Source organism: Siphateles boraxobius, unplaced genomic scaffold (assembly GCF_051911475.1).
Source record: "Siphateles boraxobius isolate OS27281-9 unplaced genomic scaffold, OSU_SipBor_1 19, whole genome shotgun sequence".
Taxonomy (NCBI): domain Eukaryota; kingdom Metazoa; phylum Chordata; class Actinopteri; order Cypriniformes; family Leuciscidae; genus Siphateles; species Siphateles boraxobius.
The window spans coordinates 35,056,185-35,124,657 of record NW_027508799.1 but is presented as its reverse complement, the minus strand read 5'-3'; the positions used below and the strand labels follow the sequence as shown (position 1 = coordinate 35,124,657).

General features: G+C 41.5%; 8 protein-coding genes and 2 long non-coding RNA genes across 10 annotated transcripts; all 10 read right to left on the bottom strand.

Annotated features, from left to right (window-relative positions):
* Positions 1–7,698: 7,698 nt before the first annotated feature.
* LOC143741574 (uncharacterized) lies at positions 7,699–8,050 on the bottom strand. The gene is made up of 3 exons (XR_013205142.1): positions 7,992–8,050; positions 7,855–7,908; positions 7,699–7,770 (listed from the first exon to the last, which is right to left on the bottom strand). It is a non-coding gene; the product is annotated as an uncharacterized LOC143741574 (long non-coding RNA).
* A 3,077-nt stretch (positions 8,051–11,127) lies between these two features.
* On the bottom strand, positions 11,128–13,482 carry LOC143741447 (zona pellucida sperm-binding protein 3-like). The gene is made up of 8 exons (XM_077233793.1): positions 12,925–13,482; positions 12,296–12,414; positions 12,115–12,218; positions 11,859–12,036; positions 11,602–11,719; positions 11,441–11,523; positions 11,267–11,358; positions 11,128–11,198 (listed from the first exon to the last, which is right to left on the bottom strand). Exons 1-8 carry the CDS (start codon positions 13,465–13,467, stop codon positions 11,128–11,130), a joined length of 1,308 nt encoding a protein of 435 aa, XP_077089908.1. The 5' UTR covers positions 13,468–13,482.
* A 3,702-nt stretch (positions 13,483–17,184) lies between these two features.
* LOC143742349 (zona pellucida sperm-binding protein 3-like) lies at positions 17,185–19,678 on the bottom strand. Its single transcript, XM_077235201.1, has 8 exons — positions 19,013–19,678; positions 18,374–18,492; positions 18,193–18,296; positions 17,937–18,114; positions 17,680–17,797; positions 17,519–17,601; positions 17,345–17,436; positions 17,185–17,269 (listed from the first exon to the last, which is right to left on the bottom strand). The coding sequence occupies exons 1-8, from the start codon at positions 19,559–19,561 to the stop codon at positions 17,199–17,201; spliced, it is 1,314 nt and encodes a 437-aa protein (XP_077091316.1). The 5' UTR covers positions 19,562–19,678; the 3' UTR covers positions 17,185–17,198.
* A 3,598-nt stretch (positions 19,679–23,276) lies between these two features.
* LOC143742348 (zona pellucida sperm-binding protein 3-like) lies at positions 23,277–25,691 on the bottom strand. Its single transcript, XM_077235200.1, has 8 exons — positions 25,105–25,691; positions 24,466–24,584; positions 24,285–24,388; positions 24,029–24,206; positions 23,772–23,889; positions 23,611–23,693; positions 23,437–23,528; positions 23,277–23,361 (listed from the first exon to the last, which is right to left on the bottom strand). The coding sequence occupies exons 1-8, from the start codon at positions 25,651–25,653 to the stop codon at positions 23,291–23,293; spliced, it is 1,314 nt and encodes a 437-aa protein (XP_077091315.1). The 5' UTR covers positions 25,654–25,691; the 3' UTR covers positions 23,277–23,290.
* Positions 25,692–29,367: 3,676 nt separating this feature from the next.
* On the bottom strand, positions 29,368–31,782 carry LOC143742347 (zona pellucida sperm-binding protein 3-like). Its single transcript, XM_077235199.1, has 8 exons — positions 31,196–31,782; positions 30,557–30,675; positions 30,376–30,479; positions 30,120–30,297; positions 29,863–29,980; positions 29,702–29,784; positions 29,528–29,619; positions 29,368–29,452 (listed from the first exon to the last, which is right to left on the bottom strand). Exons 1-8 carry the CDS (start codon positions 31,742–31,744, stop codon positions 29,382–29,384), a joined length of 1,314 nt encoding a protein of 437 aa, XP_077091314.1. The 5' UTR covers positions 31,745–31,782; the 3' UTR covers positions 29,368–29,381.
* A 3,676-nt stretch (positions 31,783–35,458) lies between these two features.
* LOC143742346 (zona pellucida sperm-binding protein 3-like) lies at positions 35,459–37,876 on the bottom strand. The gene is made up of 8 exons (XM_077235198.1): positions 37,287–37,876; positions 36,648–36,766; positions 36,467–36,570; positions 36,211–36,388; positions 35,954–36,071; positions 35,793–35,875; positions 35,619–35,710; positions 35,459–35,543 (listed from the first exon to the last, which is right to left on the bottom strand). Exons 1-8 carry the CDS (start codon positions 37,833–37,835, stop codon positions 35,473–35,475), a joined length of 1,314 nt encoding a protein of 437 aa, XP_077091313.1. The 5' UTR covers positions 37,836–37,876; the 3' UTR covers positions 35,459–35,472.
* A 5,680-nt stretch (positions 37,877–43,556) lies between these two features.
* Positions 43,557–47,325, bottom strand: LOC143742345 (zona pellucida sperm-binding protein 3-like). Its single transcript, XM_077235197.1, has 8 exons — positions 46,777–47,325; positions 44,739–44,857; positions 44,558–44,661; positions 44,300–44,477; positions 44,043–44,160; positions 43,886–43,968; positions 43,712–43,803; positions 43,557–43,641 (listed from the first exon to the last, which is right to left on the bottom strand). Exons 1-8 carry the CDS (start codon positions 47,323–47,325, stop codon positions 43,571–43,573), a joined length of 1,314 nt encoding a protein of 437 aa, XP_077091312.1. The 3' UTR covers positions 43,557–43,570.
* A 3,778-nt stretch (positions 47,326–51,103) lies between these two features.
* LOC143742344 (zona pellucida sperm-binding protein 3-like) lies at positions 51,104–54,880 on the bottom strand. The gene is made up of 8 exons (XM_077235196.1): positions 54,332–54,880; positions 52,294–52,412; positions 52,113–52,216; positions 51,855–52,032; positions 51,598–51,715; positions 51,437–51,519; positions 51,263–51,354; positions 51,104–51,188 (listed from the first exon to the last, which is right to left on the bottom strand). The coding sequence occupies exons 1-8, from the start codon at positions 54,878–54,880 to the stop codon at positions 51,118–51,120; spliced, it is 1,314 nt and encodes a 437-aa protein (XP_077091311.1). The 3' UTR covers positions 51,104–51,117.
* Positions 54,881–58,658: 3,778 nt separating this feature from the next.
* On the bottom strand, positions 58,659–62,225 carry LOC143742343 (zona pellucida sperm-binding protein 3-like). Its single transcript, XM_077235195.1, has 8 exons — positions 61,561–62,225; positions 59,849–59,967; positions 59,668–59,771; positions 59,410–59,587; positions 59,153–59,270; positions 58,992–59,074; positions 58,818–58,909; positions 58,659–58,743 (listed from the first exon to the last, which is right to left on the bottom strand). Exons 1-8 carry the CDS (start codon positions 62,107–62,109, stop codon positions 58,673–58,675), a joined length of 1,314 nt encoding a protein of 437 aa, XP_077091310.1. The 5' UTR covers positions 62,110–62,225; the 3' UTR covers positions 58,659–58,672.
* Positions 62,226–67,199: 4,974 nt separating this feature from the next.
* LOC143742341 (uncharacterized) lies at positions 67,200–67,836 on the bottom strand. The gene is made up of 3 exons (XR_013205430.1): positions 67,699–67,836; positions 67,538–67,620; positions 67,200–67,455 (listed from the first exon to the last, which is right to left on the bottom strand). It is a non-coding gene; the product is annotated as an uncharacterized LOC143742341 (long non-coding RNA).
* Between the last annotated feature and the right edge of the window lie 637 nt (positions 67,837–68,473).

Genomic DNA, 68,473 nt, shown 5'->3' with positions numbered 1-68,473 from the left:
CGTGTGTCTCATTTTCTCTACTTAAGTTCAGTTCTGTTTGAGTTTCAATGTCGGGTCTCATCATTGTGTATTGGCTGCTTATTTGAGTTGGTATCTGCGTTGTTAAACTCCTTCTTCATTGTGTGTTTGTCTTGAACCACACAACCCGTGACACAAAGACAAAAGGAGGAGGAGGAGGAGGTCCTGGAGGAGGTCCTTTAATGAATCATTGTGAAAGTGTTACGCCTTTGGAAAAATGCTGTTATCTAACCCTGACTGGTGAGTGGCAGTCTTACACAAATGTAATTTCTTTATCTCATATCATAAAGAATTCTCTTTTTCAATGTGCTCAGAGTTAAAGTCAAGTACTGAGGAGACAGATTATGCAAAGGCTTATATGCCAGCATAAGGATTTTAAAATCACTGCGTTGCCTGACAGGGAGCCAGTGCAAAGACTCCAAGACAGGGGTAATATGATCCCTATCCCTATCCCTGACCCCAGACAATACTCTAGCAGCCGAATTTGGCAGATATTGCAGTTTGTCTATTGATGATTTAGATACCCCAGCTAGGAGACCATTACAGAAATACGTGAAAAGACAAAAGAGTTTATCAACCTCTCAACAACTGAGAAAGACAACATAGGACGTAAACGTGCTATATTTCTGAAGTGATAAAAGAATGTCTTAACCGTATTCTGCACAAAAGGCTCAAATGACAGTGAAATGACAAGATTTTTTAATTTGCTTTGAAACTCCAAGGCAACATCATCAACCCCATCATCAACCCACAGAGTGAGAGACCCAGCCTTTCGCAGTTGATGAGGAGAGCCAAGGTGCATAATTTCTGTTTTAGAGCCATTTAAAGACAGAAAATTATTAGACATCCAAATCTTGATCTCAGCAATACAGTTGGAAAGATGCACAACATCCATTTGCTGACCCGGTCTTCAATGGATATGAATCTGCGTATCATCAGCATAAAAGTGATAGTTAAGGTCAAGAGATTTTAATAGATGACCAAGTGGATAGATATACATACTAAAAAGTAAGGGACCCAATACTGACCCTTGTGGGACGCCAGTATGAACAGAACCAACTTTGGACCTATAGCCACCCATAAAAACAAATTGACTGCAGTCAGTAAAATAGGACTTGAACCAGCCAAGAACTATCTCTGACAAACCAAATACTTTTTCAAGACGATTAAGTAACAGTGCATGTTCAATAATATCAAAGGCTGAACTAAGATCCAAGAGAATGAGAAGGTACATGGAGCTGGAGTCGGAGGCTATAAGTAAGTCATTAGTGACTTTAACCAACGGAGTCTCAGTGCTGTGTAATTCCCGAAACCCAGGTTGATGAGGCTCAAATCGATTATTTTCAGTTAAGTATTTGTTTAATTGGGCCGCAACCACACCCTCCAAGATTTTAGCCAGGAATGAAAGATTAGAGATTGGACGATAATTTGAAAGAATTTTCATATCAGAATTTTGCTTTTTTTTAAAGGGAGTGACAGCAGCAGTTTTAAGTTCTGCTGGCACTGAGATGACAAAGAGTGATTGATTATAGCAAGAACTGAGGGACTTAAAGGACCAATGCAAGATTTAAACAGGCTACAAGGCATAGCATCAAGTATGCAAGTGGAAGTTTTCATACGAGAAACATGCTTGCAGAGCATCTCAGATTGTAATATAGTAAATTTGGAGAAGGGAGTGCCAGAAAAGCTGTACGATCAGCAGACCCAAAAGAAGTACAAATATTTGTGCGAACATTGTTAATTTTTTCACTGAAAGATTTGAGAAACTATTTACACAACCAATCAAATGAAGTCAAAGAACTGACACCATCTGCATTAAGTAGACTGTTAATTGTATGAAAGAGCTGTCTAGAATTGTTTTGATTATTTTCAATAATATATGAGAATAATGCAGATCTTGCAGTTTCAATAGCTGCTCTGTAGTATGTCAAGCAGTTTTTCCAGCTTGGTGAAACACATTTAAACCAGAGGAACGCCATTTAAGCTCCAATTTATGACATGCAGCCTTCTGTAAATGCAAATCATCATTATACCAGGGGGCTGACTGAACAAATGCGACGTTACGTGTTTTTAGGGTGCAAAGATGTCCAAGTTGGCTGTAAGAACATTGTTAAATACTAAAAGTTTATCCTCAAGAGGAGCAGAGGACATAACATCTAAAGAATTGACAATCGAATTTACAAAAGTAGCGTGATCAATTGATTGCCATTTTCGGAATGAAATAGTTTGTGTAGTCTCTCTACTGGAATGAAGTATCTCAATGTTAAAGAAGATAGCTAGATGGTCAGAAAGTCCAACATCCACAACAGAGAAATTAGAGAGAAAATAATAATTTGCAATAACTAAATCTGATGTATGACCTTTACAATGAGTAGGGACGTTTACAAACTGAGAAAGATTAAAACTGTCCAAGAGTGATAGGAAATCCTGGGCCATGGCACAGGCTTTCTGATCTACATGTATATCAATGTCGCCCAGAATTAAGTAATGTGGCTTTTTAAAGGGCTTGCCGTCACAGTATCACAGGGATGCCACTCAGACAGAAGAGCTGATAAGTTAGTAAAATCAACACCAGAGTAAGACAGTCTTCTAATCCTTTGACGGCAGTTCAAAACTGGGATGGTATCAGGGATAACAGCTGGCAGGAGGTGTACTGTAAGGCCATATTTATTGAAGCCTCATCAGCACCAGCTCCAGATAGGCCTATCTGTGAGTCCACAAAGTTCAAAGAAGGCCACCAGGCCAGCGCCAAGAGAAGCAAATTCCCAGCATACATAAATAAAATGCACCGCATCACAATGTCTGTTCAGAGAGCGAAGCGGCAGCCAGAACGCGCCAGCGTACCCATATCTATAGTTGAATAGTTAAATATGTGTAGTATTAGATTAAGTGTTAAAAAAAGATAAAAAAATAAAGTTTAATTTTGAAGTTACAACAAGTAAATGTCACCCATTTTTGTAGAACGGCCGATTTACAAAAAAAAAATGTTAGTAAATGGACTTAAACTTCCAAAAACCTGTAGCGTAGTGGTCCGGGTTTAAACATTCCGACATGCAAAGTGAAACATTCACGTGATTGGAAAGAAAGTGAGGCTTCGTTTTTCGTTGATCATGTGTTTCTCTGAAAACAATACGCGCTCCGGCACGGAGCTTCATGATGAATTGCGCTGCGAACTCAATACGTGCTTTGAAGCTTCAGTGTCATATGTATTATCACTACACAGTGGAGCATGGAACCATGACCAAAACTGAAACATAGAGCACAGAGAGATTATTGAAAGCTTTAATGGTTGTAACAGGGAGTTCAGAGAGTTCAACATCAGCTTCCTTGGCTGTGACAGGAAACTCAAGAGTTCATATTCGGCCTCCTTGGCCGCGACAGAGATAACAGGGAGTACAGGTGAAACAGATAGTTCACAAGCTGACGTCATCGTGTGGCAGTGTGCACGGCATTTTTTGTAACTTTCCGCGCGGCTCCGCATCCGAATATGAACGACTTCGAGCCGAATCTGGCCGAGCACGTACGTTTCACCCGTCTCACATCTATCCATTTTGTAGTCCACTTTAGACATTCTACTAACTATAGTCCTGGTGAGGCCTACTACCTGATAGCAAGCTTAAAAACTGGTTGCTAATAACCCCGACTCTGGGTGTCAGTCCCAGGGTGGCCTGCTAAGACCAGCTGCCCAGTCCTGGGGCTCAGTCTCGGAGCGGCCTGTTAAGTTGACTGCCATGGACCAAGGGGAGCAAGGGGAGTACAACATACGCCACCCTGCCTCAATGGAGGCCCCAGATTGAGGGGCCTACCATCTATACGCATGGGCGTCAGCTCATGGCAATGCTCTGGCTAACTTCAGGGGAGTAAGGGAGCGTACTTCATAACCAAAATAAAGTGAAGGTTAGAACTTTCCGCTCGGCCCAAGCCATAGTGGTATGAGGTAGAATTATACAGAGCTGAAAGTGGAGTACTCAGAACTACCCTGTATCAACAGGGGAGTACCAACCACCTGCCCCTGATAATTTAACAGGGCTTTAGAGGTGACAGAAATTTTTCTGCGCCCAGCCTAGGGGAGTGGGGCTTGCTTGCAAGCCAACCACCTTCAACCCATCGCTTGAGCAGTAGCTCAGCGAGCTGAGTGGAGCCTACTCTGGAGGCCCAAGTCCATATGCTAGCTCTGCATGGCGGGGTCGGGCAAACCAAAAACAATCTCTTCGCAGAGCGAAAGGCGGCCTAATCCTGCCCAAAAAGACCCATTGTACTGGGGAGGCCTTATTGGAGGCCTAACCCTAGGTCTTTATCAATCATGCCTCTACACCAACCTGCATTACTCTTCTCACCCCCGAATACAGAGAAGGGGACGGGCCTTGGCCGAATGATTCCCTATTAGGAGGCTGTCATCTAGGGATGCTAAACAGACTAAACTCACATAGTGAAAGGGCAGTGGCAGAAATTCTTCAGCAGAACTCCTCCTCTATCCCTAGTATAGCCTAGGCCAGCTATTGAGCCTGTATGAAAAACACAAAACAGACCTTAAGGGAGCGATGTACTCAGGAAAATTTCAGACGTAGGCCGGGCATAAGAGCTATCTGAAGCTTGAGCGTCAGGCTCTAGAAAGAAATCTATGGTAAATGGACTGCATTTATATAGCGCTTTCACAGACCCAATGGTCACCAAAGCGCTTTACACATTGCCTCACATTCACCCATTCACTCACTCATTCATAAACCGACGGCGGTGTCAGCCATGCAGGTCCCCATCCAGCTCGTCGGGAGCAGCTAGGGTTAGGTGTCTTGCTCATGGACACCTCGACACTTGGTCAGGGCGGAGACGCCGGTTCAGGAACCGACACCGGCTCAGGGACAAGCTCCGACACCAGATCAGGTACAGGAACAGCTCAGCGGTGGCCATCTTGTCTGGAGAACAGACGCCGCTGGCTCCGGCTCGGGAACCGACACCGGCTCATTGACAAGCTCCGACACCGGATCAGGTACAGGAACAGCTCAGCGGTGACCATCTTGTCTGGAGAACAGATGCCGTCTGGACGCCGCTGGCTCCGGCTCAGGGACAGACGCCGCTGGCTCCGGCTCAGGGACAGACGCCGCTGGCTCCGGCTCAGGGACAGACGCCGCTGGCTCCGGCTCAGGAACAACGGCGGGCATGACGGGTCTGAAAAGCACATCCAGGATTCTGGCCAGATGCTCGAAGTAGCCCAATAACGTTTCAGAGGCCCCGAGAATCAGTTTCAGAAACACTGGCTCTGGAACGATCTCCGGCCCGGCAGACGGGACGTGAACAGTCTCTAATTACGCCGAAGTGACATTAACTCTCTCCCTGGCCATAGCCGGGAGCTCAGACACCACAGGATACGAGATCTCAGAAACCACATGACCCGATGACCGGGCAGCTCTCTTCCTCCTCCGCCTCCGACCGCGCGGAGATACAACCGTCTCGTCTGTCACCACTGGCAACAGGCCAGAGATCGTAGACCGCTCTTTCTTGACCGGTGTTGAGTCCTCCTGGACCACTGGGCTAGGGACCACCGGGCTCAGGACCACTGGTTCTGGGATCAACCCAAGTTGAAGCGGAGAATGGCGTCGAGAGTCCTCTCGACCATCTCCTCTCCTCCGACCTCCCTGGGTTGCAGAGAATCTGGCGAGACGGGTTCCCTCAAAATTTTCTCTACCAGATGGCCTGGCCTCCCTGGTGGTGTTAGAACGGGGTTTCGGAAAACAGTACACCCGATTCCTCCAACTTGACCTCTGGCAGCCCTCCTCTCTGCAGTCTCACAAGCACCTATAGTGAAGAGCTCAAATAATGTCATAGGAGGTCCCAATCCTTCTCTCCTCTCCTCCTGGGTAGTAGGGGAAGGAATACGAATCCCCCTACTGCTGGAACCAGACATCATGGCTTCCAGTCTCTCTCTCCGCTGAGTCCTCAAATTGGCTGGTTCATTCTGTCACGGGGCGGTTGCGGAGAATAGTCTGAGGACTCAAGTGCAGAGGTGAAGAACTCAAGAACTAAATAATAAATCCAGGAATATGACATGGCAGGCACAGAACTACACACAACTCAACACCCATAGCATTAACAATGAATGAGCACAAGACAGCAAACACAGGGAGACTAAATAGGAAAGCAAACAAAGAGGGTAACGAGGGAACCTATGTGAAACCATTAATCCAATAACGAGGTAACAAGGTGGGAGGGGCTAGACAATCCACAAGAGCATATGACACACAGAGAACTCATGACAGCCATAAACTCACAGTAAACAATACCATACACAAACACAAGACCAGGGGCCTGTACCATGAAGCCGGTTTAGATGGCTAGCCAGCTATGTTTCAGCTTAGTTTCCGCCAACTCTGGGTTTTAGGTACTATGAAAGCAGCTCGGCTTTAATCGGTGTTCGTTGCCATGGTATCTTACGCTGCACGGCTAGCCTGCTCCGGGGCAGGTTAAGTTCTGGATTCGAGAGCTCAGACTGAAGTTTGACCAATCAGCTGTGAGCAAAGAAACATATAGGTGAGGTAACTGATTCCCAGCGTCTGTTCTCTGTTGCAATGGCTTCAACTTTTCTCCCAAATCCCGTGGACATCTCCGCGCAAATTGTTAGACGAGCACTTCGTAGAGAAAGAGTTTTTAGGGACAGACAAAATCCCTTTGACTTTCCTGATATTTACTTGTATGAAAGATACAGATTTTCCGCGGAAGGAATGTCTTATCTTTGCGAACTTCTTGAGCCGCACATAACAAATGTGACTCGTCGAAGCCATGCACTTACTGTACCGCAAATGGTATGTATTGCGTTGCGGTTTTTTGCAAGTGGTACATACTTGTATGCGGTCGGTGATGCAGAGAATCTAGGGAAAAACACGGTCTGTCGAACAATTCGCAAGGTGGTCCTCGCTCTGCAGGGGTACATAAATAGCTTCATTGTGTTCCCTGGACATTTATCCACCATGTCCATAAAAGAGGGCTTTTATAAAATTGCCGGTAAGATATATTGATAGGGTGACATCACATGAACAAATGTAGCCTTTCACACAAATTTTTTTTTTTTCAAAAAAAAAAAAAAATTCACACTTAGAAATCTATTATACAATAGTCTGCAGTAGCTACCTGTTAAGAAATGTTTTAAATATATATGTTTAATTCCTATGATAGGATTCCCTAGAGTCATAGGAGCAATAGACTGCACACATGTTGCAATCTCCACAGCTCTAGGAGAACATGAGGCAGATTATGTGAACAGAAAGTCCTTTGATCATGAATGCATGATCACAAGCTTGGATTCCAAATGGCCTGGCTCAGTGCATGACTCACGCATTTTCCGTGAGTCTATTTTGTGTCAGCGCTTTGAGGAAGGCAAATTAAATTTGGTACAGTACACTTTACATTTTTTATTTTAATGGCAAAACTTACACATTTTTCCCCTTTTCTGTTCTATGACAGGGCTTTTTGATGGCCTGTTGGTAGGAGATAGAGGTTATGCATGCCAGAGGTTTTTTGCTAACGCCCTATCCTGACCCCCAGACAGGGCCACAAAACCGCTTCAATGTGGCCCTCAGTAAAACCAGGGTCAAGATCGAGATGATCGAGATGATCAAATCACAAAAAGTGGCATGACTATCTACAAACATAGGACTGACTGTAATTTATGTCAAGGGTTTAAAGCATTACCTTGTTCACATTCCTTCTGTAGCCCATTGAAGTAGAGGCTTCAGTTTCTGGGGCAGGTTGTGAAAAATCCTACAATAAAAGAGATGTGTAAGGGCCAGTCACTTAATTATGACATTCAAATGTGTGCCGTAATAAAAAGCCCAGTGCATTCACCTCAGCAACTGTCTCAGAACACACAGACAGAGTGTCTTCATCATTTGGTTCACCCTAATAAATAAAAGGCAAATATAAAGCATAACTGTTATAAAGCAGGCTATGTTCATGGTGTTCTGTCTGCTGCATATACTGACCTCTGTGTGGGAGACTGTGTGCATGTGTGCTGGCTTCAACAGGGACACTGTATTTCCCCCTACTGCAGAACAGAGTCAGCCAAATTTAACCCTTTTTAAAACATTAGTAATGCATTGCACACACATACCCAGTGTCACTTGCTTCGAGGAGCCAGCACCAGGGTCAGACTGTACAGCACTTGCAATGCCATCCATAATCGGCTGTCCCTTATTATTACTCAGCGCCAACTCCTCGGCCACAGTGTAATTTTGAGGAGGTGGCCCTCCCCCAGTTTTCCTGATTTCACATTTTTTTCTGTTTGCTGCAAACAAGTTTTTATGAATAAATGTTCACAAAAATAATAAAAGGTTGTGGTAAATACTCACCACTTTGAATTATATTTTTATATTTTGTCTTGATCTGCTGCCAAGAACGTTTGGAGTTGGGGTTGCATCTAAAAATATATGAATATCAATCTTTCTTAGGAATAGCCTATACATTCACATTTTACATACATCTACACACACGATTGTACAGTATGCATGCATGCATGTATATCAACACGAATACACACATGTTTATTTTAGCATTTAATACATTTTTAATATGATTACATCATTTTACATTAATTGTTTAACTTACGCATTAACGCAATCAGCAATCTTCCTCCAAGAATCTTCTCTTGCTTTGGCAGCAGATACAGTGTTACTGCGTGCTTGAAAAACACTTTTATATTCTTCATATTTTTGAATAATTATCTCTTGCTCCTGCGCGGAAAAATATATAGCTCTCGCTCTATCCATTTTGAACGCGATTGGTTGTTCAGTGCCGACGTCACTCTTTTATGTGCACGCGCTCGTGGATTAATCATAAGTTAAGTTCAAAGCCTGAGTTGACAGAGAAAGTTGATGAGCTGCGTCATGGTACCAATAAAGCCTGATTGCATCGGTTCGGTTTTGTCAACTCAGGCCCCAGGGGCCTGTACCACGATGGTAGTTGAACAAACTCAGGGTTACAGGATTAGTTTAGAGTTGACAAAACCAAACCAATCCAACCAGGCTTTGTTGGTACCATTATGCTGATCATCAACTTTCTCTGTCAACTCAGGCTTTGATCCTGACGGCCAATCACATGTTGAGAAAGAGTGAAACAGAGATTAATTTCTCGCGAGAGAAGCACCGCAATTCACTTATTAAATAAATGTATTAAAATAGTAAGAATTTAAACAAATTTACACAGCAAGAAGAAAACGGCTGTCTATGAAAGAGGACAACTAAAAGAAAAAGTCTCGCTACTGTATATCAGTGCAAGTAAAAGCTGTGAAGTTATTTTATACAGCTGATAAAGGTATAGAGAGAATTGAACATTTAACACACATGTAGTTATTTTATAGCTTCATCTATTGATGCTAAAGTGTATTTATATTACCTTTATATATTTATTCATTTAAACTGCGTAATAATAATTGAACTAAAATTGTACATCTGTGATTGATTAAGGGTATAATAATTACATAGGCCTAAATAATATCTAAATCATACAAATTTATTATAAAAACTAGACGATTTTGTCTTTAAAAATCATTTGCTATGTAGTGACCTTTAATTTGGAGTAGAAACAGGTGGAGTGACTTTATCGCATCAGGCATGTGTCACTTTGCTCACAGCTGATTAGTCCAAGTTCAGTTTGCAACCTCTTACCTAAAACATAACCTGCCCCGGACCAGGTTAGCCGTAGAGCGTAAGTTACTATGGCGATGAACACTGCTAAAAGCCAAACCACTTTCATGGTCCCTAAAACCCAGGGTTGACGCAAACTAAACTGAAACATACCTGGCTAGCCACCTAAACCGGCTTCATGGTATAGGCCCCAGAAATGTCACGGCTTTGTCACCAAACCAAGAATAACCAGAATAGCTGTGACAGAACTTGTATTTTGATGAGTTGTAGTTTAGACCTGTTTCAGAGTGTATTTGACAATGGTTTTTCTCAAATAAAATGATAAAAATGCTCATTAGCATTTTGCTATGCTCTCTCAGAGCAGATCTGAACTGATTGGTTACATGTTAGTTTGACATGTCAGAAACACCAGCGATTTCAAATCATGTTTTTTAGACTGTATTTGGTTCACTGTAGTTAGGAGAAAATACTCATCAATGGTGTTGACTTGTGAATTGGCACATGGTTTGTCTTAAAGCACATTAAAAACTAGATTTTCACCACAAGACTACAAGTACAGAGGGAATGGTTTCTTTACAAAGGAATTCCTCTCCAAACAGCTGATTGTCATAACTGATGGAACTGATGTTTGGATGTTAAAGTGGGGGAAGAATCTTGACTGCAGGCCCTGTTCCCTGGTGGGCATTATAAGGCTCATAGACGAGTGACACAAAGAAATTGGGAGTTACTGATCATTTTAAAATCCTCATGGATAAACTTTATTTGCTCTACCACACATACAACAAAAATAAAGAGGAACTGAAAGGGTGCGTGAATCCTTAAATTTCACGTGGACACGAAGGGTGCATTTGAAGTCGTTTTTGAATAGGGGTAGCATTTGTCACAATCGGCCTTCGAATGCAGCCTTGAATTGGGACATCTTAGTCACGCCACATTGAAACAAACGGCCTCGATTTCTGCCCTCTGGAGGACGCAGCCTCCGAATGGACACACCTGCATCAGACAGTTCAAAAGGGCCCAGCATAATAAAGTTACAATGATTTCCTTATGTTTTTTTTTTTACAGTAGCACAAATGAAAGCGCTATATAAATGCCTCTGTGGTAAGGATTTTTACCAGAAAATTTTAAACAATTGGGTAACACCATTTTGATAGTCCACTTTAGACATTCTACTATAAGTAACTTTTTAACTATCGAAGTGTAACCACAAATTGCAACAAACTAATGGCTTCAAAAGCATAGCCTTGAGCTTTCATTAGCGGCATTTAAAAGGCTTATCATTTAAAACTTCAAGTCCTATATAGAATGCAACCATATTGTTCTTGAAGTAACACCTCCCTATGGATAAAGTGAAATACGGGACAACTATCAGTTTCACCACATTGGCAGAATGAGGCACTTTCAAAGTCAAAAGCAGTTGAACCAGACACACAGCAAAATGACAAGTCAGATACAACAAAGGATTGATTTGTCAGTTTTATTGAGAACCTCTCTTTTGCCCTTGAACCGTTACAGGACCAAGTGAGGCCTTGCCTTCCCACTGAATGCCTAGAGAAGAAAGCCAATTTAGAGCACTTGAATCAAAAGCAACCATAGAAAGAGCAAAAGCTACCAACCTCCATAAGGAGAAGCAGCAAATTCACTATCAGGACCACATGTTGAGTCACAGCAACCACAAACTTGGTCATTTCCATCAGCAGCAAACCACCTGCACCAAAACAAAGACATGAAACCTTCAACATGAGAAGTCAACCTAACCCCCCACTCCATCCAAATAAAGCCTCACGTACCCATTGGCAAAAGAACAGGATTTGTGCTGAGTGTCACTAGGTGCAGAAGCAATGGTTGCCTTCAGAATACATGTTATGTAGATCTGTAAAGGATGACAGACAAGTCACAAAACCAAAGCAGACAGGAGAAGTCAAGTGAACATGACATTTGTAGTACATACAGAAGGACTGTTGCCCTCCTGGAACATAAACGCCTCCAGCTGGAACTGGATCTTGTCAACCTGGGAACGAGGCATGAAGCGGGAGCTGGAAGCTGTAGTTTTGGCATCCACAAAGCACCTGACGACAAACAAAACCACAAAGAGCAACTCATGAATGTCAACTGTAGAACATCCAGGAACTAGACCTTACCGATGCCAAAGTGGTTACAAAAGGCAACTTAAAAACAGTCCTACTGCATCAAGGGCCATGACCCTACCCGTGATTCTCAATGAAGGAATATCTCGGAAGGGAGTTCACATCAGGTACTTCAGTGGCCACACAGCGGTCCACAAACACACGGAGAGGCACATGATTGTACTGCTTCACAGATGCCTCGATGTTAATAACGCCACCCAGGAAATAGGAGTATGAAGGCCTCTGATAGGTCCAATCATCTACACAAAACAAACACTTTAGGCACAGACACAATTGCAAGGGTAAAGGCTTATTTTATTGAAGAAACCTGTACCAACCCATCATGATCTTCAGGGAGAACAGCAAGACTTCTTCACCAGCCTCTGTTGAGGCATAAGGGACCCATGTTGGCCTCAAGGCATCACTGCTTACATTTTGGAGCCTGCAGTTCATGAAAGTACCCATTAAATGGTCTCCCAGTTACACGAGAAAGTGCAGAAGGTCCCAGAGATCTCCTACCTTTGATAATGACATTGAACACCAACAATTGCACCATCGGTCCGGGTAATCGGAGTACCTGCAAGCGCCTCAGGGGTGTAGGTAAGAGAGAAGGTGTAGACAAGCTCATCCTCATTCATCTGTAAAAAAAAAAAATTGTGGTTACCAAGAGGGTCATCCCAAAGACTTTACATACACCAAGACCATGCACTCATATTGCTATAAATGGAAGGTGCACAGTGCAATATGGTGGAATTCCTGAAGAGCAAGTCGACAATTAGTAAATTGCTACTAGTAATAGCTGCCCTCAGAAGCTCCGGTGTTGCCATAGATCAACATCTGAGACATGCATTAACGATTGAACATGCACATTTTGCTGTTCCAGGGTAAAACTACCTTTAACACTATTAAGGCACAAGATTTGTTGTTCTGGTTTCTTAAGCTCCTTTCATACCACTTATGGGATAGTTTACATGAGATGTTGGATGAAAGGTTATTTAAAGGCAAGGAACTTGAACACTCAGGATTTACCCATTCAAATAGATAGAACTTGGTCTTAGCTGCCCTGGCATTGTAAAACAAAGTGAACTGACTTTCCTTGAAGGTCCTCTGCCACAACAAATAACCCATTAATATGTATCTGTTCTTACCATCAGCACGCTGTTGCAGTCCTGTAATTCATACTCAAAGATGAGCACTCTTGACCCAGGATCCTGACCAACAACAGGACATCCACCTAGAGACAGACCAGTTGGCTGGATCAACTGACCATTGCTGAAAAAGTCCTGCTGGACTTCTACGAGAACCCGGTTCTCGCCACATTGAACCGCTACGCTGCTGGGAGTCACGGGTTGCCTCAACTGGAAGTCCACCGCCAACTCGCTCTGCACCTCGGGAACGATGGGATACCTCCAATCCAAAGGCTTCACTGGACCCTGCAACAGCTGCTTCTCCTGAAGGCCAAAAGGATCCTGCAAAGGGCTTTTGGAGTCAGGACCCAAAGGACTCTGAAATTGAGAAGCCACTTGCAAAGGGTTCCAGAGCCCTAGAGGAGAAAGGGCAGGACTTCTGGAAGCTGGATCTGATTTTGGCCCCATGCTTCTTGGACTATAGCTCAAACTTCCAAAGACATCAGGCAGATCAAATGCAAGAATTGCAGCAGCCAACACTAAAACAACTTTCAGAAACCCCATCCTAACAAACTTTGACACAAACACCAGTGCTTGCCTTTGCCATTTTGTACAGCTTTGAGTTAAGGTGACTCCACCCCTTTTACCTTCATTGATCATCCTTGATTCTCCTCTGGACCTGTAGAGTGTATGCATCTTGGGGACGCACCAATCTGCACATTTTTTAAGCGCCTGTCCAAATACCAGAGGTGGAAAGAGTAATAAAATATTCTACTCAAGTAAAAGTACTACTACTTTAATGAAATTTTACTTAAGTACAATTAAAATTACCGGTCTAAAAGTCTACTCAAGCAAAAGTAAAAAGTAGCTCATTTTAAAATTGACTGAGATTCAAGGTTACTGAGTTACTTTTTTTAACAGCGGGGTGGGTTGGGGGACTCTCCTGTGTAGGGCTGTAATGATATGAGATTTTAACAGTATGATAACGTTTCCGAACATATCACAGTTTACGGTATTAATCAATTATTAAATAAATAAACGGTATTATTAAATTATGGTTATTATTATTTTCATCAGTTAAAATGATAGTTAAATTAATGTTTAAAAATTAAAAGTCAAACAGTTTTTTTTGTTTTTTTAACACAACAGTAGCAGAAAAAGGATATAGAGTTTTTTTTTTCTCGCCGGATGGCCACAGGACAGCAGCGACAGAAGAGGAGCGGCTTCCGGGTAAGTCGAAGGCGCTGCCCGCTGTTTTCAAGGCTTGCTCTAGGTCAGTGTTACTCATTGCGCGGCTCGCCAAGCTTTTATTTGTGGCTCGCATGGCGGTAAATAATACTGTGATATGATCATGCAGTCACTACAGATATTTCATAAAAACATTAAAAACAAGTAGTGTTATAACATAACCCATTAAAAACTCAAAGTGTCAGCTCTATTACAAATATTTCTGATCCGATAGAAAGGGGTAGTTTATCAAGAGAACAAACACATGATCGATTGAAAACTGAAACTGAAAGGACGACGTATGACGCGCTGAACGAGCTGTTCTCCTGATGAGTAAAGTGTCATATAAATGAGTGTCCATATAATTCTCCTTTCACTCAGCATCTGTGAAGTGGAGCAGGACAACGGCTCAACAGTCCTTGTTTCAGATTCTCATCAACAGACGACTGGTTTTGGGCATTTTTACTGCGTGATAAAAAAAAGCACGTCACGAGTCACAACAGTTCATATGTTCATAGTCTCCAAATTATGACCAGAATTGGAAAAATATTAAGTTTGCTGTTTAAAAGAAATAAAGAACCAATGTAGGAGAATGGTTACTAAGCGACAATAGCGGGAAACTCTGTATATTTGTGCAGTGCGCTCATGTCAAAAAATATATTCCGATTTGAATCTTTTGACTTATAAATGCGCACATCAACCCAATCATCAAATCACGATGTTTAGCGTTCATTTAAACTACAATAGGCCTACATTCAGATTCATCAATCGGAATGAATTCAGTCCGATTGAAACAAAAGTTGTGCCTGTAAACATCCATTCTCTGTGATGGTTAGATACATGATGGGCTAATGTAGAAAAAAATTATTTAAGGTAATTCTGGCATGATTATATTCTGGAAATCCTGCTTTTTTGTCTTTAAGGGAAATCTTCTTGCCTCAGTTACAAATTTGACTGGAAAAATCATAAAAGTTTTTTTTTTCCACCCTTTTGTATTAATTGCATTGCATATTGTATGTTCAGGGGTGACAGATTGATAAGCAGACATGCTATTTATGACGGGATGTAACTTTTTATACTTTGCGGTAAAAATGGCTCTCCTACTGACTTGTCCTATCAGTGCGGCTCTCATGAAAAAAATAGTGAAGACCACTGCTCTAGCTGATCTTGGCTGGTTCGACGGCGGAAAGGTTCGGTGAGGAACCAGAGACGAGAAGTGTCGCTGAAGTTGAGCAAATCTGACATATTGGCCAAAATGACCGATCTTTATAGGCTTAGGCCACGCCCATGCAGGCACGCTCTGACGTACTCGGCGCCAAGTCAGCTGATTGGTTCGTGCGTCTGAGGCGCTCGGCCATTGGATGTGCTGTTGCTGCAGCACAGCCAATGAGTGAGCTAGACGCTCTGATGTGTTTTGCTGTACAGCTGCACTGCGTTTTGAATTATTACTTCAAATTTTGAGGAAAAGGAGTTTCCCCACTGCATATTTGCTACGCAATACGAAGTGACCGTTCTCAAAAGGGAACTTATAAATGTCTGTTCAGTAGTCCCTATGTAACAAAAGACACAATTTAAGAATTGTGATGTTTGTATTAAGCAAGAAAAGCACCTTTTTCATTTGCATGAGATTGAAGTTCCCAGACATGGACATGTCTGCTGATTTACTTGCATATCTAGTGGAACAGGATGATTTATAGTCTCCCTGTAGTCAATAATTTTATCCCTTAGAACTTATCTTTGATCACCAAAATTTCACATGTAAAAGTTTTTTTCCTTTGAAATGCCAAGGTGCCATGTCTCCATGCCTTAAAATAGCTTGAATGTAACTCGACACCCTTGCCTCATTTAGTATACATGGCTCTATGAATATGCAAATGAGACCCACCTCCAATCACTCACAGCAGCTCAGAGATCCACTCGTTTGCGATCGGTTCCCTGGTAGTTTGTGACGTCAGAAACATCAGCAATTTCAAACCAAGGTTTTTTAGACTGTCTTTGGTTCACTGCAGTTTTAAGGAGAAAATACTCAGCAATGGTGTTGACTTATGAATTTGCACATGGTTTGTCTTAAAGCATATTAAAAACAGCACAGACACATCCATTAAAAACTTGATTTTCACCAAAACGGGACTAAAAGTACAGACGGAATTGTTTTTATACGAAAGAATTTCTCTCCAAACAGCTGATAGTCATAACTGATGGAACTGATGTTTGGATGTTAAAGTGGGGGAAGTAGCTCAACTGCAGGCCCTGTTCCCTGGTGGGCATTGTACGGCTCATAGACGAGTGACACATTCAAAGAAATTGGAGTTACTGATCATTTTAAAATCCTCATGGATAAATTTCACTTGCTCTACCACACATACAACAAAAATAAAGAGGAACTGAAAGGGTGCGTGTATCCTTAAATTTCACGTGGACACGAAGGGTGCATTTGAAGTCACTTTTGAATAGGGGTAGTCTTTGTCACAATCAGCCTTCGAATGCAGCCTTGAATTGGGACATCTTAGTCACGCCACATTGACGCAACCAGCCTCGAATTCTGCCCTCCGGAAGACGCAGCTTCCGAATTTGGACATCTGCAGTCAACAGACAGTTCAAAAGGGCCCAGCATAATAAAGTTACCATGATTTCCTCATGCTTTGGTGTACAGTAGCACAAATGAAAGCACTATATATGCCTCTATGGTAAGGATTTTTACCAGAGATATTTTTTTTAAACAAATTGGGTAACACCATTTTGATAGTCCACTTTAGACATTCTACTATAAGTAACTTTTCAACTATCGAAGTGTAACCACAAGTTGCAACAAACTAATGGCTTCAAAAGCATAGCCTTGAGCTTTCACTAGCAGCATTTAAAAGGCTCATCATTTAAAACTTCAAGTCCTATATAGAATGCAACCATAGTGTTCTTGAAGTAATACCTCCCTATGGATAAAGTGAAGTACGGGCAACTATCAATTTCACCACATTGGCAGAATGAGGCACTTTCAAAGTCAAAAGCAGTTAAACCAGACACACAGCAAAAGGACAAGTCAGATACAACAAAGGATTGATTTGTCAGTTTTATTGAGAACCTCTCTTTTGCCCTTGAACCGTTACAGGACCAAGTGAGGCCTTGCCTTCCCACTGAATGCCTAGAGAGAAGAAAAAAAAGCCAAGTTAGAGCACTTGAATCAAAAGCAACCATAGAAAGAGCAAAAGCTACCAACCTCCATAGGGAGAAGCAGCAAATTCACTATCAGGACCACATGTTGAGTCACAGCAACCACAAACTTGGTCATTTCCATCAGCAGCAAACCACCTGCACCAAAACAAAGACATGAAACCTTCAACATGAGAAGTCAACCTAACCCCCCACTCCATCCAAATAAAGCCTCACGTACCCATTGGCAAAAGAACAGGATTTGCGCTGAGTGTCACTAGGTGAAGAAGCAATGGTTGCCTTCAGAATACATGTTATGTAGATCTGTAAGGGATGACAGACAAGTCAAAAAACCAAAGCAGACAGGAGAAGTCAAGTGAACATGACATTTGTAGTACATACAGAAGGACTGTTGCCCTCCTGGAACATAAACGCCTCCAGCTGGAACTGGATCTTGTCAACCTGGGAACGAGGCATGAAGCGGGAGCTGGAAGCTGTAGTTTTGGCATCCACAAAGCACCTGACGACAAACAAAACCACAAAGAGCAATGCATGAATGTCAACTGTAGAACATAAAGCAACTAGACCTTACCCATGCCAAAGGGGTTACAAAAGGAAACTTAAAAACAGTCCTACTGCATCAAGGGCCATGACCCTACCCGTGATTCTCAATGAAGGAATATCTTGGAAGGGAGTTCACATCAGGTACTTCAGTGGCCACACAGCGGTCCACAAACACACGGAGAGGCACATGATTGTACTGCTTCACAGATGCCTCGATGTTAATAACGCCACCCAGGAAATAGGAGTATGAAGGCCTCTGATAGGTCCAATCATCTACACAAAACAAACACTTTAGGCACAGCCACAATTGCAAGGGTAAAGGCTTATTTTATTAAAGAAACCTGTACCAACCCATCATGATCTTCAGGGAGAACAGCAAGACTTCTTCACCAGCCTCTGTTGAGGCATAAGGGACCCATGTTGGCCTCAAGGCATCACTGCTTACATTTTGGAGCCTGCGGTTCATGAAAGTACCCATTAAATGGTCTCCCAGTTACACGAGAAAGTGCAGAAGGTCCCAGAGATCTCCTACCTTTGATAATGACATTGAACACCAACAATTGCACCATCGGTCCGGGTAATCGGAGTACCTGCAAGCGCCTCAGGGGTGTAGGTAAGAGAGAAGGTGTAGACAAGCTCATCATCATTCATCTGTAAAAAAAATAAATAAAAAATTGTGGTTACCAAGAGGGTCATCCCAAAGACTTTACATACACCAAGACCATGCACTCATATTGCTATGAATGGAAGAAGGTGCACTGTGCAATATGGTGGAATTCCTGAAGAGCAAGTCGACAATTAGTAAATTGCTACTAGTAATAGCTGCCCTCAGAAGCTCCGATGTTGCCGGAGATCAACATCTGAGACATGCATTAACGATTGAACATGCACATTTTGCTGTTCCAGGGTAAAACTAGCTTTAACACTATTAAGGCACAAGATTTGTTGTTCTGGTTTCTTAAGCTCCTTTCATACCACTTATGGGATAGTTTACATGAGATGTTGGTTGAAAGGTTATTTAAAGGCAAGGAACTTGAACACTCAGGATTTACCCATTCAAATAGATAGAACTTGGTCTTAGCTGCCCTGGCATTGTAAAACAAAGTAAACTGACTTTCCTTGAAGGTCCTCTGCCACAACAAATAACCCATTAATATGTATCTGTTCTTACCATCAGCACGCTGTTGCAGTCCTTTAATTCATACTCAAAGATGAGCACTCTTGACCCAGGATCCTGACCAACAACAGGACATCCACCTAGAGACAGACCAGTTGGCTGGATCAACTGACCATTGCTGAAAAAGTCCTGCTGGACCTCTACGAGAACCCGGTTCTCGCCACATTGAACCGCTACGCTGCTGGGAGTCACGGGTTGCCTCAACTGGAAGTCCACCGCCAACTCGCTCTGCACCTCGGGAACGATGGGATACTTCCAATCCAAAGGCTTCACTGGACCCTGCAACAGCTGCTTCTCCTGAAGGCCAAAAGGATCCTGCAAAGGGCTTTTGGAGTCAGGACCCAAAGGACTCTGAAATTGAGAAGCCACTTGCAAAGGGTTCCAGAGCCCTAGAGGAGAAAGGGCAGGACTTCTGGAAGCTGGATCTGATTTTGGCCCCATGCTTCTTGGACTATGACTATAGCTCAAACTTCCAAAGACATCAGGCAGATCAAATGCAAGAATTGCAGCAGCCAACACTAAGACAACTTTCAGAAACCCCATCCTAACAAACTTTGACACAAACACCAGTGCTTGCCTTTGCCATTTTGTACAGCTTTGAGTTAAGGTGACTCCACCCCTTTTACCTTCATTGATTATCCTTGATTCTCCTCTGGACCTGTAGAGTGTATGCATCTTGGGGACGCACCAATCTGCACATTTTTTAAGCGCCTGTCCAAATACCAGAGGTGGAAAGAGTAATAAAATATTCTACTCAAGTAAAAGTACTACTACTTTAATGAAATTTTACTTAAGTACAATTAAAATTACCGGTCTAAAAGTCTACTCAAGCAAAAGTAAAAAGTAGCTCATTTTAAAATTGACTGAGATTCAAGGTTACTGAGTTACTTTTTTTAACAGCGGGGTGGGTTGGGGGACTCTCCTGTGTAGGGCTGTAATGATATGAGATTTTAACAGTATGATAACGTTTCCGAACATATCACAGTTTACGGTATTAATCAATTATTAAATAAATAAACGGTATTATTAAATTATGGTTATTATTATTTTCATCAGTTAAAATGATAGTTAAATTAATGTTTAAAAATTAAAAGTCAAACAGTTTTTTTTGTTTTTTTAACACAACAGTAGCAGAAAAAGGATATAGAGTTTTTTTTTTCTCGCCGGATGGCCACAGGACAGCAGCGACAGAAGAGGAGCGGCTTCCGGGTAAGTCGAAGGCGCTGCCCGCTGTTTTCAAGGCTTGCTCTAGGTCAGTGTTACTCATTGCGCGGCTCGCCAAGCTTTTATTTGTGGCTCGCATGGCGGTAAATAATACTGTGATATGATCATGCAGTCACTACAGATATTTCATAAAAACATTAAAAACAAGTAGTGTTATAACATAACCCATTAAAAACTCAAAGTGTCAGCTCTATTACAAATATTTCTGATCCGATAGAAAGGGGTAGTTTATCAAGAGAACAAACACATGATCGATTGAAAACTGAAACTGAAAGGACGACGTATGACGCGCTGAACGAGCTGTTCTCCTGATGAGTAAAGTGTCATATAAATGAGTGTCCATATAATTCTCCTTTCACTCAGCATCTGTGAAGTGGAGCAGGACAACGGCTCAACAGTCCTTGTTTCAGATTCTCATCCACAGACAACTGGTTTTGGGCATTTTTACTGCGTGATAAAAAAAAAGCACGTCACGAGTCACAACAGTTCATATGTTCATAGTCTCCAAATTATGACCAGAATTGGAAAAATATTAAGTCTGCTGTTTAAAAGAAATAAAGAACCAATGTAGGAGAATGGTTACTAAGCGACAATAGCGGGAAACTCTGTATATTTGTGCAGTGCGCTCATGTCAAAAAATATATTCCGATTTGAATCTTTTGACTTATAAATGCGCACATCAACCCAATCATCAAATCACGATGTTTAGCGTTCATTTAAACTACAATAGGCCTACATTCAGATTCATCAATCGGAATGAATTCAGTCCGATTGAAACAAAAGTTGTGCCTGTAAACATCCATTCTCTGTGATGGTTAGATACATGATGGGCTAATGTAGAAAAAAATTATTTAAGGTAATTCTGGCATGATTATATTCTGGAAATCCTGCTTTTTTGTCTTTAAGGGAAATCTTCTTGCCTCAGTTACAAATTTGACTGGAAAAATCATAAAAGTTTTTTTTTTTCCACCCTTTTGTATTAATTGCATTGCATATTGTATGTTCAGGGGTGACAGATTGATAAGCAGACATGCTATTTATGACGGGATGTAACTTTTTATACTTTGCGGTAAAAATGGCTCTCCTACTGACTTGTCCTATCAGTGCGGCTCTCATGAAAAAATTAGTGAAGACCACTGCTCTAGCTGATCTTGGCTGGTTCGACGGCGGAAAGGTTCGGTGAGGAACCAGAGACGAGAAGTGTCGCTGAAGTTGAGCAAATCTGACATATTGGCCAAAATGACCGATCTTTATAGGCTTAGGCCACGCCCATTCAGGCACGCTCTGACGTACTCGGCGCCAAGTCAGCTGATTGGTTCGTGCGTCTGAGGCGCTCGGCCATTGGATGTGCTGTTGCTGCAGCACAGCCAATGAGTGAGCTAGACGCTCTGATGTGTTTTGCTGTACAGCTGCACTGCGTTTTAAATTATTACTTCAAATTTTGAGGAAAAGGAGTTTCCCCACTGCATATTTGCTACGCCATACGAAGTGACCGTTCTCAAAAGGGAACTTATATATGTCTGTTCAGTAGTCCCTATGTAACAAAAGACACAATTTAAGAATTGTGATGTTTGTATTAAGCAAGAAAAGCACCTTTTTCATTTGCATGAGATTGAAGTTCCCAGACATGGACATGTCTGCTGATTTACTTGCATATCTAGTGGAACAGGATGATTTATAGTCTCCCTGTAGTCAATAATTTTATCCCTTAAAACTTATCTTTGATCACCAAAATTTCACATGTAAAAGTTTTTTTCCTTTGAAATGCCAAGGTGTCATGTCTCCATGCCTTAAAATAGCTTGAATGTAACTCGACACCCTTGCCTCATTTAGTATACATGGCTCTATGAATATGCAAATGAGACCCACCTCCAATCACTCACAGCAGCTCAGAGATCCACTCGTTTGCGATCGGTTCCCTGGTAGTTTGTGACGTCAGAAACATCAGCAATTTCAAACCAAAGTTTTTTAGACTGTCTTTGGTTCACTGCAGTTTTAAGGAGAAAATACTCAGCAATGGTGTTGACTTATGAATTTGCACATGGTTTGTCTTAAAGCATATTAAAAACAACAGACATCCATTAAAAACTTGATTTTCACCAAAACGGGACTAAAAGTACAGACGGAATTGTTTTTATACGAAAGAATTTCTCTCCAAACAGCTGATAGTCATAACTGATGGAACTGATGTTTGGATGTTAAAGTGGGGGAAGTAGCTCAACTGCAGGCCCTGTTCCCTGGTGGGCATTGTACGGCTCATAGACGAGTGACACATTCAAAGAAATTGGAGTTACTGATCATTTTAAAATCCTCATGGATAAATTTCACTTGCTCTACCACACATACAACAAAAATAAAGAGGAACTGAAAGGGTGCGTGTATCCTTAAATTTCACGTGGACACGAAGGGTGCATTTGAAGTCACTTTTGAATAGGGGTAGTCTTTGTCACAATCAGCCTTCGAATGCAGCCTTGAATTGGGACATCTTAGTCACGCCACATTGACGCAACCAGCCTCGAATTCTGCCCTCCGGAAGACGCAGCTTCCGAATTTGGACATCTGCAGTCAACAGACAGTTCAAAAGGGCCCAGCATAATAAAGTTACCATGATTTCCTCATGCTTTGGTGTACAGTAGCACAAATGAAAGCACTATATATGCCTCTATGGTAAGGATTTTTACCAGAGATATTTTTTTTAAACAAATTGGGTAACACCATTTTGATAGTCCACTTTAGACATTCTACTATAAGTAACTTTTCAACTATCGAAGTGTAACCACAAGTTGCAACAAACTAATGGCTTCAAAAGCATAGCCTTGAGCTTTCACTAGCAGCATTTAAAAGGCTCATCATTTAAAACTTCAAGTCCTATATAGAATGCAACCATAGTGTTCTTGAAGTAATACCTCCCTATGGATAAAGTGAAGTACGGGCAACTATCAATTTCACCACATTGGCAGAATGAGGCACTTTCAAAGTCAAAAGCAGTTAAACCAGACACACAGCAAAAGGACAAGTCAGATACAACAAAGGATTGATTTGTCAGTTTTATTGAGAACCTCTCTTTTGCCCTTGAACCGTTACAGGACCAAGTGAGGCCTTGCCTTCCCACTGAATGCCTAGAGAGAAGAAAAAAAAGCCAAGTTAGAGCACTTGAATCAAAAGCAACCATAGAAAGAGCAAAAGCTACCAACCTCCATAGGGAGAAGCAGCAAATTCACTATCAGGACCACATGTTGAGTCACAGCAACCACAAACTTGGTCATTTCCATCAGCAGCAAACCACCTGCACCAAAACAAAGACATGAAACCTTCAACATGAGAAGTCAACCTAACCCCCCACTCCATCCAAATAAAGCCTCACGTACCCATTGGCAAAAGAACAGGATTTGCGCTGAGTGTCACTAGGTGAAGAAGCAATGGTTGCCTTCAGAATACATGTTATGTAGATCTGTAAGGGATGACAGACAAGTCAAAAAACCAAAGCAGACAGGAGAAGTCAAGTGAACATGACATTTGTAGTACATACAGAAGGACTGTTGCCCTCCTGGAACATAAACGCCTCCAGCTGGAACTGGATCTTGTCAACCTGGGAACGAGGCATGAAGCGGGAGCTGGAAGCTGTAGTTTTGGCATCCACAAAGCACCTGACGACAAACAAAACCACAAAGAGCAATGCATGAATGTCAACCGTAGAACATAAAGCAACTAGACCTTACCCATGCCAAAGGGGTTACAAAAGGAAACTTAAAAACAGTCCTACTGCATCAAGGGCCATGACCCTACCCGTGATTCTCAATGAAGGAATATCTTGGAAGGGAGTTCACATCAGGTACTTCAGTGGCCACACAGCGGTCCACAAACACACGGAGAGGCACATGATTGTACTGCTTCACAGATGCCTCGATGTTAATAACGCCACCCAGGAAATAGGAGTATGAAGGCCTCTGATAGGTCCAATCATCTACACAAAACAAACACTTTAGGCACAGCCACAATTGCAAGGGTAAAGGCTTATTTTATTAAAGAAACCTGTACCAACCCATCATGATCTTCAGGGAGAACAGCAAGACTTCTTCACCAGCCTCTGTTGAGGCATAAGGGACCCATGTTGGCCTCAAGGCATCACTGCTTACATTTTGGAGCCTGCGGTTCATGAAAGTACCCATTAAATGGTCTCCCAGTTACACGAGAAAGTGCAGAAGGTCCCAGAGATCTCCTACCTTTGATAATGACATTGAACACCAACAATTGCACCATCGGTCCGGGTAATCGGAGTACCTGCAAGCGCCTCAGGGGTGTAGGTAAGAGAGAAGGTGTAGACAAGCTCATCATCATTCATCTGTAAAAAAAATAAATAAAAAATTGTGGTTACCAAGAGGGTCATCCCAAAGACTTTACATACACCAAGACCATGCACTCATATTGCTATGAATGGAAGAAGGTGCACTGTGCAATATGGTGGAATTCCTGAAGAGCAAGTCGACAATTAGTAAATTGCTACTAGTAATAGCTGCCCTCAGAAGCTCCGATGTTGCCGGAGATCAACATCTGAGACATGCATTAACGATTGAACATGCACATTTTGCTGTTCCAGGGTAAAACTAGCTTTAACACTATTAAGGCACAAGATTTGTTGTTCTGGTTTCTTAAGCTCCTTTCATACCACTTATGGGATAGTTTACATGAGATGTTGGTTGAAAGGTTATTTAAAGGCAAGGAACTTGAACACTCAGGATTTACCCATTCAAATAGATAGAACTTGGTCTTAGCTGCCCTGGCATTGTAAAACAAAGTAAACTGACTTTCCTTGAAGGTCCTCTGCCACAACAAATAACCCATTAATATGTATCTGTTCTTACCATCAGCACGCTGTTGCAGTCCTTTAATTCATACTCAAAGATGAGCACTCTTGACCCAGGATCCTGACCAACAACAGGACATCCACCTAGAGACAGACCAGTTGGCTGGATCAACTGACCATTGCTGAAAAAGTCCTGCTGGACCTCTACGAGAACCCGGTTCTCGCCACATTGAACCGCTACGCTGCTGGGAGTCACGGGTTGCCTCAACTGGAAGTCCACCGCCAACTCGCTCTGCACCTCGGGAACGATGGGATACCTCCAATCCAAAGGCTTCACTGGACCCTGCAACAGCTGCTTCTCCTGAAGGCCAAAAGGATCCTGCAAAGGGCTTTTGGAGTCAGGACCCAAAGGACTCTGAAATTGAGAAGCCACTTGCAAAGGGTTCCAGAGCCCTAGAGGAGAAAGGGCAGGACTTCTGGAAGCTGGATCTGATTTTGGCCCCATGCTTCTTGGACTATGACTATAGCTCAAACTTCCAAAGACATCAGGCAGATCAAATGCAAGAATTGCAGCAGCCAACACTAAGACAACTTTCAGAAACCCCATCCTAACAAACTTTGACACAAACACCAGTGCTTGCCTTTGCCATTTTGTACAGCTTTGAGTTAAGGTGACTCCACCCCTTTAACCTTCATTGATTATCCTTGATTCTCCTCTGGACCTGTAGAGTGTATGCATCTTGGGGACGCACCAATCTGCACATTTTTTAAGCGCCTGTCCAAATACCAGAGGTGGAAAGAGTAATAAAATATTCTACTCAAGTAAAAGTACTACTACTTTAATGAAATTTTACTTAAGTACAATTAAAATTACCGGTCTAAAAGTCTACTCAAGCAAAAGTAAAAAGTAGCTCATTTTAAAATTGACTGAGATTCAAGGTTACTGAGTTACTTTTTTTAACAGCGGGGTGGGTTGGGGGACTCTCCTGTGTAGGGCTGTAATGATATGAGATTTTAACAGTATGATAACGTTTCCGAACATATCACAGTTTACGGTATTAATCAATTATTAAATAAATAAACGGTATTATTAAATTATGGTTATTATTATTTTCATCAGTTAAAATGATAGTTAAATTAATGTTTAAAAATTAAAAGTCAAACAGTTTTTTTTGTTTTTTTAACACAACAGTAGCAGAAAAAGGATATAGAGTTTTTTTTTTCTCGCCGGATGGCCACAGGACAGCAGCGACAGAAGAGGAGCGGCTTCCGGGTAAGTCGAAGGCGCTGCCCGCTGTTTTCAAGGCTTGCTCTAGGTCAGTGTTACTCATTGCGCGGCTCGCCAAGCTTTTATTTGTGGCTTGCATGGCGGTAAATAATACTGTGATATGATCATGCAGTCACTACAGATATTTCATAAAAACATTAAAAACAAGTAGTGTTATAACATAACCCATTAAAAACTCAAAGTGTCAGCTCTATTACAAATATTTCTGATCCGATAGAAAGGGGTAGTTTATCAAGAGAACAAACACATGATCGATTGAAAACTGAAACTGAAAGGACGACGTATGACGCGCTGAACGAGCTGTTCTCCTGATGAGTAAAGTGTCATATAAATGAGTGTCCATATAATTCTCCTTTCACTCAGCATCTGTGAAGTGGAGCAGGACAACGGCTCAACAGTCCTTGTTTCAGATTCTCATCCACAGACGACTGGTTTTGGGCATTTTTACTGCGTGATAAAAAAAAGCACGTCACGAGTCACAACAGTTCATATGTTCATAGTCTCCAAATTATGACCAGAATTGGAAAAATATTAAGTCTGCTGTTTAAAAGAAATAAAGAACCAATGTAGGAGAATGGTTACTAAGCGACAATAGCGGGAAACTATGTATATTTGTGCAGTGCGCTCATGTCAAAAAATATATTCCGATTTGAATCTTTTGACTTATAAATGCGCACATCAACCCAATCATCAAATCACGATGTTTAGCGTTCATTTAAACTACAATAGGCCTACATTCAGATTCATCAATCGGAATGAATTCAGTCCGATTGAAACAAAAGTTGTGCCTGTAAACATCCATTCTCTGTGATGGTTAGATACATGATGGGCTAATGTAGAAAAAAATTATTTAAGGTAATTCTGGCATGATTATATTCTGGAAATCCTGCTTTTTTGTCTTTAAGGGAAATCTTCTTGCCTCAGTTACAAATTTGACTGGAAAAATCATAAAAGTTTTTTTTTTTCCACCCTTTTGTATTAATTGCATTGCATATTGTATGTTCAGGGGTGACAGATTGATAAGCAGACATGCTATTTATGACGGGATGTAACTTTTTATACTTTGCGGTAAAAATGGCTCTCCTACTGACTTGTCCTATCAGTGCGGCTCTCATGAAAAAAATAGTGAAGACCACTGCTCTAGCTGATCTTGGCTGGTTCGACGGCGGAAAGGTTCGGTGAGGAACCAGAGACGAGAAGTGTCGCTGAAGTTGAGCAAATCTGACATATTGGCCAAAATGACCGATCTTTATAGGCTTAGGCCACGCCCATTCAGGCACGCTCTGACGTACTCGGCGCCAAGTCAGCTGATTGGTTCGTGCGTCTGAGGCGCTCGGCCATTGGATGTGCTGTTGCTGCAGCACAGCCAATGAGTGAGCTAGACGCTCTGATGTGTTTTGCTGTACAGCTGCACTGCGTTTTAAATTATTACTTCAAATTTTGAGGAAAAGGAGTTTCCCCACTGCATATTTGCTACGCCATACGAAGTGACCGTTCTCAAAAGGGAACTTATAAATGTCTGTTCAGTAGTCCCTATGTAACAAAAGACACAATTTAAGAATTGTGATGTTTGTATTAAGCAAGAAAAGCACCTTTTTCATTTGCATGAGATTGAAGTTCCCAGACATGGACATGTCTGCTGATTTACTTGCATATCTAGTGGAACAGGATGATTTATAGTCTCCCTGTAGTCAATAATTTTATCCCTTAAAACTTATCTTTGATCACCAAAATTTCACATGTAAAAGTTTTTTTCCTTTGAAATGCCAAGGTGTCATGTCTCCATGCCTTAAAATAGCTTGAATGTAACTCGACACCCTTGCCTCATTTAGTATACATGGCTCTATGAATATGCAAATGAGACCCACCTCCAATCACTCACAGCAGCTCAGAGATCCACTCGTTTGCGATCGGTTCCCTGGTAGTTTGTGACGTCAGAAACATCAGCAATTTCAAACCAAAGTTTTTTAGACTGTCTTTGGTTCACTGCAGTTTTAAGGAGAAAATACTCAGCAATGGTGTTGACTTATGAATTTGCACATGGTTTGTCTTAAAGCATATTAAAAACAACAGACATCCATTAAAAACTTGATTTTCACCAAAACGGGACTAAAAGTACAGACGGAATTGTTTTTATACGAAAGAATTTCTCTCCAAACAGCTGATAGTCATAACTGATGGAACTGATGTTTGGATGTTAAAGTGGGGGAAGTAGCTCAACTGCAGGCCCTGTTCCCTGGTGGGCATTGTACGGCTCATAGACGAGTGACACATTCAAAGAAATTGGAGTTACTGATCATTTTAAAATCCTCATGGATAAATTTCACTTGCTCTACCACACATACAACAAAAATAAAGAGGAACTGAAAGGGTGCGTGTATCCTTAAATTTCACGTGGACACGAAGGGTGCATTTGAAGTCACTTTTGAATAGGGGTAGTCTTTGTCACAATCAGCCTTCGAATGCAGCCTTGAATTGGGACATCTTAGTCACGCCACATTGACGCAACCAGCCTCGAATTCTGCCCTCCGGAAGACGCAGCTTCCGAATTTGGACATCTGCAGTCAACAGACAGTTCAAAAGGGCCCAGCATAATAAAGTTACCATGATTTCCTCATGCTTTGGTGTACAGTAGCACAAATGAAAGCACTATATATGCCTCTATGGTAAGGATTTTTACCAGAGATATTTTTTTTAAACAAATTGGGTAACACCATTTTGATAGTCCACTTTAGACATTCTACTATAAGTAACTTTTCAACTATCGAAGTGTAACCACAAGTTGCAACAAACTAATGGCTTCAAAAGCATAGCCTTGAGCTTTCACTAGCAGCATTTAAAAGGCTCATCATTTAAAACTTCAAGTCCTATATAGAATGCAACCATAGTGTTCTTGAAGTAATACCTCCCTATGGATAAAGTGAAGTACGGGCAACTATCAATTTCACCACATTGGCAGAATGAGGCACTTTCAAAGTCAAAAGCAGTTAAACCAGACACACAGCAAAAGGACAAGTCAGATACAACAAAGGATTGATTTGTCAGTTTTATTGAGAACCTCTCTTTTGCCCTTGAACCGTTACAGGACCAAGTGAGGCCTTGCCTTCCCACTGAATGCCTAGAGAGAAGAAAAAAAAGCCAAGTTAGAGCACTTGAATCAAAAGCAACCATAGAAAGAGCAAAAGCTACCAACCTCCATAGGGAGAAGCAGCAAATTCACTATCAGGACCACATGTTGAGTCACAGCAACCACAAACTTGGTCATTTCCATCAGCAGCAAACCACCTGCACCAAAACAAAGACATGAAACCTTCAACATGAGAAGTCAACCTAACCCCCCACTCCATCCAAATAAAGCCTCACGTACCCATTGGCAAAAGAACAGGATTTGCGCTGAGTGTCACTAGGTGAAGAAGCAATGGTTGCCTTCAGAATACATGTTATGTAGATCTGTAAGGGATGACAGACAAGTCAAAAAACCAAAGCAGACAGGAGAAGTCAAGTGAACATGACATTTGTAGTACATACAGAAGGACTGTTGCCCTCCTGGAACATAAACGCCTCCAGCTGGAACTGGATCTTGTCAACCTGGGAACGAGGCATGAAGCGGGAGCTGGAAGCTGTAGTTTTGGCATCCACAAAGCACCTGACGACAAACAAAACCACAAAGAGCAATGCATGAATGTCAACCGTAGAACATAAAGCAACTAGACCTTACCCATGCCAAAGGGGTTACAAAAGGAAACTTAAAAACAGTCCTACTGCATCAAGGGCCATGACCCTACCCGTGATTCTCAATGAAGGAATATCTTGGAAGGGAGTTCACATCAGGTACTTCAGTGGCCACACAGCGGTCCACAAACACACGGAGAGGCACATGATTGTACTGCTTCACAGATGCCTCGATGTTAATAACGCCACCCAGGAAATAGGAGTATGAAGGCCTCTGATAGGTCCAATCATCTACACAAAACAAACACTTTAGGCACAGCCACAATTGCAAGGGTAAAGGCTTATTTTATTAAAGAAACCTGTACCAACCCATCATGATCTTCAGGGAGAACAGCAAGACTTCTTCACCAGCCTCTGTTGAGGCATAAGGGACCCATGTTGGCCTCAAGGCATCACTGCTTACATTTTGGAGCCTGCGGTTCATGAAAGTACCCATTAAATGGTCTCCCAGTTACACGAGAAAGTGCAGAAGGTCCCAGAGATCTCCTACCTTTGATAATGACATTGAACACCAACAATTGCACCATCGGTCCGGGTAATCGGAGTACCTGCAAGCGCCTCAGGGGTGTAGGTAAGAGAGAAGGTGTAGACAAGCTCATCATCATTCATCTGTAAAAAAAATAAATAAAAAATTGTGGTTACCAAGAGGGTCATCCCAAAGACTTTACATACACCAAGACCATGCACTCATATTGCTATGAATGGAAGAAGGTGCACTGTGCAATATGGTGGAATTCCTGAAGAGCAAGTCGACAATTAGTAAATTGCTACTAGTAATAGCTGCCCTCAGAAGCTCCGATGTTGCCGGAGATCAACATCTGAGACATGCATTAACGATTGAACATGCACATTTTGCTGTTCCAGGGTAAAACTAGCTTTAACACTATTAAGGCACAAGATTTGTTGTTCTGGTTTCTTAAGCTCCTTTCATACCACTTATGGGATAGTTTACATGAGATGTTGGTTGAAAGGTTATTTAAAGGCAAGGAACTTGAACACTCAGGATTTACCCATTCAAATAGATAGAACTTGGTCTTAGCTGCCCTGGCATTGTAAAACAAAGTAAACTGACTTTCCTTGAAGGTCCTCTGCCACAACAAATAACCCATTAATATGTATCTGTTCTTACCATCAGCACGCTGTTGCAGTCCTTTAATTCATACTCAAAGATGAGCACTCTTGACCCAGGATCCTGACCAACAACAGGACATCCACCTAGAGACAGACCAGTTGGCTGGATCAACTGACCATTGCTGAAAAAGTCCTGCTGGACCTCTACGAGAACCCGGTTCTCGCCACATTGAACCGCTACGCTGCTGGGAGTCACGGGTTGCCTCAACTGGAAGTCCACCGCCAACTCGCTCTGCACCTCGGGAACGATGGGATACCTCCAATCCAAAGGCTTCACTGGACCCTGCAACAGCTGCTTCTCCTGAAGGCCAAAAGGATCCTGCAAAGGGCTTTTGGAGTCAGGACCCAAAGGACTCTGAAATTGAGAAGCCACTTGCAAAGGGTTCCAGAGCCCTAGAGGAGAAAGGGCAGGACTTCTGGAAGCTGGATCTGATTTTGGCCCCATGCTTCTTGGACTATGACTATAGCTCAAACTTCCAAAGACATCAGGCAGATCAAATGCAAGAATTGCAGCAGCCAACACTAAGACAACTTTCAGAAACCCCATCCTAACAAACTTTGACACAAACACCAGTGCTTGCCTTTGCCATTTTGTACAGCTTTGAGTTAAGGTGACTCCACCCCTTTAACCTTCATTGATTATCCTTGATTCTCCTCTGGACCTGTAGAGTGTATGCATCTTGGGGACGCACCAATCTGCACATTTTTTAAGCGCCTGTCCAAATACCAGAGGTGGAAAGAGTAATAAAATATTCTACTCAAGTAAAAGTACTACTACTTTAATGAAATTTTACTTAAGTACAATTAAAATTACCGGTCTAAAAGTCTACTCAAGCAAAAGTAAAAAGTAGCTCATTTTAAAATTGACTGAGATTCAAGGTTACTGAGTTACTTTTTTTAACAGCGGGGTGGGTTGGGGGACTCTCCTGTGTAGGGCTGTAATGATATGAGATTTTAACAGTATGATAACGTTTCCGAACATATCACAGTTTACGGTATTAATCAATTATTAAATAAATAAACGGTATTATTAAATTATGGTTATTATTATTTTCATCAGTTAAAATGATAGTTAAATTAATGTTTAAAAATTAAAAGTCAAACAGTTTTTTTTGTTTTTTTAACACAACAGTAGCAGAAAAAGGATATAGAGTTTTTTTTTTCTCGCCGGATGGCCACAGGACAGCAGCGACAGAAGAGGAGCGGCTTCCGGGTAAGTCGAAGGCGCTGCCCGCTGTTTTCAAGGCTTGCTCTAGGTCAGTGTTACTCATTGCGCGGCTCGCCAAGCTTTTATTTGTGGCTTGCATGGCGGTAAATAATACTGTGATATGATCATGCAGTCACTACAGATATTTCATAAAAACATTAAAAACAAGTAGTGTTATAACATAACCCATTAAAAACTCAAAGTGTCAGCTCTATTACAAATATTTCTGATCCGATAGAAAGGGGTAGTTTATCAAGAGAACAAACACATGATCGATTGAAAACTGAAACTGAAAGGACGACGTATGACGCGCTGAACGAGCTGTTCTCCTGATGAGTAAAGTGTCATATAAATGAGTGTCCATATAATTCTCCTTTCACTCAGCATCTGTGAAGTGGAGCAGGACAACGGCTCAACAGTCCTTGTTTCAGATTCTCATCCACAGACGACTGGTTTTGGGCATTTTTACTGCGTGATAAAAAAAAGCACGTCACGAGTCACAACAGTTCATATGTTCATAGTCTCCAAATTATGACCAGAATTGGAAAAATATTAAGTCTGCTGTTTAAAAGAAATAAAGAACCAATGTAGGAGAATGGTTACTAAGCGACAATAGCGGGAAACTATGTATATTTGTGCAGTGCGCTCATGTCAAAAAATATATTCCGATTTGAATCTTTTGACTTATAAATGCGCACATCAACCCAATCATCAAATCACGATGTTTAGCGTTCATTTAAACTACAATAGGCCTACATTCAGATTCATCAATCGGAATGAATTCAGTCCGATTGAAACAAAAGTTGTGCCTGTAAACATCCATTCTCTGTGATGGTTAGATACATGATGGGCTAATGTAGAAAAAAATTATTTAAGGTAATTCTGGCATGATTATATTCTGGAAATCCTGCTTTTTTGTCTTTAAGGGAAATCTTCTTGCCTCAGTTACAAATTTGACTGGAAAAATCATAAAAGTTTTTTTTTTTCCACCCTTTTGTATTAATTGCATTGCATATTGTATGTTCAGGGGTGACAGATTGATAAGCAGACATGCTATTTATGACGGGATGTAACTTTTTATACTTTGCGGTAAAAATGGCTCTCCTACTGACTTGTCCTATCAGTGCGGCTCTCATGAAAAAAATAGTGAAGACCACTGCTCTAGCTGATCTTGGCTGGTTCGACGGCGGAAAGGTTCGGTGAGGAACCAGAGACGAGAAGTGTCGCTGAAGTTGAGCAAATCTGACATATTGGCCAAAATGACCGATCTTTATAGGCTTAGGCCACGCCCATTCAGGCACGCTCTGACGTACTCGGCGCCAAGTCAGCTGATTGGTTCGTGCGTCTGAGGCGCTCGGCCATTGGATGTGCTGTTGCTGCAGCACAGCCAATGAGTGAGCTAGACGCTCTGATGTGTTTTGCTGTACAGCTGCACTGCGTTTTAAATTATTACTTCAAATTTTGAGGAAAAGGAGTTTCCCCACTGCATATTTGCTACGCCATACGAAGTGACCGTTCTCAAAAGGGAACTTATAAATGTCTGTTCAGTAGTCCCTATGTAACAAAAGACACAATTTAAGAATTGTGATGTTTGTATTAAGCAAGAAAAGCACCTTTTTCATTTGCATGAGATTGAAGTTCCCAGACATGGACATGTCTGCTGATTTACTTGCATATCTAGTGGAACAGGATGATTTATAGTCTCCCTGTAGTCAATAATTTTATCCCTTAAAACTTATCTTTGATCACCAAAATTTCACATGTAAAAGTTTTTTTCCTTTGAAATGCCAAGGTGTCATGTCTCCATGCCTTAAAATAGCTTGAATGTAACTCGACACCCTTGCCTCATTTAGTATACATGGCTCTATGAATATGCAAATGAGACCCACCTCCAATCACTCACAGCAGCTCAGAGATCCACTCGTTTGCGATCGGTTCCCTGGTAGTTTGTGACGTCAGAAACATCAGCAATTTCAAACCAAAGTTTTTTAGACTGTCTTTGGTTCACTGCAGTTTTAAGGAGAAAATACTCAGCAATGGTGTTGACTTATGAATTTGCACATGGTTTGTCTTAAAGCATATTAAAAACAACAGACATCCATTAAAAACTTGATTTTCACCAAAACGGGACTAAAAGTACAGACGGAATTGTTTTTATACGAAAGAATTTCTCTCCAAACAGCTGATAGTCATAACTGATGGAACTGATGTTTGGATGTTAAAGTGGGGGAAGTAGCTCAACTGCAGGCCCTGTTCCCTGGTGGGCATTGTACGGCTCATAGACGAGTGACACATTCAAAGAAATTGGAGTTACTGATCATTTTAAAATCCTCATGGATAAATTTCACTTGCTCTACCACACATACAACAAAAATAAAGAGGAACTGAAAGGGTGCGTGTATCCTTAAATTTCACGTGGACACGAAGGGTGCATTTGAAGTCACTTTTGAATAGGGGTAGTCTTTGTCACAATCAGCCTTCGAATGCAGCCTTGAATTGGGACATCTAAGTCACGCCACATTGACGCAACCAGCCTCGAATTCTGCCCTCCGGAAGACGCAGCTTCCGAATTTGGACATCTGCAGTCAACAGACAGTTCAAAAGGGCCCAGCATAATAAAGTTACCATGATTTCCTCATGCTTTGGTGTACAGTAGCACAAATGAAAGCACTATATATGCCTCTATGGTAAGGATTTTTACCAGAGATATTTTTTTTAAACAAATTGGGTAACACCATTTTGATAGTCCACTTTAGACATTCTACTATAAGTAACTTTTCAACTATCGAAGTGTAACCACAAGTTGCAACAAACTAATGGCTTCAAAAGCATAGCCTTGAGCTTTCACTAGCAGCATTTAAAAGGCTCATCATTTAAAACTTCAAGTCCTATATAGAATGCAACCATAGTGTTCTTGAAGTAATACCTCCCTATGGATAAAGTGAAGTACGGGCAACTATCAATTTCACCACATTGGCAGAATGAGGCACTTTCAAAGTCAAAAGCAGTTAAACCAGACACACAGCAAAAGGACAAGTCAGATACAACAAAGGATTGATTTGTCAGTTTTATTGAGAACCTCTCTTTTGCCCTTGAACCGTTACAGGACCAAGTGAGGCCTTGCCTTCCCACTGAATGCCTAGAGAGAAGAAAAAAAAGCCAAGTTAGAGCACTTGAATCAAAAGCAACCATAGAAAGAGCAAAAGCTACCAACCTCCATAGGGAGAAGCAGCAAATTCACTATCAGGACCACATGTTGAGTCACAGCAACCACAAACTTGGTCATTTCCATCAGCAGCAAACCACCTGCACCAAAACAAAGACATGAAACCTTCAACATGAGAAGTCAACCTAACCCCCCACTCCATCCAAATAAAGCCTCACGTACCCATTGGCAAAAGAACAGGATTTGCGCTGAGTGTCACTAGGTGAAGAAGCAATGGTTGCCTTCAGAATACATGTTATGTAGATCTGTAAGGGATGACAGACAAGTCAAAAAACCAAAGCAGACAGGAGAAGTCAAGTGAACATGACATTTGTAGTACATACAGAAGGACTGTTGCCCTCCTGGAACATAAACGCCTCCAGCTGGAACTGGATCTTGTCAACCTGGGAACGAGGCATGAAGCGGGAGCTGGAAGCTGTAGTTTTGGCATCCACAAAGCACCTGACGACAAACAAAACCACAAAGAGCAATGCATGAATGTCAACTGTAGAACATCAAGCAACTAGACCTTACCCATGCCAAAGGGGTTACAAAAGGAAACTTAAAAACAGTCCTACTGCATCAAGGGCCATGACCCTACCCGTGATTCTCAATGAAGGAATATCTTGGAAGGGAGTTCACATCAGGTACTTCAGTGGCCACACAGCGGTCCACAAACACACGGAGAGGCACATGATTGTACTGCTTCACAGATGCCTCGATGTTAATAACGCCACCCAGGAAATAGGAGTATGAAGGCCTCTGATAGGTCCAATCATCTACACAAAACAAACACTTTAGGCACAGCCACAATTGCAAGGGTAAAGGCTTATTTTATTAAAGAAACCTGTACCAACCCATCATGATCTTCAGGGAGAACAGCAAGACTTCTTCACCAGCCTCTGTTGAGGCATAAGGGACCCATGTTGGCCTCAAGGCATCACTGCTTACATTTTGGAGCCTGCGGTTCATGAAAGTACCCATTAAATGGTCTCCCAGTTACACGAGAAAGTGCAGAAGGTCCCAGAGATCTCCTACCTTTGATAATGACATTGAACACCAACAATTGCACCATTGGTCCGGGTAATCGGAGTACCTGCAAGCGCCTCAGGGGTGTAGGTAAGAGAGAAGGTGTAGACAAGCTCATCATCATTCATCTGTAAAAAAAATAAATAAAAAATTGTGGTTACCAAGAGGGTCATCCCAAAGACTTTACATACACCAAGACCATGCACTCATATTGCTATGAATGGAAGAAGGTGCACTGTGCAATATTGTGGAATTCCTGAAGAGCAAGTCGACAATTAGTAAATTGCTACTAGTAATAGCTGCCCTCAGAAGCTCTGATGTTGCCGGAGATCAACATCTGAGACATGCATTAACGATTGAACATGCACATTTTGCTGTTCCAGGGTAAAACTAGCTTTAACACTATTAAGGCACAAGATTTGTTGTTCTGGTTTCTTAAGCTCCTTTCATACCACTTATGGGATAGTTTACATGAGATGTTGGTTGAAAGGTTATTTAAAGGCAAGGAACTTGAACACTCAGGATTTACCCATTCAAATAGATAGAACTTGGTCTTAGCTGCCCTGGCATTGTAAAACAAAGTAAACTGACTTTCCTTGAAGGTCCTCTGCCACAACAAATAACCCATTAATATGTATCTGTTCTTACCATCAGCACGCTGTTGCAGTCCTTTAATTCATACTCAAAGATGAGCACTCTTGACCCAGGATCCTGACCAACAACAGGACATCCACCTAGAGACAGACCAGTTGGCTGGATCAACTGACCATTGCTGAAAAAGTCCTGCTGGACCTCTACGAGAACCCGGTTCTCGCCACATTGAACCGCTACGCTGCTGGGAGTCACGGGTTGCCTCAACTGGAAGTCCACCGCCAACTCGCTCTGCACCTCGGGAACGATGGGATACTTCCAATCCAAAGGCTTCACTGGACCCTGCAACAGCTGCTTCTCCTGAAGGCCAAAAGGATCCTGCAAAGGGCTTTTGGAGTCAGGACCCAAAGGACTCTGAAATTGAGAAGCCACTTGCAAAGGGTTCCAGAGCCCTAGAGGAGAAAGGGCAGGACTTCTGGAAGCTGGATCTGATTTTGGCCCCATGCTTCTTGGACTATGACTATAGCTCAAACTTCCAAAGACATCAGGCAGATCAAATGCAAGAATTGCAGCAGCCAACACTAAGACAACTTTCAGAAACCCCATCCTAACAAACTTTGACACAAACACCAGTGCTTGCCTTTGCCATTTTGTACAGCTTTGAGTTAAGGTGACTCCACCCCTTTAACCTTCATTGATTATCCTTGATTCTCCTCTGGACCTGTAGAGTGTATGCATCTTGGGGACGCACCAATCTGCACATTTTTTAAGCGCCTGTCCAAATACCAGAGGTGGAAAGAGTAATAAAATATTCTACTCAAGTAAAAGTACTACTACTTTAATGAAATTTTACTTAAGTACAATTAAAATTACCGGTCTAAAAGTCTACTCAAGCAAAAGTAAAAAGTAGCTCATTTTAAAATTGACTGAGATTCAAGGTTACTGAGTTACTTTTTTTAACAGCGGGGTGGGGTGGGGGACTCTCCTGTGTAGGGCTGTAATGATATGAGATTTTAACAGTATGATAACGTTTCCGAACATATCACAGTTTACGGTATTAATCAATTATTAAATAAATAAACGGTATTATTAAATTATGGTTATTATTATTTTCATCAGTTAAAATGATAATTAAATTAATGTTTAAAAATTAAAAGTCAAACAGTTTTTTTGTTTTTTTAACACAACAGTAGTAGAAAAAGGATATAGAGTTTTTTTTTTCTCGCCGGATGGCCACAGGACAGCAGCGACAGAAGAGGAGCGGCTTCCGGGTAAGTCGAAGGCGCTGCCCGCTGTTTTCAAGGCTTGCTCTAGGTCAGTGTTACTCATTGCACGGCTCGCCAAGCTTTTATTTGTGGCTCGCATGGCGGTAAATAATACTGTGATATGATCATGCAGTCACTACAGATATTTCATAAAAACATTAAAAACAAGTAGTGTTATAACATAACCCATTAAAAACACAAAGTGTCAGCTCTATTACAAATATTTCTGATCCGATTGAAAGGGGTAGTTTATCAAGAGAACAAACACATGATCGATTGAAAACTGAAACTGAAAGGACGACGTATGACACGCTGAACGAGCTGTTCTCCTGATGAGTAAAGTGTCATATAAATGAGTGTCCATATAATTCTCCTTTGACTCAGCATCTGTGAAGTGGAGCAGGACAACGGCTCAACAGTCCTTGTTTCAGATTCTCATCCACAGACGACTGGTTTTGGGCATTTTTACTGCGTGATAAAAAAAAGCACGTCACGAGTCACGACAGTTCATATGTTCATAGTCTCCAAATTATGACCTGGGGCCTCATTTATAAACGTTGCGTACGCACAAAAGAAGGCGTACGCCGCTCTCGACGCAATAATTGGTATTTATAAAAAGCAAACTTGACGGTAAATTGTGCGGTCCTTCACGCAAGCTCTGACCCAGGCGTACGCACAAAAACGGGTGAAATGAGAAATGGCGACACCGTCGGCAGATGGAAGAAACACGTGAAAGTGTGTGAAACTGTAGACCGTTGTGTAAAATAAATGGCAATACTGCCTCTCATAAATAAAACGAAGCTTCACAAAGCAAGTCTTACAATTAACAGCCTACACGAACACCCGTTTAATCGATCTGCAACAGAAATGCAAATTAACACATAGGGCCTATTTGCAAAAAGAAAAGTGAAATATGTTCTGCAATAATATTGGCATGTTATACAATTCATCCTCATAAATAAGATGGTAAACAGAACGAAATAATGTACAAAACTGATATTCTCGCCAATGTGTCTGTCTGGCGGAGCAGATATAGATGCAATTAGATAGTCAGTCAGATAGATAGATAGATAATTAGGGAGATAGATAGATAGATAGATAGATAGATAGATAGATAGATAGATAGATAGATAGATAGATAGATAGATAGATAGATAGATAGATAGATAGATAGATAGATAGATAGATAGATAGATTGATAGATTGATAGATTATTTGTCCACTGGGGAAAGTTGTTTTAGTAAAAATGTCTTCATCAGCTACGGAATAATGGTATTCATGCATATGCCATTAGTTTGTTTTATTTTAGATAAAATAACGTATGACGTATGTCTCAAACATTCAGAAAACTGCTAGAAATTACATTTGCGCTGAACTATTTCCCATTTCCAAGTAGATTATAACCGCAATTTTAATCTATTAAAATTAAATGGATGCAATCAAATGGATGGAAATAAAATGCCCCATCACAATCCGTAGTGACGCACAATGGCTGATCTTGCGCTCTTAGAAGATGTGGAAAATGGAAGGATTCGGAGTGAACGCATCTTCAGACAGCAAGAAGACTTGCTGGCAAATGAGGCAAATGTCTGACCATTTCTTTTTTATTTCGGCCACAGTCCGATGTTGTGAGGCTACAGCATTTACGGCGTCTGCAACCATTTGCCACTCAAGTGCCTTTTTGACATTAGTAATGCCCACACTGTGCCCTCCAAACAACATTTTTCTCCTCTTTTCCACTTCGCCACGATAACTTCTAATTCACATTGAGTGAAGTTAAGTTTTTTTGATTTCCTCTCTGTGTTCACCATGCTTTCGCAATCGATGAATATTAACTTGTGGGCGTTTCACGGACTATTTATGGGCAACTATGGGCGTGACATGAAGCCGTAAAAGCTGCGCTACATTTAGAATTGGTTGTGATTTATTAAGGGAAAAATGCGTAGGATGTGCGTGCGCACGGTTTTATAAATCCGAATATTTCTGTGCGTACGCACGTCCTATGTTTCATTCGTACGCCACTTCTGACGCAAATCCTACGCAAAGTTTTATAAATGAGGCCCCAGAATTGGAAAAATATTAAGTCTGCTGTTTAAAAGAAATAAAGAACCAATGTAGGAGAATGGTTACTAAGCGACAACAGCGGGAAACTCTGTATATTTGTGCAGTGTGCTCATGTCAAAAAATATATTCCGATTTGAATCTTTTGACTTATAAATGCGCACATCAACCCAATCATCACATCACGATGTTTAGCGTTCATTTAAACTACAATAGGCCTACATTCAGATTCATCAATCGGAATGAATTCAGTCCGATTGAAACAAAAGTTGTGCCTGTAAACATCCAGTCTCTGTGGAGTTGGGCGGTCTTTCCAGCGCTCTTAACGCTGCTTGTGCTCTTGGATGGTTAGATACATGATGGGCTAATGTAGAAACAAATTATTTAAGGTAATTCTGGCATGATTATATTCTGGAAATCCTGCTTTTTTGTCTTTAAGGGAAATCTTCTTGCCTCAGTTACAAATTTGACTGGAAAAATCATAAAAGTTTTTTTTCCCACCCTTTTGTATTAATTGCATTGCATATTGTATGTTCAGGGGTGACAGATTGATAAGCAGACATGCTATTTATGACGGGATGTAACTTTTTATACTTTGCGGTAAAAATGGCTCTCCTACTAATTTGTCCTATCAGTAGTGATGTGTCCTCCCGTATTGAGACTTCGAAGCGTGTGTCGAGTAATGCGGGATGATTTCTGTGAAGCGCGTATCGAGGCTTGTGTCGGTGACGAATGTGGTGACGTTTGAAGCCTCGCGAGCCGCCTGTACCACGTGACTGCTTCAGGGAGTGGTTCGTGGTTTGGCGGTCTATTTGAAATATAAGGGCCAGCAAAATGCAATGGATTCCCCCTCACATCTTGCGGACTTGGGACTTTGCGAGTTTGTTAGCGATCTATTCAAGCTTCTTTTTTTTTTTTTGTGATGGAACCATGCAATGTCATCATAATCACACTGCACGTTTTACATTTATTGTCCACTTGATGGCACAATAGAGCAAATGAAGCACAATGAAGCTTCGGCACATGAGTGAACCAATTGGATGGAACGCTTCAATGCTTTATGAAGCTTCATCTCGCCATCACTACCTATCAGTGCGGCTCTCATGAAAAAAATAGTGAAGACCACTGCTCTAGCTGATCTTGGCTGGTTCGACGGCGAAAAGCTTCGGTGAGGAACCAGAGACGAGAAGTGTCGCTGAAGTTGAGCAAATCTGATATATTGGCCAAAATGACCGATCTTTATAGGCTTAGGCCAACGCCCATTCAGGCACGCTCTGACGTACTCGGCGCCAAGTCAGCTGATTGGTTCGTGCGTCTGAGGCGCTCGGCCATTGGATGTGCAGTTGCTGCAGCACAGCCAATGAGTGAGCTAGTCGCTCTGATGTGTTTTGCTGTACAGCTGCACTGCGTTTTAAATTATTACTTCAATATTTTGAGGAAAAGGAGTTTCCCCACTGCATATTTGCTACGCAATACGAAGTGACCGTTCTCGAAAGGGAACTTATAAATGTCTGTTCAGTAGTCCCTATGTAACAAGACACAATTTAAGAATTGTAATGTTTGTATTAAGCAAGAAAAGCACCTTTTTTCATTTGCATGAGATTGCAGTTACCAGACATGGACATGTCTGCTGATTTACTTGCATATCTAGCGGAACAGGATGATTTATAGTCTCCCTGTAGTCAATTTTATCCCTTAAAACTTATCTTTAATCACCAAAATTACACATGTAAAAGTTTTTTTCCTTTGAAATGCCAAGGTGTCATGTCTTCATGCCTTAAAATAGCTTGAATGTAACTCGACACCCTTGCCTCATTTAGTATACATGGCTCTATGAATATGCAAATGAGACCCGCCTCCAATCACTCACAGCAGCTCAGAGATCCACTCGTTTACGATCGGTTCCCTGGTAGTTTGTGACGTCAGAAACATCAGCAATTTCAAACCAAGGTTTTTTAGACTGTCTTTGGTTCACTGCAGTTTTAAGGAGAAAATACTCAGCAATGGTGTTGACTTATGAATTTGCACATGGTTTGTCTTAAAGCATATTAAAAACACCACAGACATCCATTAAAAACTTGATTTTCACCAAAACGGGACTAAAAGTACAGACGGAATTGTTTTTATACGAAAGAATTCCTCTACAAACAGCTGATAGTCATAACTGATGTTTGGAGGTTAAAGTGGGGGAAGTAGCTCAACTGCAGGCCCTGTTCCCTGGTGGGCATTATACGGCTCATAGCTGAGTGACACATTCAAAGAAATTGGAGTTACTGATCATTTTAAAATCCTCATGGATAAATTTTACTTGCTCTACCACACATACAACAAAAATAAAGAGGAACTGAAAGGGTGCGTGTATCCTTAAATTTCACGTGGACACGAAGGGTGCATTTGAAGTCACTTTTGAATAGGGGTAGCCACCCCTTTGTCACAATCGGCCTTCGAATGCAGCCTTGAATTGGGACATCTTAGTCCCGCCATATTGACGCAACCGGCCTCGAATTCTGCGCTCCGGAAGATGCAGCCTCCAAATTTTGACACCTGCAGTCAACAGACAGTTCAAAAGGGCTCAGCATAATCAAGTTACCATGATTTCCTCATGCTTTTGGTGTACAGTAGCACAAATGAAAGCACTATATGCCTCTGTGGTAAGGATTTTTACCAGAAATATTTATTTTAAACAAATTGGGTAACACCATTTTGATAGTCCACTTTAGACATTCTACTACAAGTAACTTTTCAACTATCGAAGTGTAACCACAAATTGCAAAAAAACTAATGGCTTCAAAAGCATAGTCTTGAGCTTTCACTAGCAGCATTTAAAACTTCAAGTCCTATATAGAATGCAACCATAGTGTTCTTGAAGTAATACCTCCCTATGGATAAAGTGAAGTACGGGCAACTATCAGTTTCACCACATTGGCAGAATGAGGCACTTTCAAAGTCAAAAGCAGTTAAACCAGACACAGCAAAGTGACAAGTCAGATACAACAAAGGATTGATTTGTCAGTTTTATTGAGAACCTCTCTTTTGCTCTTGAACCGTTACAGGACCAAGTGAGGCCTTGCCTTCCCACTGAATGCCTAGAGAGAAGAAAAAAAAGCCAAATTGAGCACTTGAAAAGCAACCATAGAAAGAGCAAAAGCTACCAACCTCCATAGGGAGACGCAGCAAATTCACTATCAGGACCACATGTTGAGTCACAGCAACCACAAACTTGGTCATTTCCATCAGCAGCAAACCACCTGCACCAAAACAAAGACATGAAACCTTCAACATGAGAAGTCAACCTAACCCCCCACTCCATCCAAATAAAGCCTCACGTACCCATTGGCAAAAGAACAGGATTTGCGCTGAGTGTCACTAGGTGCAGAAGCAATTGTTGCCTTCAGAATACATGTTATGTAGATCTGTAAAGGATGACAGACAAGTCAAAAAACCAAAGCAGACAGGAGAAGTCAAGTGAACCATTTGTAGTACATACAGAAGGACTGTTGCCCTCCTGGAACATAAACGCCTCCAGCTGGAACTGGATCTTGTCAACCTGGGAACGAGGCATGAAGCGGGAGCTGGAAGCTGTAGTTTTGGCATCCACAAAGCACCTGACGACAAACAAAACCACAAAGAGCAACTCATGAATCTCAACTGTAGAACATCAAGCAACTAGACCTTACCCATGCCAAAGTGGTTACAAAAGGAAACTTAAAAACAGTCCTACTGCATCAAGGGCCATGACCCTACCCGTGATTCTCAATGAAGGAATATCTCGGAAGGGAGTTCACATCAGGTACTTCAGTGGCCACACAGCGGTCCACAAACACACGGAGAGGCACATGATTGTACTGCTTCACAGATGCCTCGATGTTAATAACGCCACCCAGGAAATAGGAGTATGAAGGCCTCTGATAGGTCCAATCATCTACACACAAAACAAACACTTTAGGCACAGACACAATTGCAAGGGTAAAGGCTTATTTTATTGAAGAAACCTGTACCAACCCATCATGATCTTCAGGGAAAACAGCAAGACTTCTTCACCAGCCTCTGTTGAGGCATAAGGGACCCATGTTGGCCTCAAGGCATCACTGCTTACATTTTGGACCCTGCGGTTCATGAAAGTACCCATTAAATGGTCTCCCAGTTACACGAGAAAGTGCAGAAGGTCCCAAGGATCTCCTACCTTTGATAATGACATTGAACACCAACAATTGCCCCATCGGTCCGGGTAATCGGAGTACCTGCAAGCGCCTCAGGGGTGTAGGTAAGAGAGAAGGTGTAGACAAGCTCGTCCTCATTCATCTGTAAAAAAAAAAAAAAAGTGGTTACCAAGAGGGTCATCCCAAAGACTTTACATACACCAAGACCATGCACTCATATTGCTATGAATGGAAGAAGGTGCACTGTGCAATATGGTGGAATTCCTGAAGAGCAAGTCGACAATTAGTAAATTGCTACTAGTAATAGCTGCCCTCAGAAGCTCCGGTGTTGCCGGAGATCAACATCTGAGACATGCATTAACGATTAAACATACACATTTTGCTGTTCCAGGGTAAAACTAGCTGTAACACTATTAAGGCACAAGATTTGTTCTGGTTTCTTAAGCTCCTTTCATACCACTTATGGGATAGTTTACATGAGATGTTGGTTGAAAGGTTATTTAAAACAGTGTTAATTTCGTTAACGAAAACTATGACGAAAAATGTTCGTTGACGACCTTTTTTCCCCTGACTAAGACAAGAGGATGAGAGACGACACCCACGTCATTAAACGATAACTGTGACTATCAACACATGCAATATCGTTGACGAAAAAAGACGAGACTGATCGGTTAAAACAAAAACAAGACTTTACAAAACCACTTGTTCTTGTCGAATAAAGGAGAAGACAACACATTACAGACTGTGTTTGCGAGCGTTCATGCTTACGGTTGCCATATTTCAATAATTTAATCCCCAGTTAAAAAATTCTGTTTAAATAACACGTTTTCTACGCGGTTTTTTCAAAGGTATCTGGCAACCATGCGCGCGGGCTCTTTCTACATGCTGAAGCGCGGATGATCTGAAAAAAACAGTTCAGCGATCTTCATTTGAGAATTCAAAATTCAGGCTGATATCCAGCAGTGTTTTTAATGTTGATCATATTAGCCCTATACGAGCAAGAATGCAATGTTTCCCGAATATCCACACGATTTCAAATGTGACATTGATTTTATACAACAGTTCAACAAACAAAAGGGTAGCATTAAGTGATGTAGGCCTACTACAGTTAAAACTGTATTGTCAGTAGGCTATTATTGCTCTATTTTGCAACAAACGCCACAGCAGATCTGCAGCGGTTCGTGAACGAATCTGTGGCTTTGAACGAATCGTGAGATTCAATGATCCGTTCATAAGTATAGCAACTTGCTTAGTTACTGAATGAATGGCTCGATGACTCACTCATAAACTATAGACAGACTTACCGCCACCTAGTGGCCATTTTAATTTAATATTTAAAAGTATAACTTCGTTTTTACCATCATTGCATATTTATTGAACATTGTTTTATTTAAATCATTATTTATTTTATAAAAGTATTTATAAAGGTAAAAAATAAACAGGAAAAATCGATTAAAGAGGGCAAATATTGTCCCTTAATGGAAAAGGTGTGACAGCAGTCTAAGTGGAAGAGGGGTTACGGCACTCTAAAAAATTGAAGAACCACTGAACTAAGGAAAATGGATATGTAGAATTGCACAAGTGCTACTGCTAGAGTGCAATGTCAATACAGCCTGTTACCTTGATTCAAATTTCTCATAAGCTTAATGAACTGGCCTAGAGAAAAAATTGACATTTTTTGTCTAAAGACTAGGCTTAGGCTACATATGCCAAAATTCGGTAACTGCAATTTGACTAAAAGTAATGACAAAAATGCAATGACTTTCAGTCAACTAAAACTAGACTAAAACTATGAAAGACAAAATGACTAAAATGTGACTAAGACCAAAAAGCATTTTCGTCTGAAGATGAAAACTAAGACTAAATCAAAGAAATTGCTGCCAAAATTAACACTGATTTAAAGGCAAGGAACTTGAACACTCAGGATTTACCCATTCAGATAGATAGAACTTGGTCTTAGCTGCCCTGGCATTGTAAAACAAAGTGAAAACAAAGTGAACTGACTTTCCTTGAAGGTCCTCTGCCACAACAAATAACCCATTAATATGTATCTGTTCTTACCATCAGCACGCTGTTGCAGTCCTGTAATTCATACTCAAAGATGAGCACTCTTGACCCAGGATCCTGACCAACAACAGGACATCCACCTAGAGACAGACCAGTTGGCTGGATCAACTGACCATTGCTGAAAAAGTCCTGCTGGACCTCTACGAGAACCCGGTTCTCGCCACATTGAACCGCTACACTGCTGGGAGTCACGGGTTGCCTCAACTGGAAGTCCACCGCCAACTCGCTCTGCACCTCGGGAACGATGGGATACCTCCAATCCAAAGGCTTCACTGGACCCTGCAACAGCTGCTTCTCCTGAAGGCCAAAAGGATCCTGCAAAGGGCTTTTGGAGTCAGGACCCAAAGGACTCTGAAATTGAGAAGCCACTTGCAAAGGGTTCCAGAGCCCTAGAGGAGAAAGGGCAGGACTTCTGGAAGCTGGATCTGATTTTGGCCCCATGCTTCTTGGACTATGACTATAGCTCAAACTTCCAAAGACATCAGGCAGATCAAATGCAAGAATTGCAGCAGCCAACACTAAGACAACTTTCAGAAACCCCATCCTAAAAAACTTTGACACAAACACCAGTGCTTGCCTTTGCCATTTTGTACAGCTTTGAGTTAAGGTGACTCCACCCCTTTTACCTTCATTGATTATCCTTGATTCTCCTCTGGACCTGTAGAGTGTATGCATCTTGGGGACGCACCAATCTGCACATTTTTTAAGCCCCTGTCCAAATACCAGAGGTGGAAAGAGTAATAAAATATTCTACTCAAGTAAAAGTACTACTACTTTAATGCAATTTTACTTAAGTACAATTAAAATTACCGGTCTAAAAGTCTACTCAAGCAAAAGTAAAAAGTAGCTCATTTTAAAATTGACTGAGATTCAAGGTTACTGAGTTACTTTTTTTAACAGCGGGGTGGGTTGGGGGACTCTCCTGTGTAGGGCTGTAATGATATGAGATTTGAACAGTATGATAACGTTTCCGAACATATCACAGTTTACGGTACTAATCAATTATTAAATAAATAAACGGTATTATTAAATTATGGTTATTATTATTTTCATCAGTTAAAATGATAGTTAAATTAATGTTTAAAAATTAAAAGTCAAACAGGTTTTTATTTATTTTTTTAACACAACAGTAGCAGAAAAAGGATATAGAGGTTTTTTTTTTCTCGCCGGATGGCCACAGGACAGCAGCGACAGAAGAGGAGCGGCTTCCGGGTAAGTCGAAGGCGCTGCCCGCTGTTTTCAAGGCTTGCTCTAGGTCAGTGTTACTCATTGCGCGGCTCGCCAAGCTTTTATTTGTGGCTCGCATGGCGGTAAATAATACTGTGATATGATCATGCAGTCACTACAGATATTTCATAAAAACATTAAAAACAAGTAGTGTTATAATATAACCCATTAAAAACTCAAAGTGTCAGCTCTATTACAAATATTTCTGATCCGATAGAAAGGGGTAGTTTATCAAGAGAACAAACACATGATCGATTGAAAACTGAAACTGAAAGGACGACGTATGACGCGCTGAACGAGCTGTTCTCCTGATGAGTAAAGTGTCATATAAATGAGTGTCCATATAATTCTCCTTTCACTCAGCATCTGTGAAGTGGAGCAGGACAACGGCTCAACAGTCCTTGTTTCAGATTCTCATCCACAGACGACTGGTTTTGGGCATTTTTACTGCGTGATAAAAAAAAGCACGTCACGAGTCACAACAGTTCATATGTTCATAGTCTCCAAATTATGACCAGAATTGGAAAAATATTAAGTCTGCTGTTTAAAAGAAATAAAGAACCAATGTAGGAGAATGGTTACTAAGCGACAATAGCGGGAAACTCTGTATATTTGTGCAGTGCGCTCATGTCAAAAAATATATTCCGATTTGAATCTTTTGACTTATAAATGCGCACATCAACCCAATCATCACATCACGATGTTTAGCGTTCATTTAAACTACAATAGGCCTACATTCAGATTCATCAATCGGAATGAATTCAGTCCGATTGAAACAAAAGTTGTGCCTGTAAACATCCAGTCTCTGTGGAGTTGGGCGGTCTTTCCAGCGCTCTTAACGCTGCTTGTGCTCTTGGATGGTAAGATACATGATGGGCTAATATAGAAAAAAATTATTTAAGGTAATTCTGGCATGATTATATTCTGGAAATCCTGCTTTTTTGTCTTTAAGGGAAATCTTCTTCACTCAGTTACAAATTTGACTGGAAAAATCATAAAAGTTTTTTTTCCCCACCCTTTTGTATTAATTGCATTGCATATTGTATGTTCAGGGGTGACAGATTGATAAGCAGACATGCTATTTATGACGGGATGTAACTTTTTATACTTTGCGGTAAAAATGGCTCTCCTACTGATTAGTCCTATCAGTGCGGCTCTCATGAAAAAAATAGTGAAGACCACTGCTCTAGCTGATCTTGGCTGGTTCGACGGTGAAAAGCTTCGGTGAGGAACCAGAGACGAGAAGTGTCGCTGAAGTTGAGCAAATCTGATATATTGGCCAAAATGACCGATCTTTATAGGCTTAAGCCACGCTCATTCAGGCACGCTCTGACGTACTCGGCGCCAAGTCAGCTGATTGGTTCGTGCGTCTGAGGTGCTCGGCCATTGGATGTGCAGTTGCTGCAGCACACCCAATGAACGAGCTAGACGCTCTGATGTGTTTTGCTGTACAGCTGCACTGCGTTTTAAATTATTACTTCAATATTTTGAGGAAAAGGAGTTTCCCCACTGCAAATTTGCTACGCAATACGAAGTGACCGTTCTCGAAAGGGAACTTATAAATGTCTGTTCAGTAGTCCCTATGTAACAAGACACAATTTAAGAATTGTGATGTTTGTATTAAGCAAGAAAAGCGCCTTTTTCATTTGCATGAGATTGCAGTTGCCAGACATGGACATGTCTGCTGATTTACTTGCATATCTAGTGGAACAGGATGATTTATAGTCTCCCTGTAGTCAATAATTTTATCCCTTAAAACTTATCTTTGATCACCAAAATTACACATGTAAAAGTTTTTTTCCTTTGAAATGCCAAGGTGTCATGTCTTCATGCCTTAAAATAGCTTGAATGTAACTCGACACCCTTGTCTCATTTAGAATACATGGCTCTATGAATATGCAAATGAGACCCGCCTCCAATCACTCACAGCAGCTCAGAGATCCACTCGTTTACGATCAGTTCCCTGGTAGTTTGTGACGTCAGAAACATCAGCAATTTCAAACCAAGGTTTTTTAGACTGTCTTTGGTTCACTGCAGTTTTAAGGAGAAAATACTCAGCAATGGTGTTGACTTACGAATTTGCACATGGTTTGTCTTAAAGCATATTAAAAACACCACAGACACATCCATTAAAAACTTGATTTTCACCAAAACGGGACTAAAAGTACAGACGGAATTGTTTTTATACGAAAGAATTCCTCTCCAAACAGCTGATAGTCATAACTGATGGATCTGATGTTACTGATGTTTGGAGGTTAAAGTGGGGGAAGTAGCTCAACTGCAGGCCCGGTTCCCTGGTGGGCATTATACGGCTCATAGACGAGTGACACATTCAAAGAAATTGGAGTTACTGATCATTTTAAAATCATGGATAAATTTTACTTGCTCTACCACACATACAACAAAAATAAAAAGAGGAACTGAAAGGGTGCGTGTATCCTTAAATTTCACGTGGACACAAAGGGTGCATTTGAAGTCACTTTTGAATAGGGGTAGCCACCCCTTTGTCAAACTCAGCCTTCGAATGCAGCCTTGAATTGGGACATCTTAGTCACGCCACATTGACGCAACCGGCCTCGAATTCTGCCCTCCGGAAGACGCAGCCTCCGAATTTGGACACCTGCAGTCAACAGACAGTTCAAAAGGGCCCAGCATAATAAAGTTACCATGATTTCCTCATGCTTTTGGTGTACAGTAGCACAAATGAAAGCACTATATATATGCCTCTGTGGTAAGGATTTTTACCAGAAATATTTTAAACAAATTGGGTAACACCATTTTGATAGTCCACTTTAGACATTCTACTATAAGTAACTTTTCAACTATTGAAGTGTAACCACAAATTGCAACAAACTAATGGCTTCAAAAGCATAGTCTTGAGCTTTCACTAGCAGCATTTAAAAGGCTCATAGTTTAAAACTTCAAGTCCTATATAGAATGCAACCATGGTGTTCTTGAAGTAATACCTCCCTATGGATAAAGTGAAGTACGGGCAACTATCAGTTTCACCACATTGGCAGAATGAGGCACTTTCAAAGTCAAAAGCAGTTAAACCAGACACACAGCAAAGTGACAAGTCAGATACAACAAAGGATTGATTTGTCAGTTTTATTGAGAACCTCTCTTTTGCCCTTGAACAGTTACAGGACCAAGTGAGGCCTTGCCTTCCCACTGAATGCCTAGAGAGAAGAAAAAAAGCCAAGTTAGAGCACTTGAATCAAAAGCAACCATAGAAAGAGCAAAAGCTACCAACCTCCATAGGGAGAAGCAGCAAATTCACTATCAGGACCACATGTTGAGTCACAGCAACCACAAACTTGGTCATTTCCATCAGCAGCAAACCACCTGCACCAAAACAAAGACATGAAACCTTCAACATGAGAAGTCAACCTAACCCCCCACTCCATCCAAATAAAGCCTCACGTACCCATTGGCAAAAGAACAGGATTTGCGCTGAGTGTCACTAGGTGCAGAAGCAATTGTTGCCTTCAGAATACATGTTATGTAGATCTGTAAAGGATGACAGACAAGTCAAAAAACCAAAGCAGACAGGAGAAGTCAAGTGAACATGACATTTGTAGTACATACAGAAGGACTGTTGCCCTCCTGGAACATAAACGCCTCCAGCTGGAACTGGATCTTGTCAACCTGGGAACGAGGCATGAAGCGGGAGCTGGAAGCTGTAGTTTTGGCATCCACAAAGCACCTGACGACAAACAAAACCACAAAGAGCAACTCATGAATCTCAACTGTAGAACATCAAGCAACTAGACCTTACCCATGCCAAAGTGGTTACAAAAGGAAACTTAAAAACAGTCCTACTGCATCAAGGGCCATGACCCTACCCGTGATTCTCAATGAAGGAATATCTCGGAAGGGAGTTCACATCAGGTACTTCAGTGGCCACACAGCGGTCCACAAACACACGGAGAGGCACATGATTGTACTGCTTCACAGATGCCTCGATGTTAATAACGCCACCCAGGAAATAGGAGTATGAAGGCCTCTGATAGGTCCAATCATCTACACACAAAACAAACACTTTAGGCACAGACACAATTGCAAGGGTAAAGGCTTATTTTATTGAAGAAACCTGTACCAACCCATCATGATCTTCAGGGAAAACAGCAAGACTTCTTCACCAGCCTCTGTTGAGGCATAAGGGACCCATGTTGGCCTCAAGGCATCACTGCTTACATTTTGGACCCTGCGGTTCATGAAAGTACCCATTAAATGGTCTCCCAGTTACACGAGAAAGTGCAGAAGGTCCCAAGGATCTCCTACCTTTGATAATGACATTGAACACCAACAATTGCCCCATCGGTCCGGGTAATCGGAGTACCTGCAAGCGCCTCAGGGGTGTAGGTAAGAGAGAAGGTGTAGACAAGCTCGTCCTCATTCATCTGTAAAAAAAAAAAAAAAGTGGTTACCAAGAGGGTCATCCCAAAGACTTTACATACACCAAGACCATGCACTCATATTGCTATGAATGGAAGAAGGTGCACTGTGCAATATGGTGGAATTCCTGAAGAGCAAGTCGACAATTAGTAAATTGCTACTAGTAATAGCTGCCCTCAGAAGCTCCGGTGTTGCCGGAGATCAACATCTGAGACATGCATTAACGATTAAACATACACATTTTGCTGTTCCAGGGTAAAACTAGCTGTAACACTATTAAGGCACAAGATTTGTTCTGGTTTCTTAAGCTCCTTTCATACCACTTATGGGATAGTTTACATGAGATGTTGGTTGAAAGGTTATTTAAAACAGTGTTAATTTCGTTAACGAAAACTATGACGAAAAATGTTCGTTGACGACCTTTTTTCCCCTGACTAAGACAAGAGGATGAGAGACGACACCCACGTCATTAAACGATAACTGTGACTATCAACACATGCAATATCGTTGACGAAAAAAGACGAGACTGATCGGTTAAAACAAAAACAAGACTTTACAAAACCACTTGTTCTTGTCGAATAAAGGAGAAGACAACACATTACAGACTGTGTTTGCGAGCGTTCATGCTTACGGTTGCCATATTTCAATAATTTAATCCCCAGTTAAAAAATTCTGTTTAAATAACACGTTTTCTACGCGGTTTTTTCAAAGGTATCTGGCAACCATGCGCGCGGGCTCTTTCTACATGCTGAAGCGCGGATGATCTGAAAAAAACAGTTCAGCGATCTTCATTTGAGAATTCAAAATTCAGGCTGATATCCAGCAGTGTTTTTAATGTTGATCATATTAGCCCTATACGAGCAAGAATGCAATGTTTCCCGAATATCCACACGATTTCAAATGTGACATTGATTTTATACAACAGTTCAACAAACAAAAGGGTAGCATTAAGTGATGTAGGCCTACTACAGTTAAAACTGTATTGTCAGTAGGCTATTATTGCTCTATTTTGCAACAAACGCCACAGCAGATCTGCAGCGGTTCGTGAACGAATCTGTGGCTTTGAACGAATCGTGAGATTCAATGATCCGTTCATAAGTATAGCAACTTGCTTAGTTACTGAATGAATGGCTCGATGACTCACTCATAAACTATAGACAGACTTACCGCCACCTAGTGGCCATTTTAATTTAATATTTAAAAGTATAACTTCGTTTTTACCATCATTGCATATTTATTGAACATTGTTTTATTTAAATCATTATTTATTTTATAAAAGTATTTATAAAGGTAAAAAATAAACAGGAAAAATCGATTAAAGAGGGCAAATATTGTCCCTTAATGGAAAAGGTGTGACAGCAGTCTAAGTGGAAGAGGGGTTACGGCACTCTAAAAAATTGAAGAACCACTGAACTAAGGAAAATGGATATGTAGAATTGCACAAGTGCTACTGCTAGAGTGCAATGTCAATACAGCCTGTTACCTTGATTCAAATTTCTCATAAGCTTAATGAACTGGCCTAGAGAAAAAATTGACATTTTTTGTCTAAAGACTAGGCTTAGGCTACATATGCCAAAATTCGGTAACTGCAATTTGACTAAAAGTAATGACAAAAATGCAATGACTTTCAGTCAACTAAAACTAGACTAAAACTATGAAAGACAAAATGACTAAAATGTGACTAAGACCAAAAAGCATTTTCGTCTGAAGATGAAAACTAAGACTAAATCAAAGAAATTGCTGCCAAAATTAACACTGATTTAAAGGCAAGGAACTTGAACACTCAGGATTTACCCATTCAGATAGATAGAACTTGGTCTTAGCTGCCCTGGCATTGTAAAACAAAGTGAAAACAAAGTGAACTGACTTTCCTTGAAGGTCCTCTGCCACAACAAATAACCCATTAATATGTATCTGTTCTTACCATCAGCACGCTGTTGCAGTCCTGTAATTCATACTCAAAGATGAGCACTCTTGACCCAGGATCCTGACCAACAACAGGACATCCACCTAGAGACAGACCAGTTGGCTGGATCAACTGACCATTGCTGAAAAAGTCCTGCTGGACCTCTACGAGAACCCGGTTCTCGCCACATTGAACCGCTACACTGCTGGGAGTCACGGGTTGCCTCAACTGGAAGTCCACCGCCAACTCGCTCTGCACCTCGGGAACGATGGGATACCTCCAATCCAAAGGCTTCACTGGACCCTGCAACAGCTGCTTCTCCTGAAGGCCAAAAGGATCCTGCAAAGGGCTTTTGGAGTCAGGACCCAAAGGACTCTGAAATTGAGAAGCCACTTGCAAAGGGTTCCAGAGCCCTAGAGGAGAAAGGGCAGGACTTCTGGAAGCTGGATCTGATTTTGGCCCCATGCTTCTTGGACTATGACTATAGCTCAAACTTCCAAAGACATCAGGCAGATCAAATGCAAGAATTGCAGCAGCCAACACTAAGACAACTTTCAGAAACCCCATCCTAAAAAACTTTGACACAAACACCAGTGCTTGCCTTTGCCATTTTGTACAGCTTTGAGTTAAGGTGACTCCACCCCTTTTACCTTCATTGATTATCCTTGATTCTCCTCTGGACCTGTAGAGTGTATGCATCTTGGGGACGCACCAATCTGCACATTTTTTAAGCCCCTGTCCAAATACCAGAGGTGGAAAGAGTAATAAAATATTCTACTCAAGTAAAAGTACTACTACTTTAATGCAATTTTACTTAAGTACAATTAAAATTACCGGTCTAAAAGTCTACTCAAGCAAAAGTAAAAAGTAGCTCATTTTAAAATTGACTGAGATTCAAGGTTACTGAGTTACTTTTTTTAACAGCGGGGTGGGTTGGGGGACTCTCCTGTGTAGGGCTGTAATGATATGAGATTTGAACAGTATGATAACGTTTCCGAACATATCACAGTTTACGGTACTAATCAATTATTAAATAAATAAACGGTATTATTAAATTATGGTTATTATTATTTTCATCAGTTAAAATGATAGTTAAATTAATGTTTAAAAATTAAAAGTCAAACAGGTTTTTATTTATTTTTTTAACACAACAGTAGCAGAAAAAGGATATAGAGGTTTTTTTTTTCTCGCCGGATGGCCACAGGACAGCAGCGACAGAAGAGGAGCGGCTTCCGGGTAAGTCGAAGGCGCTGCCCGCTGTTTTCAAGGCTTGCTCTAGGTCAGTGTTACTCATTGCGCGGCTCGCCAAGCTTTTATTTGTGGCTCGCATGGCGGTAAATAATACTGTGATATGATCATGCAGTCACTACAGATATTTCATAAAAACATTAAAAACAAGTAGTGTTATAATATAACCCATTAAAAACTCAAAGTGTCAGCTCTATTACAAATATTTCTGATCCGATAGAAAGGGGTAGTTTATCAAGAGAACAAACACATGATCGATTGAAAACTGAAACTGAAAGGACGACGTATGACGCGCTGAACGAGCTGTTCTCCTGATGAGTAAAGTGTCATATAAATGAGTGTCCATATAATTCTCCTTTCACTCAGCATCTGTGAAGTGGAGCAGGACAACGGCTCAACAGTCCTTGTTTCAGATTCTCATCCACAGACGACTGGTTTTGGGCATTTTTACTGCGTGATAAAAAAAAGCACGTCACGAGTCACAACAGTTCATATGTTCATAGTCTCCAAATTATGACCAGAATTGGAAAAATATTAAGTCTGCTGTTTAAAAGAAATAAAGAACCAATGTAGGAGAATGGTTACTAAGCGACAATAGCGGGAAACTCTGTATATTTGTGCAGTGCGCTCATGTCAAAAAATATATTCCGATTTGAATCTTTTGACTTATAAATGCGCACATCAACCCAATCATCACATCACGATGTTTAGCGTTCATTTAAACTACAATAGGCCTACATTCAGATTCATCAATCGGAATGAATTCAGTCCGATTGAAACAAAAGTTGTGCCTGTAAACATCCAGTCTCTGTGGAGTTGGGCGGTCTTTCCAGCGCTCTTAACGCTGCTTGTGCTCTTGGATGGTAAGATACATGATGGGCTAATATAGAAAAAAATTATTTAAGGTAATTCTGGCATGATTATATTCTGGAAATCCTGCTTTTTTGTCTTTAAGGGAAATCTTCTTCACTCAGTTACAAATTTGACTGGAAAAATCATAAAAGTTTTTTTTCCCCACCCTTTTGTATTAATTGCATTGCATATTGTATGTTCAGGGGTGACAGATTGATAAGCAGACATGCTATTTATGACGGGATGTAACTTTTTATACTTTGCGGTAAAAATGGCTCTCCTACTGATTAGTCCTATCAGTGCGGCTCTCATGAAAAAAATAGTGAAGACCACTGCTCTAGCTGATCTTGGCTGGTTCGACGGTGAAAAGCTTCGGTGAGGAACCAGAGACGAGAAGTGTCGCTGAAGTTGAGCAAATCTGATATATTGGCCAAAATGACCGATCTTTATAGGCTTAAGCCACGCTCATTCAGGCACGCTCTGACGTACTCGGCGCCAAGTCAGCTGATTGGTTCGTGCGTCTGAGGTGCTCGGCCATTGGATGTGCAGTTGCTGCAGCACACCCAATGAACGAGCTAGACGCTCTGATGTGTTTTGCTGTACAGCTGCACTGCGTTTTAAATTATTACTTCAATATTTTGAGGAAAAGGAGTTTCCCCACTGCAAATTTGCTACGCAATACGAAGTGACCGTTCTCGAAAGGGAACTTATAAATGTCTGTTCAGTAGTCCCTATGTAACAAGACACAATTTAAGAATTGTGATGTTTGTATTAAGCAAGAAAAGCGCCTTTTTCATTTGCATGAGATTGCAGTTGCCAGACATGGACATGTCTGCTGATTTACTTGCATATCTAGTGGAACAGGATGATTTATAGTCTCCCTGTAGTCAATAATTTTATCCCTTAAAACTTATCTTTGATCACCAAAATTACACATGTAAAAGTTTTTTTCCTTTGAAATGCCAAGGTGTCATGTCTTCATGCCTTAAAATAGCTTGAATGTAACTCGACACCCTTGTCTCATTTAGAATACATGGCTCTATGAATATGCAAATGAGACCCGCCTCCAATCACTCACAGCAGCTCAGAGATCCACTCGTTTACGATCAGTTCCCTGGTAGTTTGTGACGTCAGAAACATCAGCAATTTCAAACCAAGGTTTTTTAGACTGTCTTTGGTTCACTGCAGTTTTAAGGAGAAAATACTCAGCAATGGTGTTGACTTACGAATTTGCACATGGTTTGTCTTAAAGCATATTAAAAACACCACAGACACATCCATTAAAAACTTGATTTTCACCAAAACGGGACTAAAAGTACAGACGGAATTGTTTTTATACGAAAGAATTCCTCTCCAAACAGCTGATAGTCATAACTGATGGATCTGATGTTACTGATGTTTGGAGGTTAAAGTGGGGGAAGTAGCTCAACTGCAGGCCCGGTTCCCTGGTGGGCATTATACGGCTCATAGACGAGTGACACATTCAAAGAAATTGGAGTTACTGATCATTTTAAAATCATGGATAAATTTTACTTGCTCTACCACACATACAACAAAAATAAAAAGAGGAACTGAAAGGGTGCGTGTATCCTTAAATTTCACGTGGACACAAAGGGTGCATTTGAAGTCACTTTTGAATAGGGGTAGCCACCCCTTTGTCAAACTCAGCCTTCGAATGCAGCCTTGAATTGGGACATCTTAGTCACGCCACATTGACGCAACCGGCCTCGAATTCTGCCCTCCGGAAGACGCAGCCTCCGAATTTGGACACCTGCAGTCAACAGACAGTTCAAAAGGGCCCAGCATAATAAAGTTACCATGATTTCCTCATGCTTTTGGTGTACAGTAGCACAAATGAAAGCACTATATATATGCCTCTGTGGTAAGGATTTTTACCAGAAATATTTTAAACAAATTGGGTAACACCATTTTGATAGTCCACTTTAGACATTCTACTATAAGTAACTTTTCAACTATTGAAGTGTAACCACAAATTGCAACAAACTAATGGCTTCAAAAGCATAGTCTTGAGCTTTCACTAGCAGCATTTAAAAGGCTCATAGTTTAAAACTTCAAGTCCTATATAGAATGCAACCATGGTGTTCTTGAAGTAATACCTCCCTATGGATAAAGTGAAGTACGGGCAACTATCAGTTTCACCACATTGGCAGAATGAGGCACTTTCAAAGTCAAAAGCAGTTAAACCAGACACACAGCAAAGTGACAAGTCAGATACAACAAAGGATTGATTTGTCAGTTTTATTGAGAACCTCTCTTTTGCCCTTGAACAGTTACAGGACCAAGTGAGGCCTTGCCTTCCCACTGAATGCCTAGAGAGAAGAAAAAAAGCCAAGTTAGAGCACTTGAATCAAAAGCAACCATAGAAAGAGCAAAAGCTACCAACCTCCATAGGGAGAAGCAGCAAATTCACTATCAGGACCACATGTTGAGTCACAGCAACCACAAACTTGGTCATTTCCATCAGCAGCAAACCACCTGCACCAAAACAAAGACATGAAACCTTCAACATGAGAAGTCAACCTAACCCCCCACTCCATCCAAATAAAGCCTCACGTACCCATTGGCAAAAGAACAGGATTTGCGCTGAGTGTCACTAGGTGCAGAAGCAATGGTTGCCTTCAGAATACATGTTATGTAGATCTGTAAGGGATGACAGACAAGTCAAAAAACCAAAGCAGACAGGAGAAGTCAAGTGAACATGACATTTGTAGTACATACAGAAGGACTGTTGCCCTCCTGGAACATAAACGCCTCCAGCTGGAACTGGATCTTGTCAACCTGGGAACGAGGCATGAAGCGGGAGCTGGAAGCTGTAGTTTTGGCATCCACAAAGCACCTGACGACAAACAAAACCACAAAGAGCAACTCATGAATGTCAACTGTAGAACATCAAGCAACTAGACCTTACCGATGCCAAAGTGGTTACAAAAGGCAACTTAAAAACAGTCCTACTGCATCAAGGGCCATGACCCTACCCGTGATTCTCAATGAAGGAATATCTCGGAAGGGAGTTCACATCAGGTACTTCAGTGGCCACACAGTGGTCCACAAACACACGGAGAGGCACATGATTGTACTGCTTCACAGATGCCTCGATTTTAATAACGCCACCCAGGAAATAGGAGTATGAAGGCCTCTGATAGGTCCAATCATCTACACACAAAACAAACACTTTAGGCACAGCCACAATTGCAAGGGTAAAGGCTTATTTTATTGAAGAAACCTGTACCAACCCATCATGATCTTCAGGGAGAACAGCAAGACTTCTTCACCCGCCTCTGTTGAGGCATAAGGGACCCATGTTGGCCTCAAGGCATCACTGCTTACATTTTGGAGCCTGCGGTTCATGAAAGTACCCATTAAATGGTCTCCCAGTTACACGAGAAAGTGCAGAAGGTCCCAGAGATCTCCTACCTTTGATAATGACATTGAACACCAACAATTGCCCCATCGGTCCGGGTAATCGGAGTACCTGCAAGCGCCTCAGGGGTGTAGGTAAGAGAGAAGGTGTAGACAAGCTCGTCCTCATTCATCTGTAAAAAAAAAACAATTGTGGTTACCAAGAGGGTCATCCCAAAGACTTTACATACACCAAGACCATGCACTCATATTGCTATGAATGGAAGGTGCACTGTGCAATATGGTGGAATTCCTGAAGAGCAAGTCGACAATTAGTAAATTGCTACTAGTAATAGCTGCCCTCAGAAGCTCCGGTGTTGCCAGAGATCAACATCTGAGACATGCATTAACGATTAAACATGCACATTTTGCTGTTCCAGGGTAAAACTAGCTTTAACACTATTAAGGCACAAGATTTGTTGTTCTGGTTTCTTAAAGGAGAACTCCGGGCAATTTTTAAGTTAATCTTGATCGTTAGACCTTTGTGAGTACTGACTATAGAAAAAAAAACGAACCGGATTGGTGCTTGCTACGCGGAGCTGCGACCGCGAATGCCCAGAGCTCCCACCCAGCTAAAACGGCAGCTATGGGGGCATGGACATAAAGAGCGTTTTTGAGCCTCTTAACAGACACAAAATGCAATTAAAATGTCTGTCCAACATGAACAGGGACCCTACATGTGAACAAGATGCGTTTAGCAACTTAGCCATTGTTTCAACTCACCTAAACAGTCTTTTAGACGGCAAGCTGTAGTCTCGCGCTGCAGTCCCGTGCTGTAGCCGGAAAAGGTAAACAATGTCCAGGTGGGAGGAGCGTTGATCATGTGCGACGAGTTATGATCAGAGTTGCTTACAAGTGAAGAAGAAATGGTTCGTGTTTGTGCCTTTCCGAATTGTGGCAACCGAATGCGAAAATATAAGAGCTTAAATTTTCATCGTCTTCCTTTCCATGACCTCGAGATTCTGCAGTTGTGGCTAGTTGTACTTCAACTTGATGTGCAAACTCCCGTAGAAGTACTACGCGCTAAAGATTACCGCATTTGCAGTGAACACTTTGACAAGGATGACTACACACACTCAACACAGCGGGGCCGTTTGAAGAAAAATGCCATTCCATGTACGAAGACTCGTCGCACATGATCAACGCTCCTCCCACCTGGACATTGTTTACCTTTTCCGGCTACAGCACGGGACTGCAGCGCGAGACTACAGCTTGCCGTCTAAAATACTATTTAGGTGAGTTGAAACAATGGCTAAGTTGCTAAACGCATCTTGTTCACATGTAGGGTCCCTGATCATGTTGGACAGACATTTTAATTGCATTTTGTGTCTGTTAATAGGCTCAAAAACGCTCTTTATGTCCATGCCCCCATAGCTGCCGTTTCAGCTGGGTGGGAGCTCTGGGCATTCGCGGTCGCAGCAATCACCAATCCGGTTCGTTTTTTTTCTTCTATAGTCAGTACTCACAAAGCTCTAACGATCAAGATTAACTTAAAAATTGACCGGAGTTCTCCTTTAAGCTCCTTTCATACCACTTATGGGATAGTTTACATGAGATGTTGGTTGAAAGGTTATTTAAAGGCAAGGAACTTGAACACTCAGGATTTACCCATTCAAATAGATAGAACTTGGTCTTAGCTGCCCTGGCATTGTAAAACAAAGTGAACTGACTTTCCTTGAAGGTCCTCTGCCACAACAAATAACCCATTAATATGTATCTGTTCTTACCATAAGCACGCTGTTGCAGTCCTGTAATTCATACTCAAAGATGAGCACTCTTGACCCAGGATCCTGACCAACAACAGGACATCCACCTAGAGACAGACCAGTTGGCTGGATCAACTGACCATTGCTGAAAAAGTCCTGCTGGACCTCTACGAGAACCCGGTTCCTCTCACATTGAACCGCTACGCTGCTGGGAGTCACGGGTTGCCTCAACTGGAAGTCCACCGCCAACTCGCTCTGCACCTCGGGAACGATGGGATACCTCCAATCCAAAGGCTTCACTGGACCCTGCAACAGCTGCTTCTCCTGAAGGCCAAAAGGATCCTGCAAAGGGCTTTTGGAGTCAGGACCCAAAGGACTCTGAAATTGAGAAGCCACTTGCAAAGGGTTCCAGAGCCCTAGAGGAGAAAGGGCAGGACTTCTGGAAGCTGGATCTGATTTTGGCCCCATGCTTCTTGGACTATGACTATAGCTCAAACTTCCAAAGACATCAGGCAGATCAAATGCAAGAATTGCAGCAGCCAACACTAAGACAACTTTCAGAAACCCCATCCTAACAAACTTTGACACAAACACCAGTGCTTGCCTTTGCCATTTTGTACAGCTTTGAGTTAAGGTGACTCCACCCCTTTTACCTTCATTGATTATCCTTGATTCTCCTCTGGACCTGTAGAGTGTATGCATCTTGGGGACGCACCAATCTGCACATTTTTTAAGCGCCTGTCCAAATACCAGAGGTGGAAAGAGTAATAAAATATTCTACTCAAGTAAAAGTACTACTACTTTAATGAAATTTTACTTAAGTACAATTAAAATTACCGGTCTAAAAGTCTACTCAAGCAAAAGTAAAAAGTAGCTCATTTTAAAATTGACTGAGATTCAAGGTTACAGAGTTACTTTTTTTAACAGCGGGGTGGAGTGGGGGACTGTCCTGTGTAGGGCTGTAATGATATGAGATTTGTATGATAACGTTTCCGAACATATCACAGTTTACGGTATTAATCAATTATTAAATAAATAAACGGTATTATTAAATTATGGTTATTATTATTTTCATCAGTTAAAATTATAGTTAAATTAATGTTTAAAAATTAAAAGTCAAACAGTTTTTTTGTTTTTTTTAACACAACAGTAGCAGAAAAAGTATATAGAGTTTTTTTTTCTCGCCGGATGGCCACAGGACAGCAGCGACAGAAGAGGAGCTGCTTCCGGGTAAGTCGAAGGCGCTGCCCGCTGTTTTCAAGGCTTGCTCTAGGTCATTGTTACTCATTGAACGGCTCGCCAAGCTTTTATTTGTGGCTCGCATGGCGGTAAATAATACTGTGATATGATCATGCAGTCACTACAGATATTTCATAAAAACATTAAAAACAAGTAGTGTTATAACATAACCCATTAAAAACTCAAAGTGTCAGCTCTATTACAAATATTTCTGATCCGATAGAAAGGGGTAGTTTATCAAGAGAACAAACACATGATCGATTGAAAACTGAAACTGAAAGGACGACGTATGACACGCTGAACGAGCTGTTCTCCTGATGAGTAAAGTGTCATATAAATGATTGTCCATATAATTCTCCTTTCACTCAGCATCTGTGAAGTGGAGCAGGACAACGGCTCAACAGTCCTTGTTTCAGATTCTCATCCACAGACGACTGGTTTTGGGCATTTTTACTGCGTGATAAAAAAAAGCACGTCACGAGTCACAACAGTTCATATGTTCATAGTCTCCAAATTATGACCAGAATTGGAAAAATATTAAGTTTGCTGTTTAAAAGAAATAAAGAACCAATGTAGGAGAATGGTTACTAAGCGACAATAGCGGGAAACTCTGTATATTTGTGCAGTGCGCTCATGTCAAAAAATATATTCCGATTTGAATCTTTTGACTTATAAATGCGCACATCAACCCAATCATCACATCACGATGTTTAGCGTTCATTTAAACTACAATAGGCCTACATTCAGATTCATCAATCGGAATGAATTCAGTCCGATTGAAACAAAAGTTGTGCCTGTAAACATCCAGTCTCTGTGGAGTTGGGGGGTCTTTCCAGCGCTCTTAACGCTGCTTGTGCTCTTTGATGGTTAGATACATGATGGGCTAATATAGAAAAAAATTATTTAAGGTAATTCTGGCATGATTATATTCTGGAAATCCTGCTTTTTTGTCTTTAAGGGAAATCTTCTTGCCTCAGTTACAAATTTGACTGGAAAAATCATAAAAGTTTTTTTTCCCCACCCTTTTGTATTAATTGCATTGCATATTGTATGTTCAGGGGTGACAGATTGATAAGCAGACATGCTATTTATGACGGGATGTAACTTTTTATACTTTGCGGTAAAAATGGCTCTCCTACTGATTTGTCCTATCAGTGCGGCTCTCATGAAAAAAATAGTGAAGACCACTGCTCTAGCTGATCTTGGCTGGTTCGACGGTGAAAAGCTTCGGTGAGGAACCAGAGACGAGAAGTGTCGCTGAAGTTGAGCAAATCTGATATATTGGCCAAAATGACCGATCTTTATAGGCTTAGGCCACGCCCATTCAGGCACGCTCTGACGTACTCGTCGCCAAGTCAGCTGATTGGTTCGTGCGTCTGAGGCGCTCGGCCATTGGATGTACAGTTGCTGCAGCACAGCCAATGAGCGAGCTAGACGCTCTGAAGTGTTTTGCTGTACAGCTGCACTGCGTTTTAAATTATTACTTCAATATTTTGAGGAAAAGGAGTTTCCCCACTGCATATTTGCTACGCAATACGAAGTGACCGTTCTCGAAAGGGAACTTATAAATGTCTGTTCAGTAGTCCCTATGTAACAAAAGACACAATTTAAGAATTGTGATGTTTGTGTCACCGATGTTAAGGCCAAGGGTTATTTACCACACTCCGGAGGAGCAGACACCAGAGGACAGACAACCAAGGTAAGTTTAAAAAGTACGTTTTTTTATTAAAATTAAAAAGGGATAAAAGCAGGGGCAGGGACGTTCGGGGCTGTGGCTTTGGTACGATACAGGGAGGGGAGTGCTGGTAGGTATTCTTCCGTTCTTCAGGTAAATATATTCCTCTCTGAGTGGGCTCGTGGGACGGACAGTGACTTCTCTCGTCGTCAGCCTCGTTGAATAAGCTCGTAGGACAGACAGTGGCTTTTCTCGTCGTCAGCCTCGTTGAATAAGCTCGTAGGACAGACAGTGGATCAAACACAGCAGTCAGCAGACTCACAGAACCGCAATAGCAGTATACAGCGGCGGACGGCAGAATCCCTGTTCACAGAACAGCAATGGTGAGTACAGAATCCAACAGTTAATAACTGAGCCTTTGCTTACCACAGGACAACAATAGCAGAATACAGCAGCGGACGGCAGAATTTCTCTGTTCACAGAACAGCAATGTTGAGTACAGAATCCAACAGTTAATAACTGAATCTTCGCTTACCACAGGACACCAATAGCAGAATACAGCAGCGGACGGCAGAATTTCTCTGTTCACAGAAGAGCAATGGTGAGTACAGAATCCAACAGTTAATAACTGAATCTTCGCTTACCACAGGACAACAATAGCAGAATGCAGCGGTAGACTCTCTGTTCACAGAACAGCAGAGGGGACAGATCAGTTTGAACGAATCTTCAAAGTTATGGGTCAATTTCATCCGTCAGAGACTCAGAGAAAACACAGTTGTTTGATCTCCCCACACTTGTGCATAAATCACTCTTGTAAATCTCCACACGTGTTTGTTTCACGCTTTCAGACACTGCAAACTTACTCTACCTTCACAGTGATTAATCAACTCGTTTCTCTTCTCTTCATAGGGTGAATGATCCAAGGAATAGTGGTCTCAGAAGATGAACATGGATTCAGCGATCTTCCCAGCCGTTACCATTACTGTTCTTTGCTCTGTCAACAGGATAACACGCACTGCCCACAAACACAGGTTAGTCGTACACTGGTGATGGTAAATCTTTACATGTGATTTTCTCCAGAAGGTAAATCATAAAAGGGTGCACTTAACTTTCCCTCGGTGAATCGCGTGAATCCTGCAGCGGGTTTCCACTCTCTTTTCTGCCAGTCACTCTCCTTCTTTCTCTGTGAAGTTTTCTCACTTACTTCGTTGCGTTGCTGTTCGTGGTTTCTTTTAAAAGACTCACTTAATGAGCATGTCTCGGGGGACTCAACATAGAACACTGATCAGGTCTTAAACCGCTGCTTTCTGCACCTGTCAACGCTCACTGCCACTGCTACAATCCACTCGCGCACTCTTGTAGAGCTTTCCTACTGCCCGAGCATTTTTCCTCCTCCCTACTGTGCTTCAAGCCCCTCTCTTTATACTCCTTTTTCCCGGACACATGCTTCAATGAAGCGCTACTCACTGGCTTCAGCTGGCGCTTGTTATGGTCGGCGGCCATGACAGGTAAACCCAGAACCGGCCCGGTGTTACACCGGCATTCCTTCCCCCTGGAAACGAGTCAACAATTTTTTGGTTCCAGGTTTGTTCACCCGGTGACATTTGTATTAAGCAAGAAAAGCACCTTTTTCATTTGCATGAGATTGCAGTTACCAGACATGGACATGTCTGCTGATTTACTTGCATATCTAGAGGAACAGGATGATTTATAGTCTCCCTGTAGTCAATTTTATCCCTTAAAACTTATCTTTGACCACCAAAATTACACATGTAAAAGTTTTTTTCCTTTGAAATGCCAAGGTGTCATGTCTTCATGCCTTAAAATAGCTTGAATGTAACTCGACACCCTTGCCTCATTTAGTATACATGGCTCTATGAATATGCAAATGAGACCCGCCTCCAATCACTCACAGCAGCTCAGAGATCCACTCGTTTACGATCGGTTCCCTGGTAGTTTGTGACGTCAGAAACATCAGCAATTTCAAACCAAGGTTTTTTAGACTGTCTTTGGTTCACTGCAGTTTTAAGGAGAAAATACTCAGCAATGGTGTTGACTTACAAATTTGCACATGGTTTGTCTTAAAGCATATTAAAAACAACAGACACATCCATTAAAAACTTGATTTTCACCAAAACGGGACTAAAAGTACAGACGGAATTGTTTTTATACGAAAGAATTCCTCTCCAAACAGCTGATAGTCATAACTGATGGAACTGATGTTTGGAGGTTAAAGTGGGGGAAGTAGCTCAACTGCAGCCTCCGAATTTGGACACCTGCAGTCAACAGACAGTTCAAAAGGGCCCAGCATAGTAAAGTTACCATGATTTCCTCATGCTTTGGTGTACAGTAGCACAAATGAAAGCACTATATATGCCTCTGTGGTAAGGATTTTTACCAGAAATATTTATTTCAAACAAATTAGGTAACACCATTTTGATAGTCCACTTTAGACATTCTACTATAAGTAACTTTTCAACTATCGAAGTGTAACCACAAATTGCAACAAACTATTGGCTTCAAAAGCATAGCCTTGAGCTTTCACTAGCAGCATTTAAAAGGCTCATCGTTTAAAACTTCAAGTCCTATATAGAATGCAACCATAGTGTTCTTGAAGTAATACCTCCCTATGGATAAAGTGAAGTACGGGCAACTATCAGTTTCACCACATTGGCAGAATGAGGCAATTTCAAAGTCAAAAGCAGTTAAACCAGACACACAGCAAAATGACAAGTCAGATACAACAAAGGATTGATTTGTCAGTTTTATTGAGAACCTCTCTTTTGCCCTTGAACCGTTACAGGACCAAGTGAGGCCTTGCCTTCCCACTGAAAGCCTAGAGAGAAGAAAAAAAGCCAAGTTAGAGCACTTGAATCAAAAGCAACCATAGAAAGAGCAAAAGCTACCAACCTCCATAGGGAGAAGCAGCAAATTCACTATCAGGACCACATGTTGAGTCACAGCAACCACAAACTTGGTCATTTCCATCAGCAGCAAACCACCTGCACAAAAACAAAGACATGAAACCTTCAACATGAGAAGTCAACCTAACCCCCCACTCCATCCAAATAAAGCCTCACGTACCCATTGGCAAAAGAACAGGATTTGCGCTGAGTGTCACTAGGTGCAGAAGCAATGGTTGCCTTCAGAATACATGTTATGTAGATCTGTAAGGGATGACAGACAAGTCAAAAAACCAAAGCAGACAGGAGAAGTCAAGTGAACATGACATTTGTAGTACATACAGAAGGACTGTTGCCCTCCTGGAACATAAACGCCTCCAGCTGGAACTGGATCTTGTCAACCTGGGAACGAGGCATGAAGCGGGAGCTGGAAGCTGTAGTTTTGGCATCCACAAAGCACCTGACGACAAACAAAACCACAAAGAGCAACGCATGAATGTCAACTGTAGAACATCAAGCAACTAGACCTTACCCATGCCAAAGTGGTTACAAAAGGCAACTTAAAAACAGTCCTACTGCATCAAGGGCCATGACCCTACCCGTGATTCTCAATGAAGGAATATCTCGGAAGGGAGTTCACATCAGGTACTTCAGTGGCCACACAGCGGTCCACAAACACACGGAGAGGCACATGATTGTACTGCTTCACAGATGCCTCGATGTTAATAACGCCACCCAGGAAATAGGAGTATGAAGGCCTCTGATAGGTCCAATCATCTACACACAAAACAAACACTTTAGGCACAGACACAATTGCAAGGGTAAAGGCTTATTTTATTGAAGAAACCTGTACCAACCCATCATGATCTTCAGGGAGAACAGCAAGACTTCTTCACCAGCCTCTGTTGAGGCATAAGGGACCCATGTTGGCCTCAAGGCATCACTGCTTACATTTTGGAGCCTGCGGTTCATGAAAGTACCCATTAAATGGTCTCCCAGTTACACGAGAAAGTGCAGAAGGTCCCAGAGATCTCCTACCTTTGATAATGACATTGAACACCAACAATTGCACCATCGGTCCGGGTAATCGGAGTACCTGCAAGCGCCTCAGGGGTGT

Excerpts from the sequence above, each read along its gene's own strand:
- LOC143742348 (XM_077235200.1), bottom strand. The coding sequence starts at position 25,653 with ATGGGGTTTCTGAAAGTTGTCTTAGTGTTGGCTGCTGCAATTCTTGCA. Across the intron at positions 23,694-23,771 it reads AGGAGGGCAACAGTCCTTCT|ATCTACATAACATGTATTCT; the intron begins GTATGTACTACA and ends CATCCCTTACAG. Across the intron at positions 23,362-23,436 it reads TGCTGCTTCTCCCTATGGAG|GCATTCAGTGGGAAGGCAAG; the intron begins GTTGGTAGCTTT and ends TCTTCTCTCTAG.
- LOC143742345 (XM_077235197.1), bottom strand. The coding sequence starts at position 47,325 with ATGGGGTTTCTGAAAGTTGTCTTAGTGTTGGCTGCTGCAATTCTTGCA. Across the intron at positions 44,858-46,776 it reads ACTGCAACAGCGTGCTGATG|ATGAATGAGGACGAGCTTGT; the intron begins GTAAGAACAGAT and ends TTTTTTTTACAG. Across the intron at positions 43,969-44,042 it reads AGGAGGGCAACAGTCCTTCT|ATCTACATAACATGTATTCT; the intron begins GTATGTACTACA and ends CATCCTTTACAG.
- LOC143742344 (XM_077235196.1), bottom strand. The coding sequence starts at position 54,880 with ATGGGGTTTCTGAAAGTTGTCTTAGTGTTGGCTGCTGCAATTCTTGCA. Across the intron at positions 52,413-54,331 it reads ACTGCAACAGCGTGCTGATG|ATGAATGAGGACGAGCTTGT; the intron begins GTAAGAACAGAT and ends TTTTTTTTACAG. Across the intron at positions 51,355-51,436 it reads TCCTGTTCTTTTGCCAATGG|GTGGTTTGCTGCTGATGGAA; the intron begins GTACGTGAGGCT and ends GTTTTGGTGCAG.
- LOC143742346 (XM_077235198.1), bottom strand. The coding sequence starts at position 37,835 with ATGGGGTTTCTGAAAGTTGTCTTAGTGTTGGCTGCTGCAATTCTTGCA. Across the intron at positions 35,876-35,953 it reads AGGAGGGCAACAGTCCTTCT|ATCTACATAACATGTATTCT; the intron begins GTATGTACTACA and ends CATCCCTTACAG. Across the intron at positions 35,711-35,792 it reads TCCTGTTCTTTTGCCAATGG|GTGGTTTGCTGCTGATGGAA; the intron begins GTACGTGAGGCT and ends GTTTTGGTGCAG.
- LOC143741447 (XM_077233793.1), bottom strand. The coding sequence starts at position 13,467 with ATGGGGTTTCTGAAAGTTGTTTTAGTGTTGGCTGCTGCAATTCTTGCA. Across the intron at positions 12,415-12,924 it reads ACTGCAACAGCGTGCTGATG|ATGAATGAGGATGAGCTTGT; the intron begins GTAAGAACAGAT and ends TTTTTTTTACAG. Across the intron at positions 11,720-11,858 it reads TCCTTCATTGAGAATCACGG|GTGCTTTGTGGATGCCAAAA; the intron begins GTAGGGTCATGG and ends GTTTGTCGTCAG.
- LOC143742349 (XM_077235201.1), bottom strand. The coding sequence starts at position 19,561 with ATGGGGTTTCTGAAAGTTGTCTTAGTGTTGGCTGCTGCAATTCTTGCA. Across the intron at positions 18,297-18,373 it reads GTTCAATGTCATTATCAAAG|GCTCCAAAATGTAAGCAGTG; the intron begins GTAGGAGATCTC and ends CATGAACCGCAG. Across the intron at positions 17,602-17,679 it reads AGGAGGGCAACAGTCCTTCT|ATCTACATAACATGTATTCT; the intron begins GTATGTACTACA and ends CATCCCTTACAG.
- LOC143742347 (XM_077235199.1), bottom strand. The coding sequence starts at position 31,744 with ATGGGGTTTCTGAAAGTTGTCTTAGTGTTGGCTGCTGCAATTCTTGCA. Across the intron at positions 29,981-30,119 it reads TCCTTCATTGAGAATCACGG|GTGCTTTGTGGATGCCAAAA; the intron begins GTAGGGTCATGG and ends GTTTGTCGTCAG. Across the intron at positions 29,620-29,701 it reads TCCTGTTCTTTTGCCAATGG|GTGGTTTGCTGCTGATGGAA; the intron begins GTACGTGAGGCT and ends GTTTTGGTGCAG.
- LOC143742343 (XM_077235195.1), bottom strand. The coding sequence starts at position 62,109 with ATGGGGTTTCTGAAAGTTGTCTTAGTGTTGGCTGCTGCAATTCTTGCA. Across the intron at positions 59,588-59,667 it reads CTCCCTGAAGATCATGATGG|ATGATTGGACCTATCAGAGG; the intron begins GTTGGTACAGGT and ends TTTTGTGTGTAG. Across the intron at positions 59,075-59,152 it reads AGGAGGGCAACAGTCCTTCT|ATCTACATAACATGTATTCT; the intron begins GTATGTACTACA and ends CATCCCTTACAG.